The 64,288-nt window shown below is 50.3% G+C and overlaps 2 protein-coding genes, 2 long non-coding RNA genes and 1 other non-coding gene across 8 annotated transcripts; 3 read left to right on the top strand and 2 right to left on the bottom strand.

Annotated features, from left to right (window-relative positions):
- Window positions 1-9,556: 9,556 nt before the first annotated feature.
- LOC120888066 (uncharacterized) lies at window positions 9,557-10,848 on the bottom strand. The gene is made up of 2 exons (XR_005731511.2): window positions 10,515-10,848; window positions 9,557-10,351 (listed from the first exon to the last, which is right to left on the bottom strand). It is a non-coding gene; the product is annotated as an uncharacterized LOC120888066 (long non-coding RNA).
- Window positions 10,834-43,237, top strand: Spg7 (SPG7 matrix AAA peptidase subunit, paraplegin). 3 transcript variants are annotated; one of them, XM_040279876.2, is made up of 18 exons: window positions 10,834-11,042; window positions 11,354-11,456; window positions 14,226-14,315; window positions 19,979-20,220; window positions 22,604-22,743; window positions 23,729-23,831; window positions 24,772-24,897; window positions 25,173-25,335; window positions 25,686-25,859; window positions 29,626-29,724; window positions 33,659-33,783; window positions 34,777-34,879; window positions 35,509-35,619; window positions 37,098-37,213; window positions 38,788-38,944; window positions 40,327-40,493; window positions 41,052-41,129; window positions 42,391-43,237. In XM_040279876.2, the coding sequence occupies exons 1-18, from the start codon at window positions 10,878-10,880 to the stop codon at window positions 42,589-42,591; spliced, it is 2,463 nt and encodes an 820-aa protein (XP_040135810.1). In that variant the 5' UTR covers window positions 10,834-10,877; the 3' UTR covers window positions 42,592-43,237. The 3 variants fall into 3 exon arrangements, with proteins under 3 accessions (XP_040135810.1, XP_040135811.1, XP_005335474.1); XM_005335417.5 differs by lacking the exon at window positions 29,626-29,724 and having other exon boundaries at window positions 10,835-11,042; XM_040279877.2 differs by lacking the exons at window positions 29,626-29,724; window positions 40,327-40,493 and having other exon boundaries at window positions 42,391-42,478.
- Window positions 43,238-48,745: 5,508 nt separating this feature from the next.
- On the bottom strand, window positions 48,746-52,154 carry LOC144370961 (uncharacterized). Its single transcript, XR_013431110.1, has 3 exons — window positions 50,736-52,154; window positions 49,980-50,049; window positions 48,746-49,041 (listed from the first exon to the last, which is right to left on the bottom strand). It is a non-coding gene; the product is annotated as an uncharacterized LOC144370961 (long non-coding RNA).
- A 1,748-nt stretch (window positions 52,155-53,902) lies between these two features.
- Window positions 53,903-57,528, top strand: Rpl13 (ribosomal protein L13). Of its 2 annotated transcripts, none has more exons than XM_078032843.1 (6): window positions 53,903-54,013; window positions 54,216-54,325; window positions 54,438-54,579; window positions 54,774-54,947; window positions 55,445-55,501; window positions 57,327-57,528. In XM_078032843.1, exons 2-6 carry the CDS (start codon window positions 54,222-54,224, stop codon window positions 57,483-57,485), a joined length of 636 nt encoding a protein of 211 aa, XP_077888969.1. In that variant the 5' UTR covers window positions 53,903-54,013; window positions 54,216-54,221; the 3' UTR covers window positions 57,486-57,528. The 2 variants fall into 2 exon arrangements, with proteins under 2 accessions (XP_077888969.1, XP_013218405.2); XM_013362951.4 differs by having other exon boundaries at window positions 53,922-54,013; window positions 54,209-54,325.
- Window positions 54,636-54,717, top strand: LOC120888192 (small nucleolar RNA MBII-202). The gene has a single exon (XR_005731693.1). It is a non-coding gene; the product is annotated as a small nucleolar RNA MBII-202 (small nucleolar RNA).
- Window positions 57,529-64,288: the final 6,760 nt, after the last annotated feature.

The raw sequence follows: 64,288 nt of genomic DNA on the forward strand, positions 1-64,288 counted from the left end.
TTATTTAGAGACAGGGTCTCGTTGAGTTGCTTAGTACCTTGCCATTGCTGAGGCCAGCTTTGAGTTCTTGATCTTCCTGTCTCAGCCTCCTCAGTTGCTGGGATTACAAGCGTGCGCCACCACACCCAGCCAGTGGTCCATTTTCAAAATGCAGTAATCTCAGTGACTCGGGAGGCTGAGACAGGAGGTGCTAAATAACTCTTGTGAGACCCTGTCTCTAATAAAATGCAAAAATTGGTCTAGGGATGTAGCCCAGTGGTCCAGTGCCCCTGAGTTCAATCCCTGGTACCTGCCCCCTCCAAAAGGAAACTTTATATGTGGAAAATAATTTTTTTTTTTTTTAGTTGTGATTCTGAGAACCCAGGGCTCACACATGCCAGGCAAGTGCTTTATCACTGAGCCACAACCCCAGCCCACTATTTAACTTCAAATGTAAAATTGCTGGGGAAGTAAAAAACAGTAAAGGGAAAATAAAACAAATGGTTACCAGCAGTTAACATCTTAGCGTGAAAGACTCACAGCCCCTTGACAAACAGGAGGTAAGAAAGAAGGCGACACCCAAGACCTTTCCTGCAGTCCCCAGTCCATAAGCCCTTTATATATATATTGTAAATGGACACAATACCTTTATTTTATTTTTTATTTGTTTTTATGTGGTGCTGAGGATCGAACCCAGTGCCTCACACATGCCAGTAAAGCGCTCCCCCACCTTTTTTGGGGGGAGGGGCATGTACCAGGGACACTTATAGCCACTGAGCCACATTCCTAGCCCTATTTATTTATTTATTTACTTATGAGACAGAGTCTCACTAAGTTGCTCAGGGCCTACTGAGTTTCTGAGGCTGACTTGGAACATGCTGTCCTACTGCCTCAGCTTCCTGAGTTCCTAGGATTATGCATATGCCACCACACCCAGCCCCCAGTCCTTTTTAAAGTTCCTTTTTGTTAGGTTTGGGGGTTTCTTTGTGAGGCATTTTAGAGTAAGTAAAAGGTGGACTGGGGATGTAGCTCTTCCCCAGCATGTCTGAGGGATGTCTGTTACCACACAGCAGAGTCTAGGTGGGCTGCAGGCTCACTGGTGCACTACCTCAGTGACATCATGGGAACAGATTTCCTGCCTCATCCTAAAGCCTTGTCCAGTAACTGTGAGTCTGGCTTTTAGGGGTAGATGGCCTGCCAAAGTTGATCACAATGAGGTTATGGTGGTTGCTTTGTGCTGTGTTCTGAAAGTGTGTGGGCTGGGTGTGGTGGTACACTCCTATAATCCCGAGGCTGAGGGAGGAGGATCACAAGTACAAGGCCAGCCACAGCAAGTTAGTGAGGTCCTGTCTCAGAAATTAAAAAGCACCCCTGGGTTCAATCTCCAGTACCCCCCCAAAAAAAATCAGTGTGTTTGACGCCTTGCAGATCCCCCAAATGCTTATGAGGGTAAGTGTTATAGTTTGGATCTCAAGTGTCCCCAAAAACTTCTGTGTTGGAGACTGGTCCCAGATGCAGTAAGCAGAGGTGGGGCCTGGGGGAGTGATGGGATCACAAGGACTCTGACCCCAGGACGCATAGCTTTATGGGCTGTGGGGGAGTAGTGGAAATGTTAGGAGGCAGGGCCCAGTTGGAGGAAACAGGCCACTGCAGCAGGCCCCAGGAGGACATATCTTGCCCCCAGCAGCCACGTGCTAGCACAAGCTGCCCATCATGATGGACTGTCTCACCCCAGGCCCAAAGTGATGGGACCACTCAGCCATGGACTGAACCTCTGAAATCATGAACCAAAACAAATGTTTCCTCCTTTTATTTTTCTCACATATTTTGTCACAGTGACAGAAAGCTGACTCATAATGCAGTCCACAAGTTCAAAGTGTTTCCATGATGATACTAAGAGGTGTCCTCCCTCTGCCCTTTCCTAAGTGTCTGTGGGCCTCTCCAGCAGCGGTACTGTGATGAGACCCCACTCTGACCCCTGAGGAATGAGTGCTGTGTTAACATACCTGCTTCGTTGTCCCTGGGATCAATGTCCATGGGTACAACCCACAAGACAAACCAGGGGTATTTAAGAACCTGAAGAGGTTCTGAAACCAATAAGCTGTGAGCTGCTGGCTCGGCCTTGCCATGTGCTGGGGAATGGCCCCGAGACACCACATGGCTCTACACTGTGTCTCATGCAGAATTGACAAAGGAAACCAAGCTCCAATCCAGGGTCAGGACCCAACAAATACTGGGACTGGGGCTGCGGCTCAGTGGTGCTCACCTAGTATGTGTGAGGCACTGGGTTTGTTTGATCTTCAGCACCACATAAAAATAAATAAAGGTGTTGTGTCCATCTAAAACTGAAATAAGGGACTGGGGTTGTGGCTCAGTGGTAACGCGCTTGCCTAGCATGCATGAGGCACTGGGTTCGATTCTCAGCACCACATACAGATAAATAAAATAAAGGCCCATCAACAACTAAAATAAATAAATAAATAAATAAGTAAAACTGAAAAAAAATAATTAAAGACCCAACACATACTAATTATGCATCATCTGTTTAATACTTTTTTATTATTTTGTACTGGGGATTGAATCTAGGGTGCTCTACCACTGAGCTACATTCCTGGCCCTTTTTTTTTTTATTCTGAGGATTTCTCTAAATTGCTCAGGCCTGCCTCTAGCTTGCTATCCTCCTTCCTCAGCTTCCTCAAATCCCTGGGATTAAAGGCAACACCCAGCTCCCAGTTTTACTTTGTAACTTTTAAAGGTATTTGGGAAATAAAAGGATAGATTTCACCACTGGGCCTTGCCTGCATCTTAGCTTTACACAACTGTACCTCGATTCCAGGCAGTTTCCACTGAGGAAAAGCCCTAGATGGCCCTAGACAAGTGCTTCAGCATGGGGACGTCTCTGTGGGACTTGTTACATTTTGTCTGTTCTGTTTATGAACTGTAACCTCATATAGGATTGCCTTAGAATCCAAGTGACAAATCCTCATGCTAAATAGAACAGCAAGGGTATTGGGGATGCAGCTCAGTGATAGACTCATTCCCCACCCAGCTCTGCACAGAACAAAAACAGCAAGAACAAACTGCATGCTTTGTGTGAGGCACACCTAAAGCCACCTACAAATCTCATCTTGACCTGACCAGCTCTGCTGCTCCTTCCAGCTGGAGCTGGCCCTGAATTCCAGAAACCAGGACACAGACTCCTGGCAGGCAGGGAGACCCTAGCCAAGGGCCAACCTGCCAGGGGTTGGCTCGTCCACAAAACAAGGGGGTCTGGAGTAGACCATGGTCCAAATTCTTTCCGAAGTGACCACTTTAAGCAGGAAGCAGTGCCCAAGTCCACTATGCCTCTTTCCTCTTCAATACCTAGCCTGCTGGTCGCCACCCTGTCCATTGTCTCAGCCCAGCCTGGTTGCTCACCCTCACTGTACATGGCAGCTGACCCATTGGGCATACTCAGCTGACCTTGTTGCTTCCTGGGGTTGCAGATAAGAAAAATCAGCCAAGCAACAAAATAAACAGACTGTGGCCTTCCCAACCTCATGAGAGCCATCTCCTCTTCTCTGCCCACCTGGTTCAGGCAGAAGCTCCTTCATGCACCCCATAACAGGCCATGCTGGTCTCCCTGGTCCACCAAAAAGATGTATCTAAATCAGAACTTATGGCTGGGTGTGTGCTGCTGGGATATTTGAAGCAGCTCAGGAGGCTGAGACAGGAAGATCACGAGCTCAAAGGCAGCCTCAGCAATGGCGAGGTGCTGGACAACTCAGTGAGACCTTGTCTCTAAATGAAATTCAAAATAGGGCTGGGATGTTGCTCAGTGGTTGAGTGCCTCTGAGTTCAATCCCCGGTACCAAACAAAAAAATAATAATAAAATAAAACAGACCTTGTAATCCCAGCTACTCAGGAGGTTGAGGCAGAAGGATTCCAAGTTTGAGGCCAGCCTCAGCAACTTATGGATACCCTATCTCAAAAAATAAATAAAATTTACCAAAAAAAAAAAAAAAAAACTGGGCTGGTGACATAGCTCAGTGGTTAAGTGCCCGAGGGTTCAATCCTTGGTGCCAAAATACATACACACACACACACACACACACAGAGCATTTGAGGGGGGCCAGCAGTCTTTAGGGATATGGCGTTGAAAATTTCCAATGAACAGGGGACACGTGTGGGAATGGTAGCGATGCAACTCTCTGATCTCAAGCTCCTTTCTGGAGGGTAGTAGCTGTCCAAAATTCAGTGGCTTCTTGATTTGTTGAAAACCAATAATGGTCACAGACCATGAGGGTCCAGGAAAAGTCAGCCAGTGACAATCTGTGACCTTGATCAAAGGCCTAAATCTACAGTCCCCCTACTGTTCAGGAAAAGGACAAACTCTGTTCCCAGGTATGAGAAGCTGACTGCTGACCCTGAGCTAGATAGTGAAGGCATGGTCAGTCTGGCCTCAGGCTGCACCCCAGACAGAAGCCGCAGAGGGTCCCCTTCAACTAAATACAGCCCTTTCTTGCTTCAAATATCTTTATCATGTAATGGTTTGAACAACTAATAATAATAAAAATTTAAAATATATATATATATATATATATATCTTTATCACTCCCCTCTCAAGTGCTTCTGGGACCAGAACAGTAGCAAGCCAAATACTTTGAAAAAACAGCTGTCCATCAGACACCCTGAGCGGATCCCTTTTTGCCAGTAGATGGCCCCCTGGGGTGTTGGAGAACCCCCAGGCATCTGGCCAGTGGTGAATGGACTTGCACAGGCAGATTCCAGTGTGGACAAACCACCAGTGAAAACTGTCGGGACCAGGCGAGGAAGCGAGGAAGTATGCCCTCCAGCTACAGCTCTGGCTTTGCCCTGCTCTGGAGCTCAACTTCCTCAGCCCCCTGGTCACATCAGTCCTGCACCTGCACCTGCACTGCAGCACCTGAAGACAGGTGCTCTCCACACACAGCCCTGAGGAAGAACTTCATGGTGTCCGCTTTTCTGTTCCTGAGCCAATCAATGGGGCAAGAGCAGCTCGGCTAGAAAGGGTCAGGCCTGGGGTGTAGTCACAGGATTAGCAGGTGTGAGGAACAGAGGGCTCCTGCTATCACAATCCTGTCAGCAGCCTCCAAGATGGCCCTCAGTGACCCCATCCCTGCTGTCCACACCCTGAGGGAGTCCCTCCCACACGGAGCCAGAGTGGGTCTCAGTGACCATGGCACTATGTGCGTGGTGGCAGTCATGGGCTACCACTCCTGAGATTAAATCTCAAAGGGCTGGGTCTTGCATCTGGGCCTCTGACTGCTAGTAATTGGCTTTGGGCAGCCTGCTGCTATGTCATGAGTAGCCCTGAGAAAGCCACCTGGCAGGAACAGAGCCTCAAGTGATAACAGCTAGGCCTCTCACCCTGACCAGCTCCCAACTTCAGAGACCCAGCAAGGTGAGTCTCCAGGTCGTGGGTTTGAGGAGTTCCCCATGGAGAGCACACAGCCCTCACCTTTGGAAGTCCCTCCTAAGGGCCTGTCAGAAACCCACACCAAGTCTAAAGGAATGTCAAAAACTTGATACCTATTAGCCAAATCCTACTTTAAAAAATATTTTTAGTTGTAGATGGACACAATACCTTTATTTCATTTATTTATTTTTTAATATGGTGCTAGGGGGCTGGGGATGTGGCTCAAGCGGTAGCACGCTCGCCTGGCACGCGTGCGACCCGGGTTCGATCCTCAGCACCACATACAAAGAAAGATGTTGTGTCCACCGAGAACTAAAATAAATAAATATTTAAAAATTCTCTCTCTCTCATCTCTTTTTAAAAAAAAAAAAAGAAAAATGGTGCTAGGATCGAACCCAGTGCTTGCTAGGCAAGCCCTAACCCCAGCCCTATCTTTTCTTCTTTTTGTATCAGGGATTGAATCCAGGGGCTCTTAATCACCAGCCCTTTTTATTTTATTTATTTATTTGTTTATTTTTGTACCGGAGATTGAACTCAGGGGCACTGGATCACTGAGCCACCTCCCCAGCCCTTATATTTTATTTAGAGATAGGGTCTCACTGAGTTTCTTAGTGCCTTGCTATTTGCTGAGGCTGGCTTTGAACTTATGATCATCCTGCCTCAGTCTTCCAGGCCTCTGGGATTACGGTGTGCACCACCGTGCCCAATCCTTTTTAAATTTTGTTGTTTGTGGGCTGGGGATGTGGCTCAAGTGGTAGCACGCTCACCTGGCATGCGTGCGGCCTGGGTTCAATCCTCAGCACCACATACAAACAAAGATGTTGTGTCCACCGAAAACTGAAAAATAAATAAATAAAAATTCTCTCTCTCTCTCTTAAAAAAAAAAAAAGAAAGAAAAAGAAACTGATGTGACTCCAAAAAAAAAAAATTGTTGTTTGTTTTGAGATAGGGTTTCACCTTACTAACTGCTGAGGCTGGCCTCAAACTTGCAGCCTCCTGATTCCCTGAGATTACATGAGGCACTGGGTTCAATCCACAGCACCACATAAATTAAGTAAAATAAAGACTAAAAAAGAACAAAATCTGTGTACAAAGTCTTGTTGTACATATGATGAGTAAGACCCAGATAGGTGATAGCTAGGAGGGTCAGGATGTGGCTCAGGGGCACAGCACTTGTCTAACATGCCAGAGGTCCTGGGACAGACCTCCAGCACCCCTGCCCCCAAAAAGAGATGTGAGAAGTTGTTTCCTAAGAATCATCTTTGGTTCAGAAACAAGATTTACTGAGGGGTGGGGTTGTGCTCAGAGTAGAGCGCTTGCCTAGCATGTGTGAGGCACTAGGTTTGACCCTTAGCACTACATAGCCTGCTGCTATTTAGTGTCCACCTATAACTAAAAAATAAATCTAAAAAAAAAAAAGATTTACTGAGATCCACAGACATGAACTTGTTTTTGAAGCATTCCTCAAGTAGTATTTTACAGACACCATCCCAACACCAGACTAGCGTTTGGCCACAGACCCCCATCCAGCTTCAACAAGCTGAGCACTCCAGTGTCATGACCACAGGAGCCATGACCACAGCACACAAGACTTTCAGAGGCCAGCTGGGGAGAGAGCACCAGGCTAAAAAACAGTTCAAATTTAGTTGAGGCCACATTAGGAAGAAGCAAACAGTTATTTGTTCAAATATTAATAAGGAAGCCTATGGGGCTGGAGATATAGATAGTGCTTGCCTAGCATGCCACAAGGCCCTGGGTTCATTCCCCAGCACCACCAAAAAGAAATAAATAAAACAAAAAGCTTTTAGTTTAAAAAAAAATAAGGAAGCCTAGATCTTTTATTTATTTATTTTAGTTATAGTTGGACACATACCTTTATTTTTATGTGGTGCTGAGGATCGAACCCAGTTCAATGCTAGGCAAGCGCTCTACCACTGAGCCACTACCCCAGCCCCAAGAAAGGAAGCCTAGATCTTAAAAAGGACCCAAAAGATCAACTTTTTTTTCAGAATTTTTTTTGAGGGGGTGGGTACTAGACATTGAGCCCGGGGCAATCTACCACTGAGCACATCCCCAACGCTTTTTTTTTTTTTAGTTGTTGATAGACCTTTATTTTATTTATTTATACGTGGTGCTGAGAATCGAACCCAGTGCCTTACACATGCCAGGCCAATGTGCTACCACTGAGCCACAGCCTCAGCCCTCCAATGCTTTTTATTTTTTACTTTGAGACAGATCTTCCTAGGTTGCTGAAACTGGCCTTCAGCTTGTGATTCTCCTGCCTCAGCCTCTGAGCTGCTGGGCTTACAGTTGTGCACCACTGCACCTGACTTTTTTCAAAAATGTTAAAATATTATTCCTGTTTTGTAGATAAGACAATGAGGATCCAGGAGCAGCTTGTCTGAAGCCCTTGGGCTGTTGACGGAATCAGGCCCAGGCCCAGGCCTCCTCCATGTCAACATGGAGCAAAGACAGAGCTGAGTAGGGACCGTCACTCTGCTCACGGCTCCTTCCAACAGTCTCAACATACCCTGTGATGCCTTCCCCTTAATGGACTGAACGTCTGGTGCTACCTGGCACCTGGTGCCAGGAGAGCCATCCACAAAGCTAGGAAGCCCTGACTCAGACCATTCCCCAGATATGCAAGGACCAGACGGTGCAGGGAGCCAGGCTGACACTTCCTTGACTGCCAGGGTCAGCAAGCCAAGATGTTAACAAGGAAGCGAGAATGAGTGAACACAGTGCAAGTGTCTGAGAGAAAATAAAACCCTACCCAGTAGGGCAGCGGGCTGCGGAGTGAGCCTGAGGTTGAAGGACAGTCCAGGCAGCTGGCCTGCTGGATACGTAGTCCTGACTACCCAAGGCCTGTGACATGGTGGGACAGCAGAAATCACCATTCACCTCTCGCCTGCAGGACCTGGGGCACAGCCTCTGGACCAAGAGTTGATAGTCTCTTTCCCAGGCTCTCATTTCTCATGACACCTTCATAATAATTCCTGGATGCAAACAGCTTCTGGCTCATGAATGGCTTTCACATACATTTACTGCATTTTATCTTTGCAGCAACTCCGTGGGAAGCCCAAGGCTGATATTAGCGTGTCTTTGCAAATAATTATTATCCCCATTTTACTGATGAGAAAATTGAGGCTGGGAGTATTAACAACTTGCTCAAGGGGCTGGGAAGGACAAAACTCAGGGTCTTTCCCCAGAGGCTTCCAACACCTTGCTTCTGAGTGAACCACCAGGCAGTGGCCCAACAGCAGTGGCTTTATTTCAAACATTAATAGGCCTGCTTCTTACACTCACACCACAACATGCAAATTCATTAGAGGCTCTGAGTCACAAACTCTGTAAACACACAGGCAAGAAGGGCTAGGGTTCAAGAAAATCTTTGGAAGTCTGAATGCAGTCACAAGACAAGGCTGGGGAGAGTACAGGGGGACAGAGCCAGGGGGAGGGAAAGTGGGTGAGGAAAAACCCTCTGACCTGGTCTGTGAACCAAGGAAAGGACACAAAGTGCATGAGGAACAGGGAAGATGGATGGATCGGGGAGATTATAAGAGAGGGGCTGGGGATGTGGCTCAAGCGGTAGTGTACTCGCCTGGCAGGCATGTGGCCCGGGTTTGATCCTCAGCACCACATACAAAAAAACAAAGATGTTGTGTCCACCGAAAACTAAAAATAAATAAATAAATACTTAAAAATTTCTCTCTGTCTTTAAGAAAATATAAGAGAAATGGCAGGAAGAGCAATCAGTACTGACTCAGCAGTCCTGGGCCTAGGGACTACTCTCTCCACAAGCCCACAGAATAAGCCACACACACAGGGAGCACTAGCTGGTGCAGAGCTTAATGCAGGCAGGCAGGACACCTAACACTCACCCAGGCCTTTCAGGTTCAGGTTGAGGCACAGGGCAGGTGTGTGTGGCCCCTGGTTTGCCAGGCCCAATAGTGAGTGCAGGCCCAGGCAGTCAGACCACCTTAGAAGCTGCCACCAACTTTAACTGTGATCTTGGGCGTGGTATCTTTTAATTTTTCTGAATCATTTTCATTATAACATAGTGATATCAGAAGTATTTACTGAGTTGTGAATATCAACAGTGTTTGATGTGGAGCCAGACACTACTCAGCACTCCAAAATATTGGTTATTGTTATAATTGTTCATTATAAACCTGGGAACAGAAATACAGAGATAAGTGTAAGTCACTGTAACCCTTCTCTGTAGCAGATCCGACTGCTCTTGGGCACTCACTCTGGACCTGGGTAGACCCCATACCCAGTGGCCCTCGCGTCTGCACTGGGTGGATAGCAGGGACTTGCCTGGGCTAGGAATGCAGCTGCCACGGGATGAGACAACAGATCCCTCTCCCCATTGGGGAGCAGTGCCTCCGCATTTCCCATGAGCATCGTGGGCTTATGCAATGCCTGGGCCATAAGTCTGGCAGGGTGCCATGTGACTTCCAGAGGTGAGTCAGCTGCCTCCAGCAGGGTGCAGCTGAGCTGGTCCAAGATGGCTATCCACATAAAACCAAAGGTCTGCAAAAAAGATACTCCACTCCTGACCAAACTATGGAGTGGTTAATACTCTCCTTTCTAAAAGTTGTTAATCTGCTCTTCCTGCTACAGATTGAAGTTTTTGTTTCTGGGCTTCCAAGATTGAAGGAAAACAACTGTTCCCTTCCTGTGCACACTGACCCTTGGCAGCTTGAGCTCGCGTTCCTCAGCCTTCTCTGGCCAGTGAACGACTAACCTGCCCTTGATCAGCAACTTGTGGCTTGGGAAGGCCTCCTTCCTTCTTTTCTGAGATAGGGAATGCAGATCTGGGTGGAGTTTTACTCAAACATAGGCTGGGGCACGCGTGGGTGGTCAGGCTGGGATCTCAGCCACCCGGAGGATTATAAGTTCGAGGTTAACCTCAGCAAGTCGGCGAGACCCTGTGACAAAAAAAAAAAAATCAAAAAAGTGCTGGGGATGTAATTCGGCAGTAAAGCACCCCGGTCCAATCCCCAGTACCAAAAAAAAAAAAAGGCTGCAACAGAAACGCCCGGAGATGGCTTCCCGCTGGAGGGCGCGGCGTCAAGTCCCCAGGCCGCAGACCTGCGGAGTGTCCGGCACGGGAGTGTCCGGCGGGTCGACGTCGCCGGGCTCATGGTTGGACTCCAGGGCGCTTAGTAAATCGTCGGGCCTCCTGAATTGGGATGCTCACGGGTCGCCGGCGAAGACCAGAAGGCCACAAACGCCAGGCGCCCGAAGGTTGCAGTTCCAGACCTCTACTGGAACCGGAAAGCGTCGCGAAGGTTCACCCCGATTTTCCCCGCCGCAGACCGCGCAGGCGCCGGGACTTACCTCCACCCCGCGCCACCGCCCCGACGCGCAGGCGCCTTGAGGACTTACCCCGCCCCGCCCCGAACGCGCCGGCGCCCCCGAGGTGCACCACTGCGCAGGCGTGGCCCCGGGACCATGGCGGCCGCGTTGCTGCTCCTGCGCGCCCTCCGCCGAGGACCCTGGCCGGGTCCGGGGCGGCTCTGGGGCTCGGGCCTCCTCGCCGGGGCTGGGAGCAGGCGGCCGTACGTGGTCCGCAGGCCCCCGGTGGGTGTCGCCGAAGATGGCGGCCGGGCCCTGCAGGTAACCTCGCCGCAGCGGCCCGGGCCCCGGGTGGGGTCCATCCTTTGACCCGCCTCCTTGGCCCGGCCCGGGGCTCGCCGTTTCCGGCGCGGCTGGCGCCCCCCGGGCCGGGGGGCGCGTTGGCGTGGCCGCGGGCTCGTTACTGACGGAACGCCCCGCCCCGCCCCGCGGGAGAGCCTGCGCCGCGAGCCGCGCCGAGCGCGCCCCTCCGGGCTGCAGACGTCGCGGGGACGCGCCTGCGATCTTTCTGGAAAGACAGGCGCGATCTCGGCTTGCGGTGCCCCGCTCTCACGTCTGTGTTTATTTTTCAGAGTTTGCAATTGCGAACGCTAACCCCAACCTTTGAAGGGATCAGGGGATTGTTACTGAAACAGCATCTACTTCAAAATCCATTCAGACTCTGGCAACTTTTAGGTGTGTATCTATTGAAACTTCAGTGACAGTGACGGGGCAGAGGTAGTGGCATTGGTGAATACACTGTCTTGCTCCCATCAGTGATGAACCACGTGGAGAAGAGTGGATCCTGCTACCTCCCCTTGCAGGGCTGCAGCCTAGGAGCCTAGGCCTGGGCGTGTAGCAGGTGCTGCCATCTAGGATGGAGTCGCTTAGGGAAGCACCTCTCTCCCAATGTGTCCTCGCCGTCAGAGTGACGTATCCCTGGTTAGGATAATGGTACCAGCTTGACATTGACAAGAAAATGGGAACAATCACAAGAGGACCTTTGTCCTCTATTTATTATGAGTCCTGTGAGAGCCACAGTCTAGATAATTCGAAATGAAGTTTTTCAAAAGGGGAGTTTTGTCGAAGGCCCAAAAGATGATTTTGTTTTGAGGTTTTTGGCACTGGCAATTGAATCCAGGGGCACTCAACCACTGAACCACATCCCCAGCTTGTTTTTTATCTATTTTTTAAATATTTTTTTTAATATTTATTTTCTAGTTTTCGGTGGACACAACATCTTTGTTTGTATGTGGTGCTGAGGATCGAACCCGGGCCACATGCATGCCAGGCGAGCGCGCTACCGTTTGAGCCACATCCCCAGCCCCTATTTTTTTTAAATATTTTTAGTTGTAGATGAACACAATACCTTTATTTTTTTTAATGTGATGCTGAGGATGGAGCCCACTACCCCTTGTGTGTGAGGCAAGCATTCAACCACTGAGCTACAACCCCAACCCCATTTTTTTTATTTTTTATTTAGTGACATGGTCTTGCCAGGTTGTGTAGGGCCTCACTAAGTTGCTGAGTTTGGCTTTAAATTTTGATCCTCCGACTTCAGCCTCCTAAGCCACTGGGATTATAAGCCTGTGCCAAAATGCCACCCCCTTTTCTTTTTTTCTTTGAGAAAAGGCCTCACTAAATTACTGAAGCTGGCTTTTGAACTCCTGACCCTCCTACCTCAGCCTCTTGAGCCACTGGCTTTATGGGCATGCACCACATGCCCGGCTGTAGTTGGCTTTCTTTCTTTCTTTTTTTTTTTTTTTTTTTTTCATTGCAAATGGTCACAATACCTTGATTTAATTTATTTATTTTTGTGTGATGCTGAGGATCAAACTGAGGGCTTCACGTACTCCAGGCGAGCACTCTACTACTGAGCCCCAGTCCATAGTAGGCTTTCTTGGAAAAGGTTTTTATTATTATCTAGTTAGCTCCCAGAACATCGTAGTAAGTATCTATAAAATGGCTCCAAATGTTTTATATCCAGAGGGTAATTAAAAATACCCTACAACCGGCTGGGCATAGTGGCACACGCCTGCAATTCAGTGGCTCTGGAGGCTGAGGCAGAAAGATCACAAGTTCAAAGCCAGCCTCAGCAACTTAGTGAGGCCCTAAGTAACTCAGCGAGACCCTGTTCCTAAATAAATTTTATATAAAAAAGGGCTGGGGATATGGCTCAGTGGTTAAGCACCTCTGGATTCAATCCCCAGTACCAAAAAAAAAGTACCCTACAAATAATTTGCTTGTTGTTGGAGTGCACCATTGAGTGAAACACTGTGACATTCTGCAGCCTCTTTGAACTTAGGTTCAAGGACCTGGAGAATTGAGGCCATAATTTCACTCCTTCTCACCCAGCTGAAATGGGGAAAGTGAACTAGGTAGACTAATGTGGTCAGAAAGTGCTGTGCCTACCGATTGGTTGTGCCTCAGCATGTCATTTATGTGTTTCAGTGCTTCATTTGTGCCCAGTGGCGCTTAGACAGGAGGCCCATACCCCAGCCCTCCAGAACTCCCCGATCTTGGTTTCACATGACAGTCAAGGTGGTCTGCTTGGCATTCTATTAAAGTTTGTGAAAAATGTTGCAGTTGAAGTCATGGTTGTGATAATTCCCCATTTATTCAGAATTGGGATAAGACCAGAGGTTTCCCAAGTTTTCTGGGACAGTGCCTGGGTTGCTGCTTTTGTCACATGTGCCAAAGCCACTTATGTTGTTCCTTTGTTTAGTTCTGTTTATAGCAATGTAAATGATTGTTCTCTAACAAAATATAACGTTTTTTCCAATTTATGTTCCAGACATGTTTTTTTTCAGTGCTAGTGATAGAACCCAAGGCCTTGCAAGTGCTAAGCTCTACCACTGAGCTATTCTCCCTTTTATTTCCTCATGTTAACAAATTTAAGTAGGAGAGGTATTTGACCTCATATGTTGAAATAGTTTGTTATTTTCTAATTAGCAGATACAGTACTGGGAATGATGAAAGGGAATATTTCATCTCAGACTTACATTTTTTTTTTTATAAATAGATTCTTTTTTTAAAAAAAGAGAGAGTGAGAGAGGAGAGAGAGATAGAGAGAGAGAATTTTTTTTTAATATTTATTTTTTAGTTCTCGGCGGACACAACATCTTTGTTGGTATGTGGTGCTGAGGATCGAACCCGGGCTGCACGCATGCCAGGCGAACGCGCTACCACTTGAGCCACATCCCCAGCCCAGACTTACAATTTTTTTAACCTTTATTTTATTTATGTATATTTCTGTGGTGCTGAGAATTGAACTCAGTGCCTCACGCATGCTAAGCAAGTGCTCCACCACTGAGCTACGACCCCCCACCCCAGAGTTAACAACTCTTGTAGACACAAGTTTCAGGTGGTTTTTGTTGTGATTTGGTTATTTGAGAATGTTTTGTTCTCTGTGTGTCTCCCCTGTAGTTGGAAATCTTGCTTAGGTTCTTTCCCTGTTGCTTGTAGGTGGTACTTACTATTTCAACACCTCAACGATGAAGCAGAAAAATAACGACAATGATAAATCCAAGAGGAAGGCCCCTGAAGATGACGAAGGTATGCATATCTGGGGTTCTGACACAGTGGCTCCATCTGCTTGTCCTCACGTGTGTTCGCCACTTGGCAAGGTGAAGCCTATGTGGTACAGCGAGGGGAGCCTGGGGACTGTGGGTGCTGCCCTTGTGCCCCCGCCCACACCTCTGTCTGACTGCTGGGTCCTTTGTGCATGTTGTGTGGAGATGTATCCATGGACACCTGTGCCTCTGCACAGAAAGTGTGAGTCTCAAATCTACCCCAGGAGTACCAGAGTGCCTTGGCTGAAATAGCCCTAACCACCTGTTCAGTGTTGCCACGGTCCCTGGGCTTGGGAAGCAGGCCCCAGAGGAAACAGTGAGGAGGAAAGGACAGTTGAGTAGGACAGACGAAGTCCAGTGTAAGAGTTACCTTTGCGAACCAGTCAGTCTGCCCCACTCTGAACCACAGCTGACTCGCTGCTCACTTGCAGAATCTAAGGGTCTCACCTTTCCTCTAGACTTAGGGCTCCTTCAACAGTGTGAGGGATGAAAGAAATAAAATAGGAAGTTTGGCTTAGTTTCTGAGACCTCTAAGATAAAGCTGGGTTTTTGCTTTTAGCCGTTTGGCACTAATAATAATGATGGAAATTGTCACTCCTTAGAAATTATTGGTGTGTGCTTCACATTGTGGTGAATGATTTACATACTTTATTTTTTTTTTAAGGCAATTCTTTTTTTTTTTTTTTTTAATATTTATTTTTTAGTTCTCGGCGGACACAACATCTTTGTTGGTATGTGGTGCTGAGGATCGAACCCGGGCCGCACGTATGCCAGGCGAGCGCGCTACCACTTGAGCCACATCCCCAGCCCTACATACTTTATTTTTAAATGGACACAGTATCTTGGCTGGGGCTGGGGCTGAGTGGTAGATCACTTGCCTCACAAGTGTGAGGCCCTGGGTTCGATCCTCAGCACCACATAAAAATAAATAAATAAAAATAAAGATATTGTGTCCATCTACAACTAAAAATTTTTGCTATGCAAGTGCTCTACCACTGAACCACAACCCCGCCCACTCTTATTTTTTTAGGCAGAGTCTACTAAGTTGCTTATGTCCTTGCTAAATTGCTAAGACTAGCCTCAAACTTGCCATCCTCCTATCTCAGCCTCCTAAGTTGCTGGGATTACAGACATGCACCAGCACACCTGATCTATCTCTTGTTTTTTTTTGTTTTGTTTTGTTTTGTTTTTTATTTTGATACTGGGGATTGAACTCAAGGGCACTTTACCACTAACCTACATTCTCAGCCCATTTTATTTTATTGTTTTAGTTGTAGATGGACATAATTTTTTATTTATTTATTTTTATGTGGCGCAAAGGATCAAACTTAGGGCCTCACACATGCTAAGCAAGTGCTCTACCACTGAGCCACAACCCTAGTCCTAACCTTTTTATTCTTTATTTTGAAACAGGACCTTACTAAATCCCTGAGGTAGGCCTAGAACCACCAGTCCTTCTGTCTCAGTTTCCCGAGTTGCTGAGATTACAAGTTACATGCCACTGTGCCCGTCTTAAGATCACAAAATAAACTTCATTCAAATGGAATGTGTTTAACTGGAGAGAAGTTTGTTGATAGGTAAAGAATTGGGATCATGCTGGGCACAGTGGTACAAACACCTGTAATCCCAGCAATTCAGAAGGCTGATGCAGGAGGATTACAAGTTCAAGGCCAATCTCAGCAGTTTAGCAAGACTAAGCAATTTAGCCGGACCCTGTCTCACAATTTAGTACGAAAAATGATTGATTGATTGATTGATAGATATCAGAGATTGAATGAACCCAGTGGTGCTTAAACCACTGAGCCACATTCCAGCCTTTTATTTGAGACAGGATCTCATTAAGGCCTGGCTAAATTGCTGAGGCTGGCTTTGACTTGAGATCAGCCTTGGCCTCCTGAGCTGCTGGGATTACAGGTGTGCATCATTGTGCCTGGCTCAAAATAAGAAAATTTTTTTTTTAATATTTATTTTTTAGTTATAGATGGACTCAATATCTTTATTTTTTTTTTTTTTTATGTGGTGCTGAGGATTGAACCCAGTGCCTCACGCATGCTAGACAAGGCTCTACCTCTGAGCCACAGCCCCTTATACTTTATTTAAAAGGGTCTCACTGAGTTGCTTAGGGCTTTGCTAAGTTGCTGAGGAGGGTGGCTTTGAACTCATGATCCTCCTGCCTCAGCTTTCTGAGATGCTGGGATAGGACAAGTTCTTGTAGGGTTTTGTTTTGTTTTGTTTCCTCGTACTGGGAGGTGAACCCCAAGCACTCTACCACTGAGCTCTATCCCTAACCCTTTTTATTTTGAGACATCAACTCAGGAGGACTGGGCTGGAATTTGCAGTCCTCCTGAGTTGCTGGGATTTTAGGTTCATCGTTGCACCTGGCCAAGATTCTCACATTTTATAGAACATGATCCAAAGACAAAATCACAGGGATAGGGAACAGGGTGATGGTTGTCAGGGCCTGAGGTTGGGGGCCACGAGGGGTACTCTGGGCTGCAGTGGTGGATGCAACCACATACGGCTTTGGCAAAGCAAGTGAGCCCATGGCTGTCGTGTCTGTGTCTGGCTGAGATTGCTCATTTGCTCATGGGCCGAAGGGACAAGGATGGCCATCTGTTCCTGTGCATCTCCATGATCTCACAGTTTGTTTAGCTGGGAGCAGGAGTTGCAAGGTTTCTGGACAGCTGTGTAGAATTCCTTCATTGTGTCCAGGGGCCCTTGTCCTCATCTTCAGGGTCACTCCAGGTGACCTTCAGGTTTAGCACTGCGACCCCCACAGGCTCAGTAGAAGGATTCTAGCCTGAAAACCTGATTGGCTCCCGTCACCGTTCACCGTCCACCAGGGCAGCCTGCCTTCAGGGTGCTGGCTCGGCAGTCGACACCCTCGTAGCAGCAGTTTTGGCAACAAGGCTTGCCAGCGGTCCCCAGGCTGCTGTCCCATGGACATGCCTTGCCATGGTGCACCTCCTGAAGACCTCTGGGGGCAGCACTGTATGGGGGGCTCCAGCAGGAGACACTTAAGTCTGATGCTCAGCTCTCTATAAGCTAGCTGATTATGAGCCACGTGCGTGTGTGGGCAGTGCACAGGAAGAATTCCTGGAGCATCAAAGGAACACAGCACGTCCAGTGGAGGACAGGGTGCTGGAGGCCTCGGCAGCTCTGATGTCCTTTAGGAATTGAATATTGGGATTGGTTGGCAGAGAAGTTGAGGGCTTTGTGGGAAGTAGGCGGGCCTTCCAGGTGGAGGAGCTCTCCAAAGCTCTGAGTGATTGAATGCTGTCTGCTGTTCAGGATACCAGGGTCAGGGGGGTTGTGTGGGGGTGTGTTTTTGGTTTCTTTTTTTTTTTAATAGTATTTGTAGTTATACATGAACACAATACCTTTATGTTGTTTATTTAATTCTTTTATGTGGTGTTGGGGATCAAACCCAGTACCTCACTTGTGCTAGGCAAGTGCTCTACCACTGGCCCCCAGCCCCCAGGGTCTGGTGTTATTCCATCTATACCTCAAAGATCCTTCTCTGCAGGCGAGTGTGGTGCTGCCCAAGTGTAATCACAGCTGCTCAGGAGGCTGAGGCAAAAGGCTCACAAGTTCTCTGCTGCCTGGGCAACTTAGTGAGGCCCTAAGACCCTAGCTCTAAAAGTAAAAAGGACTGGGGACGTGGCTTAGTGCTTAAGTGCCTCTGAGTTTAATCCCTAATACCCCAAAACATAAAAAAAATAAAATAAAAATTGCTGGAAATGCAGCTTGGAGGTAGAATGCTCCTGGATCTAAAATATCCCTGTACACACACACAAAAAAAAGGCTTTTCTAGTCAATAATATGTGAGTCTCATGGGTGTATCATTCCTCACTTTTCCCTTTGTCTCTAGTGAGGGCTTTCAAGGTTTTGTGCCTGATGGATCACATAGACACACGTGGGGTCTCCAAAGACTGTCTCCTTGGGTTCAAGTTTCAGAAGTAGAACTAGTGAGTTAGGGCAACTAAATGTTCTCTGTGGGCCCTGACACGGGCTCCCAAGTGGCTCTCAGACAGGACTTTGCTGGTCGTGCCCAGGACTGTGCTCGAGGTCGGCGTGCCTAAGGCCTTTGTAACAGCGTGCCACTTCCTCCTGCCGTGCCTTTGCTCACTGCTGGACGGCACCTCTCGGTCACCTCCTCAGCGCCAGGGGAGGAGGACACAGAGGCCAGAGGGGCTCTCCTGGGAGACCTGAGCCCTTGTCACCGAGGACCTCAGCAAGTTGCCACGGGCTTCAGAGGTGGTGTCGGGCTTGGGTTGCTTCTCCCCGTCGCCCTTCCAGAACGGAGGTGGCCTTGACGGTCTCCTTGAAGAGTGTCCTGAGGTGACGAGTTAGCATGCTGAGCTAACTGTTATTTGAATTTTTTTTAATATTTAGTTTTTAGTTATAGGTGGACACAATATCTTTGTTTTTTTATTTTTGTGTGGTGCTGAGGATTGAACCCAGTGCCTTACGCGTAGTATGTGAGTGCTCTACTCTGAGCCACAACCCCAGCCCCTGAAAATGTTTTTTTTAATATTTCTTTTTTTTTTTTTTTAAGTTGTAGATGGACACAATACTTTTATATTATTTATTTTTATGTGGTGCTGAGGACCAAACCCAATGCTTCCTATGTGCTAGGCGAGCGTGCTACCACTAAGCCACAACCCTAGCCCTAATATTATTTTTTTAAATATTTATTTTTAGTTGTAGTTGGACATAATACCTTTATTTCCCTTGTTTATTTTTGTATGTGGTGCTGAGGATCGAACCCAGGGTCTCACACGTGCGAGGCAAGCGCTCTACCACTGAGCCACAACTCCAGCCCAGCCCTAATATTTTTAATTGTAGGTAGACACAATACTTATACATGTGAGGCAAGCACTCCACCACTAAGCTACAACCCCTGCTCAACAGTTGGGGTTTTGTTTAAAAAAAAAAAAAGAAAGAAAGAAAAGAAAGACGAATTTGTTGAAGACAAAGCCAAAGCTGTGGTTTTACTTTCATTAGAAAAAAAAAATTTTTTTAATCTTACACAAAGTACAGAATTTGGCTTTATCTAAAAAAAAAGCAAGCCATGTCACCGTTGTCTTGGTCTTTTTTTTAATATATATGTAGATATTTTTTTAGTTGTCAATGAATCTTTTTTATTTTATTTATATGTGGTGCTGAGGATCCAACCCAGGGTCTCACACATGCCAGGCAGGAGCTTTACCGCTGAGCTGCAACTTCAGCCCTTGTCTCTTTTTTTTTTTAGTTTTATTTTTTTGGCAGTGCCAGCGATTGAGCCCAAGGCCTAGTGCATGCTAACACTGCCTGTGCTACATCCCCAGCCTGCTCCATGTCCTTTAAAAATCATAGACTGCTTCACATTCTGTGTACAGAGGCTGTGAGTTCATAGAACTGCCTCAGACACCTTTCTTGAACGGGTGTACAGGGTGTTATAGGCAGAGGCTTCAAAACGGCTTCACATTATCAGAGGTGGGAACTGCGCTTCCTTCCTCTGAGGTGGCCTCAGATGGCATACCAGTAGCATTTGTATCCAGGAACTGTTGACACCCTCCCCACCTGGAAGCAGGCTTCCCCAAAGAATGGGTGTGGGGACTGAGCCCTGGGGGCCATGCCTGACTCTTCCTGCACTCTGTCCAGAGGAGAGGAGAAGGAAGCAGCGGGAGGACCAGATGTACCGCGAGCGGCTTCGCACCCTGCTTGTCATCGCCATCGTCATGAGCCTGCTGAACTCTCTGAGCTCCAGCGGGGGCAGCATTTCCTGGAACGACTTTGTCAAGGAGATGCTGGCCAAAGGCGAGGTGCAGCGTGTGCAGGTGGTACCTGAGAGCGATGTGGTGGAAGTCTACCTGCACCCTGGAGCCGTGGTGTTTGGGCGACCTGTGAGTCGGGGTGTGGGCGCCCCTGGAGACTGGGCAGGTTCCTTCTTGTTTCGCCCTGCTCCTGTCATGTTGAGTGTGCATCCAGATTTAAAGTAGGACTGGAGTTTCTTGCATAGTGGCTTGCGCAGGTGGAACATGAGAAAAGTCAGAGGGAGCTGGCCACAGAGGCAGCATTGTTAGCAGGGTCACATAGGTGCCAGTGGCCCCGGCAGCCATGGTGGCTGTGTTTAGGAGTAGGTGGAAATAAGTGGCAGAATGCTGACTTGTTGGCATTGGGTCTAAGGACATAAGACCTTCCCAGACCTGTAGGTCTCCAGCATGGGAAGCGTTGGCTAGGAAATCAGAAGATAAGGCTTTCACCGAGGTTGTGCAGATGCAGGTGAGTTGAGGTGGCAGGGAATTGCCCCAGTGGAAAATTATCATAAGCAATGTGAGACCCAGCTGGAGATGGACAATGTAGGGCAGGTGGGGGAGCAGATGATGCTAGCTGCCCAGTGATGTACACTCGGGGCTGGCCAGAGGTGCAGGTTGGAGGAGGAGCGGGCCGCAGCCAGAGGAAGAGAGGGACTGCTCCAGTCCAGCCTGGGCATCCAGCCCTGGGAAGCCAATGTGATCCACACTGCCGGGGAGAGGTCTGAAACTGGCTCAGGGGAGACCCTTGTGCTCGGGGCCCAGCTTGGGGCTCCAGCTGGTAGGAGTGCCCTTCCATGCAAGTGGGAGAGTTCCTCCTGAGGAAGCACCCTGCTTTTCCTCTTCTGCACCAGAGGAGTTTCCTGGGAAGGTAACTGCAGCATGGGGTGGGCTGACCTGGGCAACTCCAGGGTACATGGCCACCCTCACTCACCCAGCCCCACCCCAGCTCAGTGCCATGCTGGCCTCCTTGCCAGCCTGCTTGTCCTTCCTGAGGCAGGGACATCGTGTGTGTAGAAATGCCATCCATAAGTACGGAAGCACGAGTGCCAGGCCTCGGCCTCCTGAGCACACCATGCACTCAGGTGTTGGGCCAAGTTCCCTCTGCCTCCCGGTTGCCACCTCCTCACTTCTTCCGGAGCTCTGGAGACTGTTTGGCTTCCTTGTTGAACTTCTTATTCTGCACACCTGGTGTTATTCTTGGTCAGCCTGAGGCAGAAGCTGACCATTTTCCTGTCTCTTCCCAGCCTTAGTCAAGAATATTGGCCATCTTAAAATTTTAAAAGTACAAGACAACCAGACAAACATGATGGCTAAGTGCAGAAGACGACACAGGTCCGCACACATACCCAGGGGGATGCATGGCATGGTGACTCTGAACCTCTAGGTCCATCCATCTTGATAGTCCTGGGGATTGAACCCAGAATCCTTTACCACGCGCTACATCCCCAGCCCCTTTTTATTTTTTGAGACTCATTCTCACCAAGTTGCCTAGGCTGGCCTTAAACTTGTGATCTTCTTGCCTCAGATGCCTGTGTTGCTGGTATTGCAGGTGTGCACTGCTGTCCCAGGCTTCAGTATATTAACTTACAATATTATGCCGGATTTTGACAAGTCATCTAGTAGAATAGCTCCCTTAAAGTTTTCAGAATTTTATCTTAGCAATTTGGGGCTCATGTGAAAGGGCAGTAGATGTTACCTCCTGTCCTTGTCCTTATCCTATGCTGGAGCTACAGCAACCCTAGAGACAACTAGGGAGTCTCTTTCCTCTCTCTCAGCTGGTGGCCATCCCCAGACAGGCTCAAACGTGAGCTAGACATGTAGATCCTAACGAGGAGGAGTACTAGTTGGGGGATAAGTCTCAGGGAGACCAGTTTTGCAAAAGGCAGTGAGATGTGGATTTAAAATGAAGAGACCCACTTAATTGGTTTTCAGATTCACCCACAATGCCTCTGTTGCTGCAGTATCCTGAAGCGTTTGTCTGTGGCGAGGTGTCTCAGTGATACTGGCATCAGGTCTGTGCTGTATACAGCTGAGCCAGGCACACGTCAGAGGCAGGTAGTGACTTTACAATGCAAATGTCTGCCATCTTAAAGGAAAACATCACTTGAAGCTGGGTGCAGGGGCCCTTGCTATAATCCCAGCAACTCAGAGGCTCAGGCAGGAAGCTCTCAAGTTTGAGGCCAGCCTGGGCAACTTAATGAGACCTTTTCTCAAAAAGGGCTTGGGAATATGGATCAGTGGAAGAGCATACATGGATTCAATTCCCAGAACCAAAAAATAATAATAAAAATAAAAAGAGCAGGGACATGGCTCAGTGGTAGAGCACCCCTGTATTCAATCCCTAGTACCCAAACGAAGTGTTCTGTGAATGGCCTCTTCTTCAGATCCCTGATGCCGTTGATACCGTGTGCTGGAGGCACCTTCCGTGGCCTCTTTGCCTTCTCTCACTCCCTTCTGCTCTCTGCCCCAGAGACTGGCCTTGATGTACCGAATGCAGGTTGCCAACATTGACAAGTTTGAGGAGAAGCTCCGAGCAGCTGAAGACGAGCTGCACATCGAGAGCAAGGACAGGATCCCAGTTTCCTATAAGCGCACTGGATTCTTTGGAAAGTATGTTCGTTGTCCTGGTTGACTCTAGACTAGCCCTGACTTGGCTTAGTGCTGTCAGGAGCAAGGTGGAGGCAGGAATCTTGTGGGGCTGGATTCCGGCTGGAGAGGGAGCTACCAGCCTGCTGGACCGCCTCTCAGTCTCCGTCTGCAGTTGCCTGTGGTGTTTCCTAACTCAGCACGTTGTCAGTGGCTGTCATAGAAAAATGGAAAAGAAAGGGTGTAAGTGGGAATGTTAAACGTGGCGACTTTGGGTTCTGAGAGGAGAAACATGCCTAGGCACTAGGCACCTTGGAACTGACAGGTCCATCAGCCTTAGTGACGTCACTCACATCATTGGCAGCCTTGCTGGGGCCAACAGACAAAACAGCAGTACAAAGGCTTATCGTGGAAAATCCCCCTTCACAGTGATGTGCCTCCAAACTCTGTAAGCAGCTCCTGAAAGCTCTGCTTTGAGGGGAACTCCTGATTTTGTTGTAGATGTGATAGGCACATGGCAGGCGGTACAGACCGGCCAAGACAGCCGTCTCTTTCCTTCTGTGGAGGGGCTGGATCCCAGGGCTTGCTTCTTTGCTGTTGGGCTTGTTTTGCCTTACTCTTTGAAACTGTCGAAGCATAAAGAATCCCCTCTTGGAGAGCCACAAGTTCAAGGCTAGCTTGAGCAACCTAGTGGGACCCTTGTCTCAGAATGTCCCTTTGGCTGGAGACGTGTTCAATCCCCAGCACCAAGAGGAAAACAGCACCTGCTCTAGTTGGCCCTGGTTGTGGGCAGTCAGGTACCTGGGTATCTCTACTGCGTGCTCAGTCTGACCTCTCTGGAAACCTCGCAGAGGAGGGAGGTTGGTGAGAGTGGGACTCGCTCTGTACGGCTCCCAGGCGCAGGGGTCTCCTTTGAGAAGTTGGTGTGGTGGTTCTGGCTTTGTAAAGTGCTTCTGTCAGTTGCTTCAGTGACACTCCGTGTTCATAACTGCCCCTCTCTCTCACCCAGTGCCCTGTATGCCCTGGGGATGACCGCGGTGGGCTTAGCCATCCTGTGGTATATTTTCCGTCTGGCTGGGATGACGGGAAGGGAAGGCGGATTCAGTGCTTTCGTAAGTCTGTGGATTCGAGCCTGCTGGGGGAGTCCTGGGTGCTGTTGCGTATTGTATGCGTGCTGAATCCTCTCCCAGCCAACAAAATAAGGGCAAGTGGAAGTTGGTCTGTGGCAGAACCAGGCTGGAAGCCCAGCATGTTTCCTCCTGAGGCTCTCAGAGCTGGCTGGAGGCCCCTCCCCACTGAGCCACTGTGGGGCAGGACGTGTGGTGCTCCCTATCTTGTCTTGGCCTCCCTGTTCGGGGGCATTTCTCGAGTGTGCTCTTTCTCCTGTGTCCTCTAGCTCCTGGGTCTGGGCTGGGGAGGAGCATCCCTGGGTCCACTGAGCATGCACACATTCAGTTGTCCCCAGATGAAGGCTCTCACTATGAATTTTTTTTTTTTTAGTTGTTGATGGACCTTTATTTTGTTCATTTATTTATATGTGGTGCTGAGGATCAAATCCAGTGCCTCTCACACGCAGGCAAGCGCTGTACCACTAACTCACAACTCTGTCCCCTAGAGGTGTCTTATTTATTTATTTATTTATTTATTTAAAATGTTTTTAGTTGTAGATGGACAATACCTTTATTTATTTATCTTTATGTGGTGCTGAGGATCGAACCCAGTGCCTCACATGTGCTAGGCGAGCACTCTACCCCTGAGCCACAACCCCAGCCCCAAGAGAGGTGTCTTTTTTAAAGGCAAATTGCTAGACAACTTTCATACTGATTAACAGTGAAACCGATCCCTTCCTCCCGTGTGAATGAAGAGTGGCCCGGGAGCCCATCTGTCCCATGTGAATGGGGGAGTGGGCTGGTCCCAGGGACTGTGGGGGGAGGTCCACCTGGATGGAGGCGTGGGGGAGGTGGGTTTCGTGTCAGCCCAGCTGGATGGTAGCTGCCGGCTCCCTCTCCTCTGTCCGGTCACAGCTCCCTGCCTATTGCCATTTCCATGTAGAATCAACTCAAAATGGCTCGTTTCACAATTGTGGATGGGAAGTCAGGGAAGGGCGTGAGCTTCCAGGATGTGGCAGGAATGCACGAGGCAAAGCGGGAAGTCCGAGAGTTTGTGGACTACCTGAAGGTGAGTAGATGTGCATGCCTTCCCTCCAGAAGGCCTAGAACCAGGTCAGGATGAGGCCTGGGTGCTGGCCTGCCCGGCCCACGGGAACACCACACCTGTGCTGGTATCTGTCCAGCAATAGCACTAGCACAGCGCAGGGCTAGCCACCTCAGCTGCCCTGCACCCCTGGTCACCATGAGCCCTGAGCCATGGGGACAGTGGTATGAATTGCCCTGCGTGGACCCCTTAGTGTCCCTGGGACAGAGGCTTAGTGTCATGTGTCCATTGCTCTCTAGAGCCCGGAGCGCTTCCTTCAGCTTGGTGCCAAGGTTCCAAAAGGTGCACTGTTACTCGGTCCCCCTGGCTGTGGGAAGACACTACTGGCCAAGGCAGTAGCCACTGAAGCCCAGGTGCCCTTCTTGGCAATGGCTGGCCCGGAATTTGTGGAGGTCATTGGAGGTAGGTACAGGTCAGGGCTGAGGACAGGCCATTGACCACATGTCTGAGCTGGTTCTTTGAGACACTCTTCCTCAATAGCGGGATTGAAGGGGGAGCCACTAGAATTAAAAAGCAGGACCTGTATCCTTGTGGTAACCTGGGAGGTCAGGTGGTCAGTGCCCTTCGCCTGCATCTTGGGGTGCTGGGAAGATATGCCACTGGTCTGGCCACCCCGGAGCCACCCCTACTGGTGTGTGTCCACTGGGGGACCTATGTGGATGTGGGCCTCCTTGGCAGACAGCTTTGCTGGCCCCAGCACAAGGTAGGATGTGTTTCTTTGTCCATTTCCAACGCTGTCTGCATCCCTTCAGGCCTAGGTGCTGCCCGTGTGCGTAGCCTCTTCAAGGAAGCCCGTGCCCGAGCCCCCTGCATAGTGTACATTGATGAGATTGACGCCGTGGGCAAGAAGCGCTCCACCTCCACGTCCAGCTTCTCCAGCACCGAGGAAGAGCAGACCCTCAACCAACTCCTGGTTGAGATGGATGGTCAGTGCGCAACACGCCCCTCCCTGTCACACACCTGGGGAGAGACTGTCCCACTGTTTTGAGGCTTTCTGGGTAGATAGTGCTGGTCAGTCAGCGTCCAGAGTAGCACTGTGAGAGGTTTTATTCCCCTCAGTCGCTGTCTGCCCCTCCTGCGCTGCTGAGGACAGGGTCATCCTGAGAGCTTCCTCTGGCTGTCAGCACCTTGCAGCATGTTAGTGGACACTTGTCTGTCACCTGCTGCCCTCAGGTAACTCAGGTCTGTTGTGGCAGCCATGGCAGTAGTCTAGCAAGAAAGCCAGGGCCTCGAGGGCCACCTGCTGGCGAGGAGGCCACAGCCTGGTTTCTGTCCCCCATTGTCACAGGCTGCCCGGGGCATGGGGGTGTGGCTCTGCCGCACCCTGGAAGGAAGGAAGCCTTGCAGGGCTTTGCTTTTTTTTTTTTTTTTAATATTTATTTTATAGTTCGTAGTTGCACACAATACCTTTATTAATTCATTCATTCATTCATTCATTTATTTTCTTGTGGTGCTGAGGGTTGCACTCAGGGTCTTGCATGTGCTAGGCAAGTGCTCTGCCACTGAGCCACAGCCCCAGCACCACTACCCCAGCCCCAGGCTTTGCTTTTCTTTGAAGTCAAGATGACCCAGTGAGGGAAAGTTGAAGTCACTTTTCCTTTGAGCTACTTCCACCGACCCTTATCCCTGCCCCTCTTTTAAAAAAATTTATTTTGATGCAGGGTCTCACTAGGTTGCTTAGGGTCTTGCTGAGTTTCCCAGGCTGGCCTGGAACTTGCTGTCCTCCCACCTCAGCCTCCTGAGCTGCTGGGGTCACAGGTGTGGCCCCCATTTCCAGCCACTTGAACCACTTGTGTGTAGTTTTGTGGCATTGAGTTGGTTGCCCACATCCACTGTTCACACCCCACGTGCAGCTCTGCCCGTGGCACGCTGGCTCCCTCCTGCCCACACAGCCCTGCATTTTCTCTGTGATTTTGGTGACACTGAAAGCCTCGTGGGTGAGTCATACAGGTTTGTCTTGTGTGACTGGCACATTTCACTCAGCACAGTGTCCTGAAGTTCCCCTGTGGTTGGTGTGTGTGTCCAGCAGACCCAGGCCGCTGTGTGCCTGGCTGCTGTGAATGCAGGTTGCCCTCAGTTTCTGCTCTGAAGGTTTGTTGTTAATGTCTTTTATCAGAATTCTGGTTGCCTGTGGGGGTTGTAATTCTTTTTTTTTTTTTTAAGAGAGAGAATTTTTAATATTTATTTTTTAGTTTTTGGCGGACATAACATCTTTGTTTGTATGTGGTGCTGAGGATCAAACCTGGGCCGCACTCATACTAGGCGAGCGCGCTACTGCTTGAGCCACATCCCCAGCCCTGGGGGCTGTAATTCTTAAGGTGTGATTATGGAGGGGAGAGCCCTCCTGTGTTCCTGAAGCTGGCGTAGTAATTGGCAGCAGGCAAAGGCACAGACACATACACATGCACATACACAAGTGCTTGCCTGGTGTAGCAGCGTGCTCGCTTAAAATAACATGGGCTTTCAAAAACTGGCAGCACTTGTAGACGTTCCCTTGTACCTGCCCCAAGCTATCAAGGCCAGGATATGGTGTCCACCTGCCCACTGCCCGTGTCTAGGGCTGCCTGTGGCTCCAGGTGTCTGAGCAGCGGTCCTGCTCCTTGGGTCCCTCCCTTCCCTGGTTTTGAGATTGATTTCCTTGCAGAAGCCCTGAACTTCCTGTTCTGGCTGTGGTGTCCTCAGGATCAGGGTGGGATGTGCTTGATGGGACTCCGGACACACCTCATCCCTGGGGTGGGCTCTGGAAGAGTTGGGCCCCTTCCTCATGGAGGTCTCATCTGGTGCTCAGTTGAGTGTCTGTCCCTGGGCTGCTGTGACCTTAGGTGACCACTGAATGTGGAAGCACTGGTGACCTTAAACCCTGCATGATTCCTGACAGTGATGAACAAGGTGGTGCTGTGGGTTTTATGAGTTCATGTGGCCTCTGGCGCTGCCCCACACCCTGCCTCCTGCTCCTCTTGTCCAGTGATTCACAGGCAGCTGTGAGCACCAAACCCAATGGCCACCTTCCACACCAACAGCAAACACTGCTGGGAGTCGAGTCCCCAGAGAACAGGTGTCCTCAGAGGTGAGGGTGCAGTGGCTCAGGTCCTGAGAGCCAGTGCTGCTAGGGACCCCTCAGAGCATCTTGCAGGCCAGGCCCAGGGGCTGAGGATTCATCTGTGCCCCATGCCTTTACAGGGAGGGGTGCTAGCTCTGCCCTTCTGCGTGTCCACTTCCCCTGGGAAAGCCAGACCTGCCATTCAGGCAGCGGTCTTGCCCATTAAGAGGGTGTTGAGAGACTGCCCCTGTGCTGTTGCTTCTCTAGGCCTCCGTGGTCCCCTCGTGTGCGGCAGGGTGTGGTCCTGACCGGCTTCTGGAGGCTGTGTCTCTGGCAGTGTGGCCTGGCTCAGACAGTGTTCTGGAGGTTACTTGAGGACCAGTGGGCAGCTTGGAGTCTTGAAGAACACTTGAAGGCAGTGTGGGCTCAGGCACAGCGGTCTTGTGAGCACGGACAGGTGGAGGGCGCCAGGAGCCGCCATGGCCAGGCCTGCATGGTGCTGACCCTTCAAGATCTTCTCATCAGCCCCAAACATCAGGTGACTCCTTCATGAGCACCAGACTGGGAGCACGGCTGGCTTTTGTGGTGCTGACGGACGTGGAAGTGCAGCCAGCTAGAAGTCTTGAGATGACTCGATGGCCGTGTGCACCCCAGCGTGGGCCTCACTGGAGATGAGGGCGAAGTGAGCTCCGTGTCTCCCAGCAGCACTGTACCAGAGCCACGTCCCACCGCCCTGTGGGACCCTGCTTGCCTGGAGTAGCAACTTGTAGATGATCCCTTGTACCTGCCCCAAGCTGTCGAGGCCAGGATATGGTTGTGGAGTGAGGCTGCAGCGCATCCTGTTGTGTGGTTCTGTGGTCTGCACGTGGCCCTGCATGCGTGGGTGAGCACACAGGCTCGGGGTACCTCGCTCAGCTGGCGCAATCTTCACCCTGAGGCCCACCCACCTTCCTCAGACCCGAGCACTGCAGAGAACATAGCCTCCAGGCAGAGCCTCTGTACTGCCAAGACTGTCGCTTGGGGGGGGAGGGCTCCACCTGCAGCCCACTGGCGAAGGCCTGCTGTGGATTGAGGCGAGCACCCACAAGTCCCTCTGTGCCACGCAGCTGCAAGTCCACAGCCCTTCAGAGGCAGACCTGGAAGTGTGGAGGAGGCACCTGAGTGAGGGACACCTGGTCCTGGAGAAATCGCAGGGGAGGGAAATTAGCCTGGAGGCCTCGGCACAGGGGCACCAGCATCTGTGGGGTTGTTGGGCAGCGTGGGGAGGGAGCAGCGGCCACTGGCCTGAGCACTGCATGGCCACCTGGGGCCAGGTTCATAGAGTCCTCCTGCAAGTGTTCATGCCTTGTGCTGGACAGTAACAGGTGTGTTGTGGACTCTGGTCCCACGTGGGAGTCACCAGAAAATCCCTAGGGGCTGGGGGTTGGCTCTGGGACAGCACTTGCCTGCTAGCATGAGGCCCTGGTTTGATCCTGAGCACAACCAGGAAAGGAGGGCGATCCCAAGGTCTTGAATGTGGTTACGCAGTGGTGAAGCCAGGCAGACAAGCCTGAGGAACGGCTGCTGGGAAAATGCAGAGCTAGGACTTAGGACTAGGAAGTAATAAAGAGTACCTGCTCTGAAGTGTCTGTCATAGACTTTGTCCCATCCAGGCAGCTGCTGTGGAATGCCAAGAGGGCCCTGGCAGCAGTGGTGCCCCACCCGTGTCCTCACAGCCTTTGGACCCCAGGCTTCTCCCGCAGCCCTGCCAGGTGGGTAAGACAGGCACCTGTGAGTGATGCAGGTGACCCACTTTACCACTCATGAGTCCCACCAGTCCCACCACCTGACTACTGTTTATGCCAGGTCAGGTGGTGGCCCAGGTCCAGGTGACTCTGGGGTGCCCAGGCTCAGAGCACTTGGATCACGCTGGGGTTCCACAGTATGTGCTCCACACAGCAGCTCTGACCTTGCCGGAAGCTAGTTAGAGATGCAGCTCCTGGCCCAGCTCAGCCCTGGGGTCAGGTGCACGCTGAGGAACTGGGGTGGCTGGCATCCTAATGCCTGGCTAGGAAAGAAGGGACCTACTGTGTCATGTGCAGGTCCTGCCTATAAAATTGTTTGGCTTTGTTTTGCTTTGTTAAAACCTTAAGAGCAATTTAGGAAGCCCTGAGTAAGTAGTGGAGGATTGTCAGAGGTGACAGCAGGGATCCTGGGACGCTAGGGGAGGAGTATCCCCTGTTAGTGCCTTCCTGAGTACCTGCCATTGTGGCTGTGACAAAGGCCCCAGGGCCTGCAGGAACTGCCCTGGCTTTGCTGCTCGACCTCATGGTGCAAGATGTGCCACCTTCTGTCCTCTGCGCACGTATCTGCGGGAGCAGGTGGGGCTTGTTGACTCGGGGTGTCTAGACATTGCCATGTACCCCTGAGGCCACTCGAGCCTGCTGGGCTCCCATCTGGGAGGATAGTGGGGGCAGTGAGGCTGCAGTGGCAGGTCTGTCTCCAGATGGGCGGGCACTGTCCTAGGTGCCTCTCTCCCTGAGCCTGGGAAATCCCAGGACCCGGGAGAAGGGCAGCCTAGAGCCCAGAAGGCCCTGCACAGCTGTTGTCTGCGTGGGCTGCTTTCACTGTGGGGTTCTGAGAATGCTTCATGGGCTCCAGGGCTGGTCCTGGTCAGGGTTGGTGCTGGTGCTCTTGAAGTGTGTGGCTTGTCCTGTCCTCCTTTCCAGGAGGTCCTCTGACAGAGCACAAGTTATTTGTTTTGATGAAGCCCAGTTTGTTGCCTTTGCTTTTGTGACTCTTCCTTTTAGTGTGAAGTCTAAGAACTCTTTGTTGTTCCTAGATCCTAAAGACTTTCTCATGTGGTTCCCCCTCTACTTGGTGCTAGGGATCAACCTAGAGTTCATGCATGCTAATCGTGAGTTTCTTATTAAAAAAAAAAAGGAACTTTACATTTAAATTTGTGATCCAAGCTGGGTGCAGTGGCTCATGCTTACAATCCAGTGACTTAGGCTGGGCTGGAGAAGGCCGGAGGATCACAAATTTGAGGCCCTCTTTAGCAACTTAGTGAGATCCTGTCTCAAAATAAAATTAAGCCAGGCACTAAACCTAATCCCAGTGACTCTGGAGGCTGAGACAGGAGGATCATTAGCTCAAATCCAACCTCAGCAACAGCGAGCCACTAAGCAACTCAGTGAGACCCTCTCTCTAAATAAAATACATAATAGGGCTGGGGAGGTGGTTCAGTGGCTGCATGCCTCTAAATTCCATCCCTGGTACCCCAAAAAATAAAATATAAAAGGGCTGGGAGCCAGGCACAGGGGTGCACACCTGTAATCCCAGCAGCTTGGAAAGCTGAGGCAGGAGGATTGCTAGTTCACAGCCAGCCTCAGCAAAAATGAGGAGCCAGGTGACTCAGTGAGACTCTGTCTCTAAATAAAATGCAAAATAGGGCTGGGGGTGCCCCTGAGTTGAAACCCTGGTACCAAAAACAAAACAAAACAAAAAAAACGCTAGGGTTTTGTGCAGTGGTTAAGTGCCCCTGGGTTCAGTACCTGGTACAAAAAATAAAAAGCTGAACGTGTTTCCTGTAAGCTCTCATAGACTGCCTGAACACGTCACTTGCCGGCAGCAGCTTAAAACAAGCTTCCTTCCAGAGGGTGAACATGAGACTGGCCTCTCCTTTTCCTTGTGTATGGTGCAGTGGTGGATCTTGGGACCATGCTGACGGAAGAAAGCCAGTCTCGAAGGCAGCGGTCCTGCTGGAGGGTGGGTGGCGATGGGCATCTGCGTCTTGCTAAGTCCACTGTGGAAACCCTGCGTGTGGGAGAGGCATGACCGGACGTCCCCACGTGGTTCCGACTGCACCACTGCTGCCTGAAAAGAGCTGCAGGGCAGCTGGTCAGCTTGCTGTGTGTGTGAGGCCAAAACAGCTTTAGAAAGCGGGGACCAGCCCCAGGTGGTCTGCACCGCCCAGCGCACCTCTGTGGAGCCCATCTGTGAGCCCACCGTCCTGTGCTGGCTCTCGGCCCCCCCCCCCCCCCCCCCGCCCCTGTTTCTCTGCACCATTGTGCCTGTTACCCTGCACGTTTCCCCACTCTCTTATCACCTCAGGAGTCCTGGACCCCTGATGAGAGGCATTCCAGAATCCTGAGCACGAAGCCTGGCCAGCCTCCCCAGGCAGGGCCCGGTGAACTGTACAGGCCCCAGGCTGTTCAGCATCTGCCAGCCTTCAGCCCCCCGAGTCCTCCCTGTGTCCTCTCTGCCTGCACCCAGGCATCAGCGGCAGAGCAGAGAGGCTGGGGACGACTTGGCTCCTTGCAAAGCCAGCCTCCCTTCCACCTTCCAGGCCTGGCCCTGCTGCTGGCAAGGTGGCAGTGTACCTCAGCCTCCCCTCTTGAGAGGTAGATGACAGTGACAAAGCCATCATGGTCCTGGCTTGTCAGGTTGCAGGCTGTAGGACAGGGGACATGGTGCTGGGAGAAGGTTCCTAGCAATTCTGGAGGACTCTGGGAGCAGGCTTTGTGTTGGCTTCCTCCTCTGTCCTGGCCACTGCCATCCCATGAAGGTTGGGGATGGCAGCCTTTGGCAAGGTGACCAGGCCCCTGGCCCAGGCTTCAGGGCTTCACTGTCCAACCTGTTTACAGAGCTGGTTAAGGACAGGGGGCAAGTCCGACACACCTTCAGGACCTCCCTCTCTAGGATTTCTTTTAAGCTTCACTTTCATTAAAAGGTTATCAGCAATTTAAAGTTAGTTCATGACAGTTCATTAGGGATGTCTTAATTTGCAGAAGAGCCAGGTGCAGTGACACATGCCTCTAATCCCAGGAACTTGGGAGACGGAGCCAGAGGATCCCAAGTTTGAGACCAGCCTGGGGAATTAGCAACACCCTGTCTCAAAAGGGGCTGGGGTGTAGCTCGGTGGTAGAGGGCTTGCCTAGCACGCACTGAGGCCCTGTATCCAGGCTACAGCGGCACAAAAATAAATAAATATACAGCTACCACAGCATCTTTACATTCTGAACTTTGTATTAGAGAACTTTTCACACACACCCAGGAGCAAAGCAAAGGGAGCAGTGAGTCTGTGTCTGCCCCACATGCCTCCTCTGACCACACTTCCCACTCCCTTGCGCTCCCCAGCAGATGTTTTGAATCAGATCCAAGGTCTCGAATCTCACATGTTCCGCACATGTCTGTACAGTCAAGAAAACTCGCAGTGTCCACCGAGCTCTCCAGGTTCAAAGCATGGAAGGCCCACCAGGCTCAGGTTTCCCTGCAGCTTCTGTGCCAGTGGTCCATTCCCGTCAGGCCAGTCAGAGCTCACACACAAGGGATCATGGCCTGTCTCTGAAGCCACGTCAACTTCTTGAGGGAGAAACAGGCCAGCTGTTGAGGCACAGTGCTAGTGTGCAGGACAGGGGGCTGCAGCGCAGGAGAGAGGAACGGCCCCTCCCGGGCGAGATGGCAGGATCCCATCCCCTGCGGGCCCCACTCGCCCTGCTTGCCCTCAGTGGATGTGGGACAGTTCTGTCTTTGCAGACCCTCAGGGGAAGTGACTGTTTGGAAGGCAGGAAGGGCTTCACAGCTCAAGTCCAGAGGGAAGTGGGTGTGGCTTTCTCACTGGGCCTGAGAGGGGAAGCCACGCGGAAAAGCCACTGTGTCTAGGCTTCCCACGCTGAAGGCCAAGTGTCCACTCTGTCTCCTCAGGGATGGGCACCACAGACCATGTCATTGTGCTGGCATCCACAAATCGAGCCGACGTTTTGGACATGGCTCTGATGAGGCCGGGCCGCCTGGACCGTCATGTCTTCATTGACCTTCCCACACTGCAGGTCAGCACCTTCCTCCACGGTAGGCTGCCAGGTGGTTGGCGCTCCTTCCCTCTGGGATGGGGCTTGGTGTGATCTGCTACAGCTCTTGCTGGGTGCCAGCTGCCCACCGTCCCTGACTCCTGCTCTCTCAGCTTGGCAGCTTGCTGGTGCTTACCCACTGTTCTGTCCTCATCCTTGGCATTTGGGCTTGACAGGGCTGGTTGACTTGTTTGACCATTTCTGAGACGAGATCCAGGGAAGGAAAATCTGGGAATTTTTTTTTTTTGGGGGGGGTTGCTTTTTCTTCCTTTTTTTGGCCCTGGGGATTTAATGCAAGTGCTATACCACTGAGTCGCATCCCAGCCGTTTTAGTGTTTCAGACAGGGCCTCGCTCAGTTGCTGAAGCCTTGCTAGGAAGTCATGCTTGCATGCCATCTTCCTCTGAGCTCTGTGCAGACCTTGGGATCCTCACCCTTCTTCTCAAGTGCTTGCTTTGCCTCTGTAAGTGGGTGGGGTGGGTGTCCTGGCAGCCCCACAGCCTCTGTGCCAACAAGGGAGCAGCAGCCCAGTGTGCAGTGAGGAGGGTCCCGTGTGCGGGGGCAGGAGGACGGAGGCCTGGGAGCTGGTTAGGTGCTTTGTGTTGCACTACACGGGATGATCCAGAGACGTCTGGCTCTGCACTGGAGGCTGGCTCCTGACTGTGTGAGAAGCATCAGAAAGTTCTAGAACATACAGTGTGTGTTGTGTAAGAATCAGAAGTTTTGCAAAATAAACTCAGCATTGCTGATGTGCTTCATTTTTATACTCGATATGTTTCATTTTCATTTTTAAAAACACTGCTTTCAGCTCTCTAAATTGGTTTTCCAAACCATGGGTGGTGACCTAGGATGCAGCACACTGACTTAAAAGCCAGCGGTTCTTGTGAGTCCTTGCAGGTCTTGGTGTTGGGGTGACCCAGCACTGCTCTGTGCCCTTCTGGCGGGCTTGAGTCCAACCTGTGGCCCTGTCTGGCAGGAGAGGCGGGAGATCTTCGAGCAGCACCTGAAGAGTCTGAAGCTCACCCAAGCCAGCAGCTTCTACTCCCAGCGGCTGGCAGAACTGACACCCGGATTCAGTGGTATGTTCCCAGCCTGCGGCTGGCAGGTGCCAGTGGGTAGGTGGGCAGTCTCAGCTGCACCTGCAGGTGGTCAATTCGGGCCTGGGTGAGGCAGCAGAAGGGCCTAAGGGAGGCAGGCCTCTTCTCCCCCAACAGCAGCTCCACTGGCAGCAGGGGTGAGGTCTCCCCGCAGGGTGCACAGGTGATGGTGAGGTCACCTCTGCAGAGGCCCTGCTTTGTGTGTGTGTGTGTGTGTGTGGTGCTGGGAATTGAGCCTAGGGCAGTGTACCACCGAGCTGCATCCCTAGCCCTTTATCTTCTTTGTTTTTATTTCTTTACGTCTGGTGCTGAGATCAAACCCAGTACTTCACATGTGCTAGGCAAGCGCTCCACCACTGAGCCACAGCCCAGCCCTTTCTCTTTTTGCTTCTCATAACAGGATCTCACTACATTGCCCAGGCTGAGCCCTGACTCTCCTGCCTGGACCTCCTGTCACCTTCCCACACTCACTCCCACTTCCTGTGCTGTTCCCCTTTGGCCACTTGCTTTCCCCTCTTCTTTCTCCCTGGAGAACTTTCTTCCCTCCCTTTCCTTCCCATGACCCCCTTGGGGAAGAGTGCGTGCCCACCCACACTGGATTGTGTTCACAGGTGCTGACATCGCCAACATCTGTAACGAGGCTGCGCTGCACGCCGCACGGGAAGGGCACACGTCTGTGCACACCTTCAGCTTTGAATATGCAGTGGAGCGTGTGGTGGCTGGTATGATGTGCGCCCCTCTCTCTACAGGCCTGGGCCTAGAAGTACCCAGGAAGAGGCCAGTCACACAAGATGCGAGAGCAGAGGCAGGCAGGTGGCCAGTGCAGACGCAAGTTTGCTTGGCCAAGCAGCCGGGAGTGTTGCTTTTCTAAGCTAAAGACACTGCATGCTCACATAAGTGCAGACGGGCTCCCCAGGCAAATTCTAAGATACTCTGCACACCGAGCCGTGACAGTGTGTCCAGCCACTGAGTGGTGGCTGAGAGCCACTGCCCACTGGACCAGGCCCAGCATCAGTGGTGTTCGGGTGGGTGGAGGCAGCCTGCCCGGGGGCAGGGAGGGGTGTATACACCTTGCTACTGGCAGGGGTGTCGCAAGTGTGCCCCGCCCCTCAGCAGGGTGGGAGGCCCAGGGCTGACTGCAGCTCCTCAGGGTGGGGTCCGAGGCTCTCTGAGGAGAGCAGGACTGCACCTGGGTGAGGTTAGAAGCTGCTTAGCTCTGCTGGCAGCCTGCACACAAGGTCCACGCATGTTCTTGTCCTCAGGAGCCCAAGACATGCCAGTCTTCTAGAGGAAGCCCCCTTGCCAGTGTCAGAGGGGCTCAGGCCTCCCTTGTGTTGCAGCCCTGCAGGAAGCACGTCCTGGTGACCCTCAGTTTGAGTGCATTCTGGACACATGTCACCCAGGTCCTCAGGGTCACAGGATGGAAACACACAGAGGACAGGATTGGAGCTGCCTGGTCTTCCTGAGAGTTTGTTCTATATGACCAATTATTTTTATGCAAAAGGCGATAAGCCTTCAGTTAATAGCATCCTAGCAGATAAGACCATGGGAACAACAGTCTACTAGAGAAGGCGCTCACAGGACACTGTTGTGTATGTCCTGGCCCTGTCTGTAGTCCCTACTGAACGTGCAGCATGCTGGTTCAGGGGCATCCATTCTGTGAGACCTCTGGCCTGTGGCCTCAGGCTTACACCCCTTTGGTCAGCTGGGTAGAAGTGATCTTAGCAGCCACTGCCAGCGTGTTCTAGATGGGTTCAGTCTCACAGTGAGACGGGGTAGAGGCCGTGTTGCATGCTGCACTAAATACTGTGCACGGAGTGGAACTGGAAGGTACCTGAAAGTCAGCGACAGTGGATGGAACTGCCCCAGAGGGGTGAGCCAGGGAGAGGTGAACAGACCCCGCTAAGGAAGGGGCACCCGGGACAGAGCTGCAGTGGGCCCAAGGGAGCACAAGCAGAGACCCCAGCCCTGCAGGCCCACCAGGGCAGGGAGAGGCTCACTGAAGGGTGGCACTTGTCCCTAGGTCTACAAACACTGGACAAATCCAGCATTTGTCAAAGAAAAAGATGAGACCTCCTGCCACACCCTCCTCAGAGGAGGTGCCCCGAGTGGCAGTTGTGGGTGAGAGGGGGCTGAGCACAGTCAGTGCCAAGGCCCTGGGGTGCCCTGGGACTGAACTCCATTCTTGGCCTGCTTTCAGGGACTGCTAAAAAGAGCAAGATCCTCTCCAAGGAGGAGCAGAGGGTGGTCGCCTTTCACGAGTCAGGCCACGCCTTGGTTGGCTGGCTGCTGGAGCACACGGAGGCTGTGATGAAGGTAGGTTGCAGGTGGCTTGGGAGAAGACCAGGACATGCCATGTGCGTTTGTGCTTCCTGAGAACAAAGCATGTGGGGTTTGCTGTCAGGTTCCAGACAGTGGCAGACACAAGGATGCCAGAGGCAGGGGTGGGTCTGGCATCTGAACCACAGCTTTAGCTCTGGACATGACCAGGGCCGCTACCCTTGCCTGCCCTCAGCTTCACAGTGACAAGCTGCATTCACTGAAGGCTCTGAAGTGACAGACATGGAGCTGAGCTCAGCATTCAAGGGAAAACTCGCTGGTGAGCAGTCCCGGCTTGAGCTTGCTCCTGTCTAATGGTGTTATCTTGTAGCACCTTCCACAGAGCAAACAGGCAAGTCTGAAGGAGCTGGAGGGAGCGTTAAAGCAGCTCTGACAGTTGGGGTGTCCACGCTGGCAGTTTGGTTTGAGGTGTATGCTCAGGAGACACCTCAGCCCCTGTCCAGCTGGCCCTGTCCAGGCCCCCCTCACTGCTCCGTAGTTCACTGTAGCAGATTATTGTCAGGGTCATGTTTGAGCAGCAGCAGGCAGTCCCTCTATGTCTCGGGGAGCATGAGAAAGCTGGTTCTGTGGCATGCTGCCCAGTGGATGTTTAACAGGCACTGAGTGATGGGCCAGGCCCAGGGTGAGGAACAGGGCACTCATGAACTCAGCAGTGAAGCCAAATTTTATTTATTTATTTATTTACTTATTTATTTTTTAAAGAGAGAGAGAAAGAGAATTTTAATATTTATTTTTCAGTTTTCGGCGGACACAACATCTTTGTTGGTATGTGGTGCTGAGGATCGAACCCGGGCCGCACGCATGCCAGGCAAGTGCGCTACCGCTTGAGCCACATCCCCAGCCCCAGCCAAATAGTATTTAGAAAATTAAAATTCATGCAGAAAAACTTGGGCTGGTGTTGTGGCTCAGTGGTGGAGCGCTCGCCTAGCACGTGCAAGGCCCTGGGTTTGATCCTCAGCACCACATAAAAATAAATAAGTAAAATAAAGGTATTGTGTCCAACTACAATTGAAAAATAAATATTAAGAAAATAATAAAATTCATGCAGAAAAACCCATGATGAGCTGGGTATAGTGGTTGCACACTGGGGAGTTTCGTTGACTTGGGAGGCTGAGGCAGGAGGACCACAAACGGTCCCAAGCCTGCCTGGGCACTATTGGGACACCTCAAAATAAAAGATGGAAAGGTCTGGGGGTGTGGCATAGTGGTAGAGCACCTGGATTCCATCCCCAGTACAGAGCAGAAAAAAGCAGAAACAGTAAAGATCTGTGGGAACGAAGCATCGGGATTTCAGATTTCCTTTCCTTTTCAGGATAGTTTGTTGGCTGCGAGTCAGGTGACCTCGTTGTGTTGTGAGAGACTGCTGATGTGGTTGTCTCTATGAGCGTGACTGCAGCAGTCGTGATTATCAAACCATTAATTTGGTTTTAGATTATCGGGGGCCTGGGATAGAACCCAGGGCCTCCAGGCCTCCACCGCTGAGCTAGAACTGCAGCCCTGGTTTCAGACGTTAACTAACCTCTCTTCTGACTCCTCCCTGACCTCTGTAGGTCTCCATAGCACCTCGGACCAATGCCGCCCTGGGCTTTTCTCAGATGCTCCCAAGAGACCAGCACCTCTTCACCACAGAGCAGCTGTTCGAGCGGATGTGCATGGCCCTGGGTGGTCGAGCAGCTGAGGCGATCTCCTTCAGCAGGGTCACTTCTGGTAGGGCTGGCCCACAGGATCTGGAGATGTCAGAGTGGGGTTGGGTTACAGCCTTGGGTTCTGGTGCAAGACCTCAGTGGTGCAAGGGCAGTTTGTTTCACTCACTGTTTGTTTATTTATTTGGAGGGTGGTACCAGGGATTGGACTCAGGGGCACTCGACCACTGAGCCACATCCCCAGCCATTTAGAGACAGGCTCAGCCTCAGCCTCCCCAACTACTGGGATTACAGGCGTGTGCCACTGCATCCAGCCAAAGCACTTGTTTTTAAAAGTTGAGCTGTTGCCAGAGAAGATTGGGAGCTAAGCAAGCCCTTTAAAATAATTATATAAAAAAATTCACATACGTACAGACTATAAGTGCGATTAATTGGTCACAGCTGTATCAAAGTGCATAAAATTGAAGCAGCTTCCCTTTTCTCAAGCGGTTACTCCACTGGGATGTGCAGAAAGGTGACAAAGGGCCCTGCTCCACAACCAGGATGTCAAGCTCAAGGCTGATGGCTCTCCTTACACGGAGTGGCCTTCTGCTGAGAATTGCCATGGGCATGCTGGGCTGTGGCTCAGTGGGCGAGCACGTGCCTAGCATGCGTGAGGCACTGGGTTCCATTTCTGACGCCACATAAAAACATATAATATAATAAAATAAAGGTATTGTGTCCATCTACAACTAAAAAATAAAAAAAAAAAAGAACTTCCAAGGGTGAGCCGGGCAGGCATCCTGAGCTGTCTTTAAACCAGTAAGATCTCTTTTGGGCTGGGGATGTGGCTCAAGCGGTAGCGCACTTGCCAGGCATGCATGCGGCCCGGGTTCGATCCTCAGCACCACTAACAAGATGTTGTATCCACCAAAAACTAAAAAAATAAATAAATAAATACTAAAATTCTCTCTCTCTCTCTCTCTCTCTCTCTCTCTCTCCCTCTCCCTTTCTCCCTCTCTCCCTCTCCCCCCTCCCTCCCTCCCTCTCTATTTTTAGAAAAAAAAAAAAGATCTCTTTTTTTTTCCTTTTTACACTGGGGGTTGAACCAGGGCACTGAGCTACATCCCCAGCCCTTTTTATTTTGAGACAGGGTCTCATAAGTTGCTAAAACTGGCCTTGGCCTTGCAGTTCTTCTGCCTCAGCCTCCCGAGTCTCTGGGGTTATGCAGCCCTGTACCTGGCTAACCAAGAGCATTTTTGAGAGTGTTAAGGTTCTCCGTTAAGGAGCAGGAACCACGTGCAGACTCCTGATAATCTGCATTGCAGTGAAAGTTCTCGGGGATAAAGTGTTAGGGGAGTGCAGTTCCTCGCCTCATGGGCTCTGATGGGACCTGGGACCTGGAACCTGGTGCCCCTATGCCCCACGGGCTCCTGAAATGTGCCCCTCCTTGATCCTGCACTCCAGGGGCCCAGGATGACCTGAAGAAGGTCACCCGCATCGCTTACTCCATGGTGAAGCAGTTTGGGATGGCACCTGGCATCGGGCCTGTCTCCTTTCCCGAGGCACAAGAGGGCTTCGTGGGCATCGGACGACGCCCCTTCAGCCAGGGCCTCCAGCAGATGATGGACCATGTGAGTCTGCTCAGGCCTCCCTGCCACAGCCCTGCTGAGTGAGAGGGGCCCCTGGGGCTGCTGCCGGTGTTTAGCTGTCCCGCTCAGGAGGCCCACTGCTGCCCGAGTACCCTGCTGCAGACTGACTTGGGTTCGCTTCTCTCAAGTGCTGGTGTCACCCTGGCCCGTTGAGCATGTTTCCTTGGCAAATCTGTGGAGAATGTCAAGTGCACTGAACAAAAGCCAGTATACACCACCCTGCAGCCTGTGGCCGGGCCAGGATGGTGTGCAGGTCTGTCCTGGGATGGCTCCAGCTGCTGCAGCTCATGTGGCTACTGTGGGTTCAGCAGAGGACAGGTGGGACCCCTACAGCCACAGCCAGCAGGGTGTGAGTAGCTGCAGGTGGGCAGGCTTCTGGACACGGGTGCGAGCAGGAGACCACTGCTTGTCACGAGAGCTAGAAGGTGTGTGCCTGTGTTACTTCCCTGCACTTAGGTGTTGGAACTGGCTGTTGGGGATGAGTCTGTAGACAGCAGTCAGCTGTCCTTTCTGTGACAGATCTGCCCCTTTCCTCCACAGGAAGCAAAACTGCTGGTGACCAAGGCCTACAGACACACCGAGAAGGTGCTGCTGGACAACCTAGACAAGCTGCAGGCGGTGAGGGCCAAGCGGGCACCTGGCTCAGCCTCCCTCTCCCTGTAGCACTCAAATGTGCCCACAAACCCCAGTTAGCCCAGCCTAGTCTCTGTCATGTGTCCAGGCAGTCCCTCCCCATAGAAGAGCATGCTCTTCCCTCATGGCCACATGACTCAGCTTCAGTAGTCATGAACTTTTTTTGGTACTAAGGGTGGAACCCAGGGGTGTCTTCTCACTGAGCAACCTCCCCAAACCTTTTTTAAATTTTATAATGAGACAGGGTCTTACTAAGTTGCTTCGGGCATCACTAAATTGCCTAGGCTGTCCTTGAACTTGTGATCCTCCTGCCTCAACCTCCTGAGCTGCTCGGATTACAGGTGTGTCCCACCATGCCTGGCCTTCCCTGTTCTTGGCCACCCTGGCTATCCAAGATTTGAGATCTCCCTTGTTGGGATTGTTTGATGTCTGTCTTTTTCTTTTTTTTTTTTTTTTTTTTTTTTTTTAGTTTTAGGTGGACAGAATACCCTTATTCTACTTATTTATTTTTATAAGGTGCTGAGAATTGAATTCTAGGCAAACACTGTACCACTGAGCCTGATGTCTTTTTATAGTGGGGTTGGTAGGCTCTGGGGAGAATGGTTCCAGAGGTAGAGTTACTTTTGTGATCCTGGGCCCTGATAACTGCCACCAGAATGTGGTGGTGGCGATGGCTCTTTGTGCCTCAGAGGTAGAAGGTCAGTGGGCACCTGTTTCTTCACCTCTTGTTTTGTTACACTGAACTGGCTCTTCTGTCAGCTGGGAATGGTGTTGGGGGACCCAGACCCAAGCCCCTACCTCACCAAGCACTGTGGGCAGCTCATTTGCAGGCTAAGCCTGCCTCTGCATGTGAATCGGTGCATGGGGTTGGTCAGCCCTGCTCTGTAGCCTTGGTCTCACTACAGGGTGGACGAGGATGGGTGCAGGTCGGGGTCCCACTGACTGTGAAGCAGACCTGTGTGGTTGCTGAAAGCAAGCAGAGACTTGGAAGGGAAGTAGAGAGTTGATGAGGCTTGCAGCTGGAGGATGGTCCCAAGGCCAGGAGGGGGGGGTTGGGAGGTCTTGCACATGCTGTCCTGGTGCCTCTGTGCCCTTGGAAAGAGCACTGTCCCAGCTGTCCTGCACAGAAGGGCCTCCCTGGGCAGAGGGGCTCTCTGCAATGCGTCCCTGTCTCAGATATCCTGCTCTCAAAGGCACTTGTCCTGCGTTGCAGGAACTCGCATAACGCTGTGTTTGTTCTTTCTAGCTGGCAAATGCCCTTCTGGAAAAGGAAGTGATAAACTATGAGGACATTGAGGCTCTCATTGGCCCACCGCCCCATGGGCCTAAGAAAATGATTCCACCACAGAGGTGGATCGATGCCCAAAGGGAGCAGCAAGCTTCCGGGGAGGAGGAGGTGGCCCAGCAGCCTACACCCCAGGGGGAAGAGCCCTCTTGGCCCAGATAGCTGCAGCTCTTCGACCGCACCTCCGTGATCCAGGGCTTCTCCCCAGCAGCCCCTCACCCCCGCCCCATTTCCTGACGTGTGAGATTTGCACCTTGCGCCTGTGGAGCCTTCCAGGCCTCTGTAGCGGGCCTGTCTGCTGGTCTCTGTCAGTGTTAGCGACCTCTTCAGAGGCAGCTGGCACTCCTGGTACTTGCACATCGCTCCCATCAGGAATGCACGTGGAGGTGCCCCAGTTCCCAGGTCCAGGACTCGCACCTGCACGTGTGGCTGCGTGGTCCAGAGACAGCCCAGCAGCCAGACTGAAGCCAGGCCTGTTGAGACCCCCACGGAGTGCTAACAGGGTCCGCCATGGAGGGCCTCTTCTCATGGCACTCACTCAGCAAGGGGACAACAGCTTTGGGACTGGGTACTGAGCCCTAGAGGATTCAAACATGGCCCTGTGGACAGCTGTGAGAAGGGAAGCTCTCCTCTCTGGTCCAGCCTTGTGTGGGGGGAAACACCTTGGTTTTGACCCTGGTGAGGGTCGCGCTGCTTCACTGACGAGTTCTGTGGTGGGCTGGGGGGCAGCTTGGGTTAGCGCGTGCCGAACGAGCACACTCTGGTCCATCCCCAACACCACAAAGAAAAATAAAATCCTGCAGGTGGAGAGCCTCTGTGCTGCACTGCCCAGGTTACAGAGTCTGGTTTCAGATCATCTCCGAGGCACGTGGTGACCAGAAGACCATCTAGGGTGAAGCGTGGACATAGCAGGGGCCTGGCTCTGGCTCCTGGAGTGGCAGGTGGGCTCCCGCGGGCAGCTCCTGGCCGTGGTGCCTCAGCGCTCCCTGTGCAGTGGCACTTGGAGCTGTGAATCGTGGTCACTTCCTCTTGTCCCAGTGCTGCCTCGCCCTGAGGAGGCCTGCAGGGCTGTGGGAGGTACATGGGGCAGGGGCTCTGGGCGCCTTGTGAGGGACACTGTCTGGGCCCCAGATCTCCAACTTTACTACCAGACACTTGTACCTGGGAGGTATCTGGCTGGTGCTGCCCCAGGGCACGTCCTTGGCAGCTGTCGTCAAGTGGACGTGGCACCTGCGTTGCCCATTGAATGGGCTGTGTGTGTATCCTCTGGGGAGTCATGGGCTGAGTCCAGGCCACAGCAGACAGGGCAGCACCTCAGGGGAGTGGCCCAAGGTGCAGCCTGGCCCCCAGCACTAGTCGGTGGCCGTTGCTCTGATTTATAGAAGTGAGTCCTGTGGACTGACTGTGGGCATCCTCGATGATGGCAGTGAGCCCTACTTGGGCTCAGGATTCTGGGATGCGTGCCACTCTTGGGCTGCAGTTGTGCCATGCCTACACCGCTGAGGTCCCCGAGGTGCCAGCTCCAACAGCAGCATGTGGGTCCCTAGGCAGCGGGGCTGCCCCCGGCACCCTGTGGGCACCACGAGGCCTGCAGGTGCACTGTGGCCCCCTTCCCAGGGGGAGCAGGTGTGTGTATCACTACAACCCCAGAAAGCCACTGAAGGGTAAGAAAGAAAACATGCACTTGAATCCCAAAATCATGCCCCATTTTCCATGTGGTCAGATAATGGCAGACTTTAACTTCTATTTAAGCATTTTCAGCGAGCCTCTCTGACCTGTGTGTGGCCACAGGCCTGACTGAAGCTGAGAAGCTGGTGGTGGTTCTATGATTATCTCATCTTTGACCCAGAGTTGCTTAGTGCCTTGCTTTTTGCAAAGGCTGCCTTTGAACTCATGATCCTCCTGCCTCAGCATCCTGGGCTACTGGGATTACAGGCGTGTGCCACCATGCCTGGCCCTGTATGTGATAGTTTTATAAAGACCAGGATTGTGGGCTGGGGCTCAGCAGTAGCACACATGCCTGGCATGTGTGAGGCACTGGGTTCAAATCTCAGCACTACATATAAATAAATGAAATAAAGGTCTATCAACAACTAAAAATATTCAAAAAAATTTTTTAAAGGAGGGGATGGGGTTGTGGCTCAGTAGTAGGGTGCTTGCCTAGCATGAGTGAGGCACTGGGTTTGATCCTTAGCACCACATACATAAAAAATAAAGGCATTATGTCCACCTACTTAAAAAAAGGGATTGCATATCTGGGGGCGCTCCATATGCTGACAGACAAGGAAGCTGTTACCAACGCTCATGTACTTTTGGAACTGGGGATTGGACCCAGGGCAGTTTACCATCAGGCCCATTCCCAGTCCCTTTTTTTTTTTTTTTTTTTTTTTTTTGAGAGAGGCTGACCTCAAACTTGGAATCCTCCTGCCTCCACCTAAGTTGTTGGGATCATTTCAACCACGCCCAATTTAGCTTGGGTTTTTCTAAAGCCCAGGAAACTGGAGTAACTCTGAGGACACACCAGCAGGGCAGGTTGGTTTGGAATGGTAGGCTATGTCTGTAATTGTGTATCAGTACAACTAGTCTAGTTACAGGGTGGACTTCCCAGGATATCAAAGGTGGACCTGAGAAATGGGTCCACAGAGCTCTGTTCATGGTTTTTACTTACCTGGCAAGCCCGTGAAGCTGCTGGACTATAAACTCTGCGGCTGGGAATTGACCTTCCTGGGCCAGGTCGCTCAGTCATCATCATCACAGGTTTAAACTCTCCTTTGAAATCTGATTAACTGACTGAATCTTGTTCAGTAGCAGTAAGACTCAGTATTACAATGGGTCTAGTATGTGCCTACGGGTCCTGTTTTCTCCCTTTTCTTTTTTTAATAAAATTGAGTAAAGGCCTTCTCTGTTAGAACCCTCAATCTCTTACTGAGAGAAGATCTCAAAAAATCAGTCTATTTTAGAATATTATCTTTTAATTAGGTATCTCTTAGTTGTCTTTTAGAAAATATGATTTTATGAAAATATGATTACTTCCCAGTGTAGGGAGTAATATATAAATATAATGTTTCATGGATCCTAGGTCCAATCAGAGAACTTATATGATACCAATTTCCAACAAGGTTTGCAACTTTTTTAAAAATTTAATTGAAGGGTTTGTAACTTTTATTGTTCAAAACCAATGTACGACTTTAATTTGGAGAACATTAATCCTAATAAAAGATTCTCCCAAATCTCACAACTATTCAACAAACAAAAATAATATGCAAGAATCATCAGTGTCTTTGAATCAATCAAATTTAGTCTCCAAGGAGAACTGTCAAAATTGGGATCTAAGTCAGCAGTTTAATGTATTTAGTGTTTAATCAGGGATGTAAATTTATTCACCAAAATTAATCCTTGCCTTAAACAGTAAGAATCCTTAGGCAATAAAGACCTTAAAGGAAATAAACTTAACATTTTAATAGGTCTTTAACATGTCAAAATATGGTCACATCAGCATAGTAAAATTAGGGAAAAAGTTTGAAATATCCTTGAATTAATTGGTTAAAATTTTTATAGCCAGTCCAGTACATATAAATCTCTTTTTCAATTGTTTTAACTTCCTATATCATCTGTCTTGATAATGATATAAATATTTTCCTATTTAGGAAAATACTGTTATCATTAAAATCTAGAATATAAAGTCGTCGTTTTACCCAAACATGATTTCTTTTTTCTTCTTAGGACCTCCAATATGTGCTTCCTCTCCGTTGAACAAAGTATCTTCTTTTCCTTTTAGAATTTTTTCTGATTATACTTTGATACAACTTCTGAAAACCTTAGAATCTAAACAAATTATTGTACCTTGATAAGAAGAAATGTCTCAAAGAAAATATAGTTAAAGGGCTGGGGTTGTGGGTCAGCGGCAGAGCCACGCCTAGCATGTGCAAGGCCCCGAGTTCAATCCTCAGCACCACATAAAAATAAATAAGATATTGTGCCCAACTAAAAGCTAAATATTAAAGAAAAAAAAGTATAGTTAAAGCCCTTGGATACTTCTGTAGACAGAATTATATTTGTTTATCACCTTATAAAGTTTGTACAATAATCCGAGAAATTACTTGATGATTAAATTATCTCTTGAAAGCAAATTTATAGTAAAATATATATATTTTTTTTAATTTTTTAATATTTATTTTCCAGTTTTTGGCGACACAACATCTTTGTTTGTATGTGGTGCTGAGGATCGAACCCTGGCCACACGCATGCCAGGCAAGCACGCTACTGCTTGAGCTACATCCCCAGCCATATAGTAAAATATATTTATCTGAAATATCTAACTTAAAGGCAGAGCATTAGGTAAATGCATGTATTAGAAATACCTAAATTATGTGTTTTCTGTTGAAAAATGATTAGATAAATATATATTTAACAATTAGATATGTTAATTATTTTATGGATAAACAATTAGACATATTAATTATGTATTAACAATTATAGGTTATCTAAATACCTAGAAAAATATATACCAGGAATAAGAGCATAACTTATAATTGTTTAAACTTTATGTAACCACGTGGTTCTTAAGATATTTGGATCCGGGCTGGGGATGTGGCTCAAGCGGTAGCGCGCCCTCCTGGCATGCGTGCGGCCCAGGTTCGATCCTCAGCACCACATACAAAGATGTTGTATCCCCGATAACTAAAAAATAAATTAAAAAAAAAAAAAGTAAAATAGATCTTTTAAAAAAAAAAAAAAAAAAAAAAAAAAAAAAAAAAAAGATATTTGGATCCATTTTTATTTTCCTTGAATAAGTAGTGCATTTTTTTATATACATGACATCACGTAATAAGATCCTTGTGTATATATTTCTTGTAATTATATAGTCAGGAATGACAATAAGGATTTTTTGATTATCATAGGAACATTGCCGGCTTTTGTTCCTGAGGCAAGCAAATACATCTTCATAACCTTCAAAATTAAAAGCAAAATATAAAGAAGCATATTTTGGATAATTCCCATTAATAGCATTATTTAGTAACATAACCATAGAGAAAAAAAATCATCAGGTTATTTAGCTCATAAATAACTTAAATTCAGGGCTGCAATGTGGAAATCTGTGGAATTAGATTTTGCCTGAAAAAGCTATCTTTCATTAGCATTTCCAGGTGGAAGTACAGGCTAGTGGCTGGAAGGCGGAAGCAGAAGTCCTGTCTGAGTGACAGTGCAAGGACCAGTGGGAAGCCTGTGAAAATGGGGAGGCGGGACCAAGAAGCCTGCTCCCCAGCCAGGCGTCCTTCGGTCACCACGGTGATGGAAACAGCTTGGGCTGACTGCCCTTTGTCAGGGGCAGAGGCACCTTGAGCTTCTCTAGCCGGTTGCATTTCTATGATTTGGTTTTTTACCCCACCCTGCGGGAAGTAGTTTGCCTTGTGTCCGCCACCGGCGCTTGCTGCAGCAAGGGTTTTCCCTTACAGCACGTGGCACTTTAAAAGTGAGTTTTAAGGGCAGACACCAGTGTTACCATCAGATTTTAAGGCAATCTGCGTTTGGCACCCAGGCCAGGTCGTTTAAGGGTTAAAAGCACTGCAGGCAGTGGTCGAGTTACAGACCCCAAAAAGAGCAGCGGCTAAGTTCCAGCCATTCTGATCTGTAGGACAAGAATGTAGCAGAGGTCCAGTATACACTGAATATTCACAAAACAATAGAAAAACAAAATTCACTTCTCTACAGGTAAAGATTCCTTGTATCAAGTCTCATCATAGAATCCTTCTTCCCTTTTTCTCACTCTCCAAGTGCAGACTTCTAGTACATAAACCCAAAAAGTCTTTACCTAATATTTCAAAATACAAAGATTCACAAAAACAATCCAAAAAAAGTCCACAAAAGCACTTTTCCCATGGGAGAGGAATTAACTTAACAATATATCCCATTATTCCTCTTAATAATTCTTCACACTTATTTAGGGTCTCTAGAATTGCAAAAATAATTTTTAAAAAAATCTATCTAAAGATGAAATATTCCCAGATATTAAATATTTTTATCACAGATTTTTCTTCTGCCTAATTCACTTACTTTCTACAATTCAGCCCACAATACTTTGAAATCCTAAGGGCGCTTAACTTCTGGAGGAAATTCCAAACCCACTAAATTTCTAAAATTCACCCTGGAGTCCCGGTTCAGGCGCCAATTGTCGCATTCCACAACTAAACACTCAGGGTCACTCTAGGGGAACTGGGCTGCATGAAATAACCACACAGAGACAGACAAATACCTTTCTCTTTGGGTCCTGTGACAGCTCCTCTGACCTTAGGGTCCTGGGAAAGGGAGATCGAGGGACAGGTGCTGAACTCTTTTATTGGGAAGAAGCCATTCAAATGAGGCAAGGAGTAGGATTACAAGGTGAGAGGGCTCAACCCCTCTGGGTGCTGCCCACTCCTAGGGCCTCTTCCAGAGCCACACCTTATTATCCAAGCAAGGGAAAGCCACGAGTTATTGCATCAGGATTTAAAGTTGTGTGCATTTGGGCTGGGGATGTGGCTCAAGCGGTAGCGCGCTCGCCTGGCATGTGTGCTGCCCGGGGTTCGATCCTCAGCACCACATATAAAACAAAGATGCTGTGTCCGCCGAGAACTAAAAAATAAATATTAAAAAAAAATAAGTCTGGTGTAGTGATGCCATCTGCTTCACTCTTTAAAGTTGTGTGCATTTGGAGTGGCTCCCCACAATTGGGGGTCAGTCCTGAAAGAAGATCTGGACCTATACGAAGCATGCCCCATCCTTCCATGGGTGTTCATCTGGGAATTCCTGACCTCCTTAGTCAAGGCCCACACCCAGGACATAAATTCTTGGGCAGAGACATGTCTACATAATTCTATGCCAGGGGACTGGGTCTGTTTCTATAGTTAAAATGTTAAAAAAAAATGCCAGCCAAATCTGCACAACTGTTCATTTCTTAATTGTTCCCAGTGACAACACTATATTTTCAGCAGAATTTCATATCAGAACTTTTCTTTGCCCCTCAATTTTACATACATAGGAAATCAGGAATGTTCGGGCTTCAAAAAGTTGGATTCTATGTCCATTTTGGGCTGGGCATGATAGCATACACCTATAATCCTAGTGGCTGAGGAGGCTGAGACAAGAGGATCTTGAGTTCAAAGCCAGCCCCAGCAATGGCAAGGCACTAAGCAACTCAGGAGACCCAGTCTCTAAATAAAGTACAAAATAGGGCTGGGGATGTGGCTCAGTGGTTAAGTGCCCTTGGATTTAATTCTCAGTAACAAAACAAATAATAATAATAATAATAATAATAAAATGCAAGAATCTGTTTCCATTTTGGTTTTGTGCAGCAGAGCAGTCTCCAAATCACAACTTTAGGGCTGGGTTTGTGGCTCAGTGGTAGAGGATTCTCCCAGCATGTGTTTGTTGCTAGGTTCAATCCTCAGCACCACCTAAAAATAAATAAATAAATAAAGCTACGTGTCCATCTAAAAATATATATAAATATGTATGTCACAAACATATATATATAGGGGCTGGGGATGTGGCTAAAGCAGTAGTGTGCTCACCTGGCCATGCATGCAGCCTGGTTCGATCCTCAGCACCACATACAAAGAAAGATGTTGTGTCCACCGAAAACTAAAAAATAAAGTGAGGTTCTGAGGCTGGAATTGTGGCTCAGCAATAGAGTGCTCGCCTAGCACGTGCAAGGCTCTTGGTTCGATCCTTAGCACCACATAAAAATAAAATAAAGATATTGTGTCCAACTACAACCAAAAAATAAATATTTTTTTAAAAAAGCGAGGTACTAAGCAACTCAGTGAGACCCTGTCTCTAAATAAAAATAGAAAATAGGGCGGGGGGCGGGGATGTGGCTGGGGCTTAGTGGTAGAGCATTCCCCTAGCACATGCGAGGCACTGGATTCAATCCTCAGCACCACTAAAAATAAGTAAAGAAATAAAATAAGGTATTGTGTCCAACTACAACTAAGAAATACTTTTAAAAAAAAGATATTTTTTTAAAAAAAGGGAAAATAGGGCTAGGAATCTGGCTCAAAGGTCAAGTTCCCCTGAGTTAAATTCTCAGTACCCCCCTCCAAAATAAATAAGTAAATAAAAATAAATAAATAAAAAGGGTTGGGGGTGAAGCTCAGTGGTAGTGTCCATGGGTTCCTTCCTTGCTACCAAAAAAAAAAAAAGCCCAGAAGGAAGAGCCAGGTCCATAGTGGGAGTATCAAAAAGGCCTGAAGACATGGAAAGCAACTGGTAGGCCCACTGGTATGCCCACGGGAATCTGTCCCAGGTCAAGACAAATGTTCACTCACAAACACTTTCTCCAAACTTCTTCTGCTGTGGTTATACCTCCAGAACAGTGTGGGTTCGATTCCCAATTCCAGCAGAGTGATGGTGAGGGAGGGCAGTAGGGTTTTCCAAAGTTTTGGGTGAAGACTGAGGAAAGACATGTTCTTGTTTCCTCCACACTTCTGCTCTGGTGAAGGCCCTTGACCACCATGGATTCTACCATGTCTCCTGGATGCAAAGCCACTGCACCAGCTGTTATGGGGCAGACTGCTCAGAAAACACACTAAGTCTATTTTGTCTGAATTGGAGAGTATTTAGGTAGCTGGCCAGCCACTGCTCCCAGTAGGACCCATAATGGTCAGTCTCCAAAAGGAACAGTCTTGAGCCTAAGCATTTCAAGGTCTTTAAAGGCAAAAACTGCAAAAACCACATTCAAGTTGATGTAGCTGCAAGCAAGCAGGGGTACAGCAGCTGAAGTGAGCAGTTAGGGAAACAATGCAATGGGTACACTGGTATTTCCCATGGGACTGTCCAGGTTGACATAGCAGTAAGCAAGCAGAAGTGAAATAGGTCAATATGATCCTAGTTGAGTACAAGTTAGAGCATGGTTACTAACGTCTAGACAATCAATCTCTGACAGCGTACGTTGTCCAAGAAAAATGGGAACCAAAGAGAGAATAATTTACATTGTATGAGAATTGCCACTTTGTGTTGCCAAACATGCTATGCAACTATTGATGGGTACAGAGGCGGAGTATTCCTATAGGAGAAGCATCTCTTATATGACATGGAGTCTCAGGGTAAATGGAGTCTGTTTGGTCACTGCCCATACAGCCTGGCCCATAATACAACTAGTTCTCACTGACTGGCCCCTTTCGGTGTTCTGTGGCTGTAACACAGCTTACCTCCCAGCATTTCCTACTTCACAGAGTGGAAAAACATAATGCCCAAGTCTCAACACTAGTACAGAGGTGGAGTTCAGGCAGCACTACACCTGAAACTCCTACGACTTGTGGACCCAACTGTTGTGAAGAATGGAAGACTAGAGAGGCCTTACACACTGACTTCACAGATGGATACTGGTTATACGTTTATTGAGGAGTGCTTTCATTTACAGCTTTGCATCTGCAAAGAATTGTGCAGGAATCAGGGCTGGCCTTGCCCTTGTTTCATAACTGAGCACACACCTACTAAACAGCAGAACTAGGGTTTGAACTTCCCTTGTAGGTTGTTGTGTCCTCTTTGCATGTTCCCTCCTCCTGGTCATTAAGTCTGTAATCCCTCAGTGCCTAGCAACTTGTTTTTTCTAAGATTGAAGGATGTTTCAAAATGTAGATACATTCCAGTGATTGGGGAGGCTGAGGGAGGAGGATCACAAGTGCCAGGCTAGCCCCAGCAATTTAGGGAGGAGACCCTAACTAACTTACTGAGGACCTGTCTAAAAAAAAAAAAAGTATATATATATTTATATATATATAATATTGCATGCAACCTCTTTATTCAGTGTAGGACACAAGCCTACAGATTCCTTATATTATGTAATAAAATTTCTAAAATGTTGATTTTTACCAGGTCAAAGCTTGGTGGATAGAGATAGGGTGAGAAAGAAAAAGGTTATTGGGATGTAAAAGTTTACAAATAGTATCGGAGTGTTATAACTTCAGATTTGTCCTGAATGGAGGTCAGGTAGGCATAGGACAAGTAAAGCCAGAATTAGACAGGCAGTCAGATAGGTAAATCAGGTCAGGTCAATTTTGAGTGAGTCCGGAGAAATTGGAGACAGTCCCCTGAGGGATTGAAATGTTATTTCCTTCAGAGGCCTTTCTCCACCCTTATCAAGAACCTGCCCATGCTCCAACTGTTGCTAAGGTAATCTGTCCCAGGAATTACCCCTCCCTATAGGGAGCTATAAGGTGGTTCACTTGTCCTGGGTTGCACCATCCTGACCTTCCCCCTTCAGCCCACCGGTTTCCCACCTACTGGCCAGCCCACCTAGCATTCCTGGGCCTAGACAGGAGCACAGGAGGGAAAAGATAAGGGGAAGAGGGCAGAAGAACAAAGGAAGCCTAGGACATCTAAATAGGGCAGAACACCTTGCTTCTTGGGATACCAGCTGTTATCGCTGTTGCCCGCCAACGGATTCCACCTCTTGGGTCCCCTTCTTCCTCCGGAAGAAGTCTTTTCTGCTGTCCTTTAATAAACTTCTAATTTCTACTCCGACCTTGCCTGCGCCTGTACTTTTCTGGTGTTATTCTTCAACATCGGGGAAGCAAGGACTTGTCACCGGCCAACAGCGGTAACACAGCTATGACCCCCTTCTCCCCCACAGTAGAAGTCTACCTTACCGCTTTTTAAATAAAGCATGCTTTATACGCTTGCCTTGGCGAGCTTCTCTAATGTTCAAACTTCAACATGTTGGGGAGCAGAAATTGTCACCTAACTGGCTTTAACACAAGTATTTATCCCTCGCTGCTCCATGGTACCAGGGATTGAACTCAGGGCGCTCCACCACTGAGCTACATTCCCGAGACCTAGTTATCTGTGTTCTTGATGGAACTCAATGCCTTGCGCATGCTAAGCACATTCTTTTATTCTGAGACAGAGTCTTGCTAAGATGCTCCGATCTTGTGATGCGCCTGCCTCAGCTCTTGGGGTCTCAGGCATTGTGCTATTGGCTCCATATTTGCAACTCGCCACGCCTGTTCTTAGAGAAGTTACCTTAACCTGGGACCTAAGGTCAACGGTGGCTCACTTGTGTTATGCGGGTTAAATGAGCAAATGCACGTTTGAGTACTGAATGCCACTTTGTACAAAAACCCACTAAAAGTTTCACCTAGAGAAAGAGGCATAAATGTTCCAATGGGATGTCGAAGGACAAGGGAACCAGCGCTGGGCCAAGGAGGTCTAAGGGCTTACGGCTCGAGTTCTCAAGTTGTTGGATGGTTTCTGGTGCTGGGGATGCACATGCCAGGCAAGCGCCCTACTGAGCTGAGCCCCACTCCGCAGGTCCTTAAGGGTTTCCTGCCTCTGTGCCGCTGACGCACCGCGTCCCAGCAGCAAAACCGCCACCACTCTAGCCTTCCCTTAGCGCGGGACGGCCGGAGCGCGGGCACCGGTACCCACCGCGGCCGGGGCACCAGCCGGCGGCGCGCTGGTAGCCCGGAGGGGCGCCCGTGACGTCCATTTCCTCCCGGCTCTGATTGGGCGAAGCGTTCCGGCCCTTCTGATTGGTCGGATACACTACCACCCCAGAGTGCTTTGCGGCGCTACTTCCTTTCCGCCCTCCGATTCCCCGCAAGAGGTGAGTTCGTCCCTCTGCTGCCATCAGATTCCATCCTCCGCCATCAGCCCCTCGCAGCCGCCCGCGCGGCCATGGATAGGCTTCTTTGTTGCCGCCGGCGGCGTCGGCCTGGGACCCAGGAGGGAGGACCTGGGGTGGGGGCCCAGGGCGCGCGGCCAGGCTCCGGCCCTCACTCGGCGCCCTTCTCCCCTCGAGGCCGTAGGCAGCCATGGCGCCCAGCCGGAATGGCATGATCCTGAAGCCCCACTTCCACAAGGACTGGCAGCGGCGCGTGGCCACGTGGTTCAACCAGCCGGCCCGGAAGATCCGCAGGTGCGTGGCGGGCGCGTGGGTACCCGGGGCGGGGCGGTGGGGCGCCAATTGGGGCACGCCGCCCCCTCGTCGCGGAGTGGAGGTGACCTCCGCCCGGCTTCTCTCCCCGCAGGCGCAAGGCCCGGCAAGCCAAAGCGCGCCGCATCGCGCCGCGCCCTGCGTCGGGACCCATCCGGCCCATAGTGAGGTGCCCCACGGTGCGGTATCACACCAAAGTCCGAGCTGGCAGGGGCTTCAGCCTGGAGGAGTTGAGGGTGAGTGCGGGAAGCGGCGCGGGCCGCGGGTCCGGCCCTCGTGGGTCCCAGCCAAGTGATGACATTCTCCGGAATCGCTGTACTGCCGTGATGAAAGTACACTTGAACCCTTTTCCATCTGACGGCTGAGCGTTTGTTGGGGCCCCGTGGGGGAGGGCTCCGTGGGCCTTCATCCGTGCCTGCTTTTGGTGCAGGTGGCAGGCATCCACAAGAAGGTGGCCCGGACTATTGGCATCTCGGTGGACCCCAGGAGGCGGAACAAATCCACCGAGTCCCTGCAGGCCAACGTGCAGCGGCTGAAGGAGTATCGCTCCAAACTCATCCTCTTCCCCAGGAAGCCCTCCGCCCCCAAGAAGGGAGACAGCTCTGTGAGTACCGCTGCGGGGAAGTAGGAAGGCTGGGAGCTGAGAGGCAAGGTTCAGGTCGAATGTTCTCTGTGCCTGGAGCCTTCATATTCTCCAGAACCTTGCCATTATGTGTGGGCAGTGTGGTCGATGGTGAGGACTCTTGGGCTAACCAACTGCCAAGGTGCCCTGCTGTGGTCTTGAGCCAAGCTCTTCTGTCTGCTGGCAGCGGCAGCTGACAGTGCTGTGGACTTGGAGCCTGCTGGCCTTGCTCAGATGCATTTTGTCCAGAGGTGTTCCTAGGAGGCTTAGAGGATACAATCAGCAGTGTCCATCTTTGTGGGCTTTCATGGAGGTTGCATTAGGGAATGGTTTGCTCTGCTCCCATTCTGGGTGCTCAGGACCAGGGGAGCATTGATCTGAGCCTGTTTTATCTCTAATGACTGGTCACATAAGGGCTCAGGATATTGTGACACTTAGGTAAAGTGGAGCTGGACTCACTTCAGTCTTACTCCACACAGGCTGAAGAACTCAAACTGGCCACCCAGCTAACAGGACCAGTGATGCCCATCCGCAACGTAAGTAGATGCTTGGTTTGCTTAGGTGTTGTTCTAGAGGTTGACAGGCGAAACCTTGGGTGGGACAGATACCTGGTTGAAAGGTGGCTTTTTAGCTCAGGTTTTTAGGTTGTGGGAAGGGAGGTTCTTAAGCCCTCGGGAAAGTCGGGGCCTCTTGAATGAATGGCCTTGTCCCACCTTTCAGAAGTCTTGTTGACACTCCCTTGATCTCCCCGCTGCAAGCCTGCAAGTTTCAAAAATATATTCTAATTAAAACATTTATTCTAAGTAAAATAAAAATTATCTGTAGGAATTATTTACAGGAGACTTGCCGGGCGTGATGGTGCATGCCTATAATCCCAGCGGCTCAGGAGGTTGAGGCAGGAGGATTGCAGGTTCAAGGCCAGCCTCAGCAGTTTAGCAAGACTGTAAGCAACCTAGTGAGAGACTGTCTCAAAAATTGAAAAAGGTCTGAGGATGTGGTTCCGGTGGTTAAGCACCTCTGGATTTAATCCCTAGTACCAAAAAAAATTTTTTTTGCAAATAGTAGTACTCTAAGGGAAACATCAAAAGTAGGAAAAAGCGGACTTCAACCTTTGCATGACAAATTAACCAGAATAAACTTTACAAACAATATCTAAGAACCCTGCATGTGACACACAGTGACATGCCCGCTCGCTGCTGTTTGGAAGCCAGTCTGCAGGCAGCCCTCTGGGAATGCTGGTGGTCTTATGTTCCTGTGGCCTGCCCAGCAAGTGTCTGGAGGTGGGGGTTCTTTGTCCTCCAGTCCCACAGCAGCATCTGCTTACTTAACAGCATCCCTTTTGTAGACTCTCTGGGGACTTAAGTCTGAGGTGGATGTTGAAATGGGATCCTGCTAAGTTGCTGAGGCTGGCCTTGAACTTGGGATCCTCCTGCCTCAGCCTCTCAAGTTGCTGAGATGGCAGGTGTGCACAACTGTGCCCAGCATTGTTTTTCCTCTTGAAATCTTATACGTAGTTTGGTTGATTTGCCAAACTCAGGGTCTTGTGCATGCTAGGCACTCACTTTGTGAGTTGTATGCCCCTGGCCATTAATTCATTTTTATTTATTTATGAATGAGTGACAGGGTCTCCCTAAATTGTCCAGGCTGGCCTCAAACTTAATAGTCTTCCTGCCTTGGCTTTCTGAATAGCTGGGATTGTATGTATGGGTCATTATTCCTAGCTTTGATTTTTATCTTTTATTTTTTATGTTTGCGTCCTTGAGGATTGAGCCCAAGGCTATCTCTGCCTGCATCACTGGGTTCACAGGCACATACCACCATAGCCACCTTTGTTTTGCATCAGGGATCGAACTCAGACACTTAACACTGAGCCACATCTCCAGCCCTTTTTTTGTATATTATTTAGAGACAGGGTCTCACTGAATTACTTAAGGCCTTGCTAAGTTTATGTGGTGTTGGATCAAGCCCAGGGCCTCACAGTGGTCGAGTGCCCCTGAGTTCAATCCCTGGTCCCTCCCTCCACCCACCAAAAAAAGAAAAAGGTAAAAAGTAAGGGGAGAGACTTTCTCTCTTAATATTTGCCTGCTGCTTTATTTTTGTTGATTCTGGTGGGTGCTGAGTTGCCCATCTGGCCTCAAACTCTTGACGCTTTCACCTCAGCCTTCTGAGAAGCTGGGGCTTTGGGTGTGTACTGCCATGCCTGGCTATGGGGAGACTTCCTCACCTCCAAAGAGGATAGTCTGTCTCTTCCTGGTGGTGCCAAGGCAGGTTTGCCTGGCTTCCTTTGGACTTCTCACTGGTTTGGTTGGGGGCAATGCCACACAGCCCAAGGTATCAGCCTAATCCTGTCCTCCCTCCCAGGTGTACAAGAAGGAGAAAGCCAGAGTCATCACCGAAGAGGAGAAGAACTTCAAAGCATTTGCCAGTCTCCGCATGGCTCGCGCCAACGCCCGGCTCTTTGGCATCAGGGCAAAAAGGGCCAAGGAAGCTGCAGAACAGGATGTCGAAAAGAAAAAATAAAGCACTGTGGGGTCTTGTAATAAATGCTCTCCATGAAGCTAAAGCTGGGGCTCTGTGCTCTGCCTCCACATGCAGTGGCCAACTGTGCTGGGCCAGATTTGTTGGGTGTGCTGCCAGGGCTCTCACCAGCCTCCCAGAGCTTGCATTTCATCTCAGGATTTGGTTTGGTGATTTGAATTGTGCCTGGATCCTTTTTGCCATCTTGCTGTCCCTAAAATGTTCTGAAACTGTCCTTGCTCCATGGCTGGATTGCCACCAGGGTGAGGGTGTTCACCGCCCACCTTGAAGGTGGGCCCTTATCTGCCTATGTCCCTAACTGTAGCTCTAACAACCTCAGATACAGCTTTCTTGACTGAACCCTGGTGTTTCTTGCCTGGATACACCCAATATTCCTTATGGGATGCTTCCAGCCTGCAGGTAAGGGGTGATAGACCACGTGTGTCAGCAGTGACAGCCTGTGCTTTGGAGGCTGTATACCCCTGCGCCTGAGAATGAAGCGGTATTCCAGGTAGCTGTGTTCCTAGGAGGTTAGGGTGGTTCCTGGCTGCAGGTTCTAACCAGTCTGCAGGTCCTGTCAAGCAAAGGTCCTTCCTGGAGATGCCTGTCCCTGTCCCCAAGGAGTTCTTGTAGTAAGGTGCCTACTGTATACTGTCTGGTGGGGAGGGTAGGGAGGAAGTAGCTGCTGTCCCTGGGCATACCTCACCCGCTGCAGCGGCCCCCAGCAGAACCCTCCGGAATGAGAGTCGTATCTGAAGTGCTTGATGGAGGTAGGGGTGGGTAGTTGGAAAGGAGAGACTTGAGGGTTCTCTGGGGTCAGGAGTCCTCTCCTACCAGCAGGTAAGTGGGTGCCCTAAGACAAAAGGCAGTCACGTAGCTGGTACACGTGTCCTGCCATTTGAGTGCTTGTCGGCTCCAATTTACAGATGAACTTGCATCCTCTAGTCTCTAGCTGGAGGGATTAGAAAGTGTGTCCTCTGCAAGGGCTCTGACCCTGCAGTCCTTGGTCATGGGTGAGGACTGGGTTGAACATTGTGGCCACTGAGTTGCGCCCACCTAAGGAAGCAGCACTGACCAGCAGGACTCCGTTTAGCACACCTGAGCTGGATTCTAGGGTGGCCCTTATATTTCTGCCCCTGGGGAATGGTCCCTTGGTGTTCCTGTTAAGTGTGGACATTTATGATTGACATGTAAGTCCCTGTGAAGCGGTAGATGCATGACAGGTTAGGGGGCTTACTGGAGGGCACTAAGTGCTCCTCCCCCACCCCCAAGGGACTGAGTTTGGAGAGCCCTCAGGCTAGCTGAAGGTCCCTGGACAAGGCCTTGATTGCTGGGCCACACTCCCAAGATGGGGACTACAAAGCACACAGTGCTGTTGTAGATATTTGGTCCCCAGCGTAGCAGATACCCCATTCATGTTGCAGCTGGGTAGGAATCAGCCAGTGGGTGTGTGCCTCTGTGGAGAACAGGTGGCAGTGTGGCTTTGTCCTGGCAAAACAGCAGTTGGGTGTGGCCGCCACTGGGTGTGTGCACTCTGCTTTTGCAGTATGGGAAACTAGAAAAGGTTCTGAAGAATTTGATTTACATGTATGAGTGGAGCACATTTTACAGTTTCATGTTCTTTGCCCATTTCCTGTTGACATGCACTGGTTTGTTTGGAATTTGGATTTCTCTATTTTGCTTTTTTGGGAAGACATTAGGAATTATTTTAATGAGTTTTCCGTTTTCTTAATACTTTAAAATTATGCAGTAGTTTTTAATTTGGAGGGAGATGTGCAGTTCCAAATGAACTCGTGTCACCCATACCACCACAAGTTTATTTTTAATCTAGATATTGTATAGTTGTTTTGTTAAAATGAATGCTCTTTTCCAGTTCTTTGGAAACTAGTTACAGTAGGTTATTTGGGGGTTTTTCCACTTGGTTTAACACAGAGTAGAAGTAGATAATTTTAAATATGTAGGGCTGATGTTTCCCTTCTCAATGGTAGTTTTTCGTGAGTACTTGAATTTATTTTTTCTTTTATGGTTTCTGGATAAGTCTTTTATCTTTTATTGTACCTGGTATTGAACCTAGGGGCACTTAACCATTGAGCCACATCCCTAGCACACCCCCCCCCGCGCGCGTGCGCGCGCACACACACACACACACACACACCTTTTTTTGTGATTCTCCTGCCTCAGCCTCAGTTCAATCCCAGTACCCAGGATTCAACCACTGAGCCACATCCCCAATCCCCATTGAGACAGTATCTTACTGGGTTTCTTAGCACCTTGCCATTGCTGAGGCTGGCTTTGAATTTGTGGCCTTCTATCTCAGCCTCCAAGCCACTGGGATTATAGGCGTGGGCCACTGTGCCTGGTGTCTTGCAGAGCATGCGTAAGTCCCTGGTCCATCCCCATAAAACTAACCAGGTGTAAAACAAATACGCTCTAGAAGTCCAGGTATGTGGAAAGTGAAGGGTGTCAAGTGAAGAGCAGCACCCATCCCAGGTCTCTGGGAACAGTGGCTTCTGTGCTGCAGGGGGCCTGTGCAGGGCACTGGCCTCTGTCCACACAATCCCCTAAACAGGAGGCTGGAGTCCTAAGTCTGCGTGGAGTTAGAACACAGCTGGGGCGCACCCCTTCTCAGTACTGGCTCTTCTCTTGGCTCCGGCCACTTGTGATTTTCATTGTTTTCTTGAATTAAAGCAGCTCTTCATACATTAAGAAAGATTTGCCTTTTTGTCACATTAACTTCCTTTTTTCACTTTGCTGTTTTGAGTCTGCTCATCTTTGGCAGCCGGGAGACAGGCAGAAGGACCACAGGCTGGGCGTCTGCAGTGGCACTGGTCGTCTCTGGCTTTCCAGCCTCAGAGCTTGCTGGTGAGGAATTTCTTTCAGATGTTGGTAGGAGGCAGAGCCCCTCCCTCTGCAGCAGTAGACTTGCCACCTGGGTACTCTCCCAGGTTCCCTGACAGGTCCAGCCACCTGGCCCAGGCATCTCTGGCCCACACTTTGTGGAGCACATGGGCATGAGGCTGCAGCTAGGGTCCCCAGATGCAGGCATTCCTGTGTGTCTTCACCTAATGCCCAGATAACCAGTGTGCTTCTCAGTTGCTAAGAACAAGACTTGGATAGCTAGGTGCAGTGGCGCAGGCTTGTAGCCCCAGTGGCTCAGGAGGCTGAGGCAGGAGGATTGCAAGTTCAAAGCCAGGCTCAGCAACTCAGCAAGGCCCTAAGCAACTCTGTGAGACCCTGACTCTAATATGGATGTGGCTCAGTGGTTGAGCACCTGGTATGCAATCCCCAATACCCTCCCACTCCAAAAAAAAAAAAAAAACCCAGATGATACTCAGGACTGACACAGCTCTGGCTCAGCTAGCCTAACAACCTGTGTCCTGCTTAACAAGTACTGTTAAGGGCTGACTGTGCACCAGGACCACTGGTTACCAGGAAGCAAGGTGGAGGCCGATGTGCATGTCAACAGACAAGAAAGTAATGAGGAAATTGGCACCTGGAATCCCTGGTCCCAAGCTAGAGGGCACAGCAGCCCCCGCCCCCCTCCGTAAAGGGAAGGTGTGAGTCTCTTGCCCCTCTGCTCCCTCCTGGGGTGCACCTTGCCTCACAGGTGAGCTCAGGCCAGGCAGCGCTCACACTGAAGGTTGGCGGTTAGCTCCATCACGCAGATCAGCCTCAGACCCTCCTGCAGCACCTGAGGTCTGGGGATTGGGCCATCAGCAGGGTGACCTTGAGCATGGGAGGCGCAGGGTCAACCTGCCATTTTACAGCCCGAGCCTCTGCCAAACCCTCAGTTTCCACATCTGCATTGGACTCCCAGCCCCCCCCCCCCTCCCCCCCCCGCATGGGGAGAAAGTGCAGCCTACAGCCTGGCCAGTTACGCCCTCGGGGAGCTCCTCAGGTAGCAGGAGCTTCCCCGGAGGAGGGGGAGGTGGCGGAACTAGGGGAAGTAGGTTATGGATAAAAGGGACTGAAAGGGTGGAGGGACCCAGGCAGGCCCTCTCCAAGAATATCATCAAAGCCCAGATGAGTCACACAGGACTAAAACCAGGACGTCTGTCCACCGGACATGCCTGGCACACATCCCCAGGACACCGTTCCTGCCTGCCACTTCCACCCACAGGACTGGTGTCCCTGTCTCCCTGCTTTCACCCTGATGCCCGTGGCTGGAAGCTGCTGATCTGCTCTTGTGCAGTGCTTTCCTGCTGTGTGGGCTTCTATGGGAATACCGGAAGGGGAGGGCCACGGCGCCCCTGCAGGGAGCTTGCAATTGCAGCCTTTCCCACTGAGCTCAGCTCAGGTGCGGCGCAGGGTGCTGGCTGCTGTTCCCTGAGTTAGCAACCACCCCATGTTGCTTCTCAGTGGAGGCTGATTCTGAAGTGTGAGGGAGACCCTCCCTGCACACCCCTACTCGCCACTGCTCCGGCCATACCAGTCCCCTGCAAGGGCTGAGCTCGGGCAGCCTTGCCTGGAGGCTGGGGTTCCTTTTGCCCAGCCTGCTCTAAGGCCCCCTTGCTGGCTACTCTGGGTGAAGCCACCCCTGCCTGGGCCTTTCCCTACATGGGATGGGCCGTGTCCTGCACTTGCTCATGGCCTCCACAGCATGGCAGCAGAGGCCCCAGCGGGTGGCAGGGTGAAGAGCAGGTTGGCTGCTGCTCAGGCAACAGGACAAGCCCCAGGGCACCAGGTGCTGAGGGCTGCAGGCCTCACAGCCAACATCCACAGTGGGGCTGACCTGGCCAACCAGGGTCTGGTCAGGAAGCCCCTTGGCAACCTGCAGCCCGTCTGGCCAGAGGTCTTGGCCCAAGTCAGGAGCCTGCTGACCAGATGGTCAGTGTCAGGTGGGGAAGATGTCACCCTGGCCTTGTGGCATGTCAGGTCCATGTCACGATAAGGATATGCCAGACACAGGCTACTCGTGATTTTCAAGTCCAAGGCCACCAGTCCAATGGCTTGACATCTGGCAACGGCAGAATACTGCCATTAAACCCCTGTCCAGCGAGTGCTCACACCTGGTGCCAGGAAGCAGGGAGGGGCAGGCAGGCCACAGCCTCTCTCCAGGGCTCGTCCTGACCTCCTGAGGCCTGTCAGGCCCAGCTCCCCAAGGACCCACAGCCTCTGACCAGCACCCCTGAGAGCAGTTTCAACACAGGGCATAACATCCAACCGGGTCCCAGAGGTGACGAAACCAGACTGGAGCCGAGACCCAAGCAGTTCAAACACAGGCCTTTTGTGGGGCTCCGTGCCTTAAGAAGGGACACAGAGCTCCCACCTCGAGTGTCCATCTGACTCCTCGGACAAAGAAGGGGATGGATTTTACTCACATGTGGGGGCTGCAGGGTGGGCCGGGGTCTAGGAGTTTCTGTTGGTGGGGGCTGTTTCAAAAGTGCTCTTCCTTGCTGAGCCTGTGGTGCAAGTCTATAATCCCAATGGCTCTTGAGCCTGAGGCAGGAAGACCGAAAGTTCAAGACCAACCTCAGCCACTTGGTGAGGTCCAGAGGGGTCTCTGGGTGAGGAAACAGGCAAGCCCTGCAGGTGGGTCTGCAAGAGGCAGTGCAGGCCCAGGAGGTGGTCAGCAGGAAGAAGACTGGACACAGAATGAGCACAGTGGTCAGGAGCTGTCTGCCTGAGTCCAGTGGGTCCCTGGGACAGTGGGCATCCAGCTCCAAGCTCAGGGTGACCCCAGGGTGGGAGGAGCTTGTCCCAGCCAGTGGCATTCAAGTCACTGCCCAGCTCCACAGAGACGGAGAGAAGTGAGCCCCGTGCCGTGTAGGTGTCCCTGGGGTCAGCCCTGAGCAGCCTTACTGGGAGCAACAAAGCTCCCAAGGCATGTTGAGGGCCTGACGGGTCTAGGAGGTTCTGAGTTTGGGCTCTGAGTGGGGGTCCAGATGGAGTCCCAGCTCTGTCCCTGTTCTGTGACCTCAGGTATCACAGTGTCCTCGCCGAGCTGCCTCCTTATCAGCAAGATGGATGATGTCTCCCGACCAGCAGGACTGCCAGGGGATGCCCACCCCCAGCTATTTGCAGAAGGCGTGCAGCAGGCCCCAGAGGCAGGAGGGGAAGATGGGTTTGGAAAGGTCAGCCACCATGTCCCTCCAAGGGCAAGGGTCCTGTCAGTGTCACTGTGAAAGGAAGAACTAGCCAGAGGGGATCGCCTGTGGGAGGGGAGACGGCCTCTGGTTGGTTCAGCATGCCCTGTGTGAGAGTCTGTGGTCCCAGCACATCTGCAAGTGTCAGTGGCCTGTGCACCTCCGTGGCCCTTGATGGCTGTGCTGGAGGAGGGAAGCCCCCATCAGTCCCCAGCATCTGCTCTCACAGAGGCCACGGCTGCCTGGACACCGAGTGTTTATTTTTGTTTGTTTCATCTGGTTTCGTGCTAGGGATTGAACCCAGGGCTCTACTACTTAGCCACATCTTCAGCCCTTTTTTATTTTAAGTCAAGGTCTCATCAAGTTGCTGAGGCTGGCCTTGAATTTATGATCCTCCTGCCTCAGCCTCCTGGGTAGTGGGGATCCTGTCACAGTATATTTTTTTAATACTTTTTTAATATTTAAAAAAATTTTTTAAATAGATTGGTTTTTTAAAATATTTTCATTTATTTTTTTTTAGTTTTCGGCAGACACAACATCTTTGTATGTGGTGCTGAGGATCGAACCCGGGCTGCACGCATTCCAGGCGAGCACGCTGCCGCTTGAGCCACATCCCCAACCCTTAATACTTTTTTTAGTTGTCCATGGACTTTATCTATCTATCTATCTATCTATCTATCTATCTATCTATAGAAATGGTGCTTAGACCCGAACCCAGTG

This window comes from Ictidomys tridecemlineatus, chromosome 15 (assembly GCF_052094955.1).
Source record: "Ictidomys tridecemlineatus isolate mIctTri1 chromosome 15, mIctTri1.hap1, whole genome shotgun sequence".
NCBI lineage: Eukaryota > Metazoa > Chordata > Mammalia > Rodentia > Sciuridae > Ictidomys > Ictidomys tridecemlineatus.

Coding starts and splice junctions, on each gene's coding strand:
- Rpl13 (XM_078032843.1), top strand. CDS start 54,222: ATGGCGCCCAGCCGGAATGGCATGATCCTGAAGCCCCACTTCCACAAG. Junction 54,326..54,437: donor CCGGCCCGGAAGATCCGCAG/GTGCGTGGCGGG, acceptor CTCTCCCCGCAG/GCGCAAGGCCCGGCAAGCCA. Junction 54,948..55,444: donor CCAAGAAGGGAGACAGCTCT/GTGAGTACCGCT, acceptor TACTCCACACAG/GCTGAAGAACTCAAACTGGC.
- Spg7 (XM_040279876.2), top strand. CDS start 10,878: ATGGCGGCCGCGTTGCTGCTCCTGCGCGCCCTCCGCCGAGGACCCTGG. Junction 20,221..22,603: donor CCGTGGTGTTTGGGCGACCT/GTGAGTCGGGGT, acceptor TCTCTGCCCCAG/AGACTGGCCTTGATGTACCG. Junction 24,898..25,172: donor AGTTTGTGGACTACCTGAAG/GTGAGTAGATGT, acceptor ATTGCTCTCTAG/AGCCCGGAGCGCTTCCTTCA.